Consider the following 72,089-nt stretch of genomic DNA (forward strand, 5'->3'; position numbering starts at 1 on the left):
TTCTGTGTAGTTTATATTTGAACATATTCTTTTTTCCACTATTACCCACTTAGCGCTACGAATGTCCAGTTGCATTTTCTACAGACAGAGTGTTTCAAAACTGCTCAAATAAAGGTATGGTTTAACTCTGTTTGCTGAATGCTCAGATCAGAAAGTAGTTTCACAGAATGCTTCTGTGTAGTTTATATTTGAATATATTCCTTTTTCCACTACTACGCTCTTAGCGCTCCAAATGTCCAGTTGCATTTTCTACAGAAAGAGTGTTCAGATCTGCTCAATCAAAAGTATGGTTTAACTCTGTTAGCTGAATGCACAGATCAGAAAGAAGTTTCACCGAATGATTCTGTGTAGTTTATATTTGAAGACATTCCTTTTTCCACTAGTACCCTCTTAGCGCTCCGAATCTCCACTTGCATTTTCTACAAAAAGAGTGTTTCATAACTGCTCAATCAAAAATATGTTTTATCTCTGTTAACTGAATTTACAGATCAGAAATAAGTTTCACAGAATGCATCTGTGTAGTTTTTATTTGAAGATATTCTTTTTCCCAATGTAGGCCTCTTAGCGCTTAGCATGTCCAATTGCAGTTTCTACAGAAAGAGTGTTTCAGAACGGCTCAATCAAAAGTAAGGTTCAACTCTGTTAGTTGAATGCACAGAACAGAAAGAATTTTCACAGAATGCTACTGTGTAGTTTATATTTGAATATATTACTTTTTCCACTATTACCCTCTTAGCGCTCCGAATGTCCACTTGCATTTTCTACAGAAAGAGTGTTCAGAACTGCGCAATCAAAAGTATGGTTTAACTCTGTTAGCTTAATGAACATATCAGAAATAAGTTTCACACAATGCTTCTGTGTAGTTTTTATTTGAAGATATTATTTTTCCCAATAGAGGCCTCTTAGCGCTCAGAATGTCCAATTGCAGTTTCTACAGAAAGAGTGTTTCAGAACGGCTCAATCAAAAGTAAGGTTCAACTCTGTTAGTTGAATGCACAGAACAGAAAGAAGTTTCATACAATGCTTCTGTGTAGTTTATATTTGAACATATTCTTTTTTCCACTATTACCCACTTAGCGCTACGAATGTCCAGTTGCACTTTCTACAGACAGAGTGTTTCAAAACTGCTCAATCAAAAGTATGGTTTAACTCTGTTAGCTGAATGCTCAGATCAGAAAGAAGTTTCACAGAATGCTTCTGTGTAGTTTATATTTGAATATATTCCTTTTTCCACTACAACTCTCTTAGCGCTCCAAATGTCCAGTTGCATTTTCTACAGAAAGAGTGTTCAGATCTGCTCAATCAAAAGTATGGTTTAAATCTGTTAGCTGAATGCACAGATCAGAAAGAAGTTTCACAGAATGATTCTGTGTAGTTTATATTTGGAGACATTCCTTTTTCCACTATTACCCTCTTAGCGCTCCGAATCTCCACTTGCATTTTCTACAGAAAGAGTGTTTCAGAACGGCTCAATCAAAACTAAGGTTCAACTCTTTTAGTTGAACAAACAGAACAGAAAGAAGTTTCACACAATTCTTCTGTGTAGTTTTTATTTGTAGACATTCTTTTTCCCAATATAGGCCTCTTAGCGCTCAGAATGTCCAATTGCAGTTTCCACAGAAAGAGTGTTTCAGAACGGCTCAATCAAAAGTAAGGTTCAACTCTGTTAGTTGAATGCACAGAACAGAAAGAAGTTTCATACAATGCTTCTGTGTAGTTTATATTTGAACATATTCTTTTTTCCACTATTACCCACTTAGCGCTACGAATGTCCAGTTGCATTTTCTACAGACAGAGTGTTTCAAAACTGCTCAATTAAAGGTATGGTTTAACTCTGTTAGCTGAATGCTCAGATCAGAAAGAAGTTTCACAGAATGCTTCTGTGTAGTTTATATTTGAATATATTCCTTTTTCCACTATTACGCTCTTAGCGCTCCAAATGTCCAGTTGCATTTTCTACAGAAAGAGTGTTCAGATCTGCTCAATGAAAAGTATGGTTTAACTCTGTTAGCTGAATGCACAGATCAGAAAGAAGTTTCACCGAATGATTCTGTGTAGTTTATATTTGAAGACATTGCTTTTTCCACTAGTACCCCCTTAGCGCTCCGAATCTCCACTTGCATTTTCTACAAAAAGAGTGTTTCATAACTGCTCAATCAAAAATATATTTTATCTCTGTTAACTGAATTTACAGATCAGAAATATGTTTCACAGAATGCATCTGTGTAGTTTTTATTTGAAGATATTCTTTTTCCCAATGTAGGCCTCTTAGCGCTTAGCATGTCCAATTGCAGTTTCTACAGAAAGAGTGTTTCAGAACGGCTCAATCAAAAGTAAGGTTCAACTCTGTTAGTTGAATGCACAGAACAGAAAGAATTTTCACAGAATGCTACTGTGTAGTTTATATTTGAATATATTCCTTTTTCCACTATTACCCTCTTAGCGCTCCAAATGTCCACTTGCATTTTCTACAGAAAGAGTGTTCAGAACTGCGCAATCAAAAGTATGGTTTAACTCTGTTAGCTTAATGAACATATCAGAAATAAGTTTCACACAATGCTTCTGTGTAGTTTTTATTTGAAGATATTATTTTTCCCAATAGAGGCCTCTTAGCGCTCAGAATGTCCAATTGCAGTTTCTACAGAAAGAGTGTTTCAGAACGGCTCAATCAAAAGTAAGGTTCAACTCTGTTAGTTGAATGCACAGAACAGAAAGAAGTTTCATACAATGCTTCTGTGTAGTTTATATTTGAACATATTCTTTTTTCCACTATTACCCACTTAGCGCTACGAATGTCCAGTTGCATTTTCTACAGACAGAGTGTTTCAAAACTGCTCAATCAAAAGTATGGTTTAACTCTGTTAGCTGAATGCTCAGATCAGAAAGAAGTTTCACAGAATGCTTCTGTGTAGTTTATATTTGAATATATTCCTTTTTCCACTACTACTCTCTTAGCGCTCCAAATGTCCAGTTGCATTTTCTACAGAAAGAGTGTTCAGATCTGCTCAATCAAAAGTATGGTTTAACTCTGTTAGCTGAATGCACAGATCAGAAAGAAGTTTCACAGAATGATTCTGTGTAGTTTATATTTGGAGACATTCCTTTTTCCACTATTACCCTCTTAGCGCTCCGAATCTCCACTTGCATTTCCTACAGAAAGAGTGTTTCAGAACGGCTCAATCAAAACTAAGGTTCAACTCTTTTAGTTGAACAAACAGAACAGAAAGAAGTTTCACACAATTCTTCTGTGTAGTTTTTATTTGTAGACATTCTTTTTCCCTATATAGGCCTCTTAGCGCTCAGAATGTCCAATTGCAGTTTCTACAGAAAGAGTGTTTCAGAACGGCTCAATCAAAAGTAAGGTTCAACTCTGTTAGTTGAATGCACAGAACAGAAAGAAGTTTCATACAATGCTTCTGTGTAGTTTATATTTGAACATATTCTTTTTTCCACTATTACCCACTTAGCGCTACGAATGTCCAGTTGCATTTTCTACAGACAGAGTGTTTCAAAACTGCTCAATTAAAGGTATGGTTTAACTCTGTTTGCTGAATGCTAAGATCAGAAAGAAGTTTCACAGAATGCTTCTGTGTAGTTTATATTTGAATATATTCCTTTTTCCACTACTACGCTCTTAGCGCTCCAAATGTCCAGTTGCATTTTCTACAGAAAGAGTGTTCAGATCTGCTCAATCAAAAGTATGGTTTAACTCTGTTAGCTGAATGCACAGATCAGAAAGAAGTTTCACCGAATGATTCTGTGTAGTTTATATTTGAAGACATTCCTTTTTCCACTATTACCCTCTTAGCGCTCCGAATCTCCACTTGCATTTTCTACAAAAAGAGTGTTTCATAACTGCTCAATCAAAAATATCTTTTATCTCTGTTAACTGAATTTACAGATCAGAAATAAGTTTCACAGAATACATCTGTGTAGTTTTTATTTGAAGATATTCTTTTTCCCAATGTAGGCCTCTTAGCGCTTAGCATGTCCAATTGCAGTTTCTACAGAAAGAGTGTTTCAGAACGGCTCAATCAAAAGTAAGGTTCAACTCTGTTAGTTGAATGCACAGAACAGAAAGAATTTTCACAGAATGCTACTGTGTAGTTTATATTTGAATATATTACTTTTTCCACTATTACCCTCTTAGCGCTCCGAATGTCCACTTGCATTTTCTACAGAAAGAGTGTTCAGAACTGCGCAATCAAAAGTATGGTTTAACTCTGTTAGCTTAATGAACATATCAGAAATAAGTTTCACACAATGCTTCTGTGTAGTTTTTATTTGAAGATATTATTTTTCCCAATAGAGGCCTCTTAGCGCTCAGAATGTCCAATTGCAGTTTCTACAGAAAGAGTGTTTCAGAACGGCTCAATCAAAAGTAAGGTTCAACTCTGTTAGTTGAATGCACAGAACAGAAAGAAGTTTCATACAATGCTTCTGTGTAGTTTATATTTGAACATATTCTTTTTTCCACTATTACCCACTTAGCGCTACGAATGTCCAGTTGCATTTTCTACAGACAGAGTGTTTCAAAACTGCTCAATCAAAAGTATGGTTTAACTCTGTTAGCTGAATGCTCAGATCAGAAAGAAGTTTCACAGAATGCTTCTGTGTAGCTTATATTTGAATATATTCCTTTTTCCACTACTACTCTCTTAGCGCTCCAAATGTCCAGTTGCATTTTCTACAGAAAGAGTGTTCAGATCTGCTCAATCAAAAGTATGGTTTAACTCTGTTAGCTGAATGCACAGATCAGAAAGAAGTTTCACAGAATGATTCTGTGTAGTTTATATTTGGAGACATTCCTTTTTCCACTATTACCCTCTTAGCGCTCCGAATATCCACTTGCATTTTCTACAGAAAGAGTGTTTCAGAACGGCTCAATCAAAACTAAGGTTCAACTCTTTTAGTTGAACAAACAGAACAGAAAGAAGTTTCACACAATTCTTCTGTGTAGTTTTTCTTTGTAGACATTCTTTTTCCCAATATAGGCCTCTTAGCGCTCAGAATGTCCAATTGCAGTTTCTACAGAAAGAGTGTTTCAGAACGGATCAATCAAAAGTAAGGTTCAACTCTGTTAGTTGAATGCACAGAACAGAAAGAAGTTTCATACAATGCTTCTGTGTAGTTTATATTTGAACATATTCTTTTTTCCACTATTACCCACTTAGCGCTACGAATGTCCAGTTGCATTTTCTACAGACAGAGTGTTTCAAAACTGCTCAATCAAAAGTATGGTTTAACTCTGTTAGCTGAATGCTCAGATCAGAAAGAAGTTTCACAGAATGCTTCTGTGTAGTTTATATTTGAATATATTCCTTTTTCCACTACTACGCTCTTAACGCTCCAAATGTCCAGTTGCATTTTCTACAGAAAGAGTGTTCAGATCTGCTCAATCAAAAGTATGGTTTAACTCTATTAGCTGAATGCACAGATCAGAAAGAGGTTTCACCGAATGATTCTGTGTAGTTTATATTTGAAGACATTCCTTTTTCCACTAGTACCCTCTTAGCGCTCCGAATCTCCACTTGCATTTTCTACAAAAAGAGTGTTTCATAACTGCTCAATCAAAAATATGTTTTATCTCTGTTAACTGAATTTACAGATCAGAAATAAGTTTCACAGAATGCCTCTGTGTAGTTTATATTTGAAGATATTCTTTTTCCCAATGTAGGCCTCTTAGCGCTTAGCATGTCAAATTGCAGTTTCTACAGAAAGAGTGTTTCAGAACGGCTCAATCAAAAGTAAGGTTCAACTCTGTTAGTTGAATGCACAGAACAGAAAGAAGTTTCACAGAATGCTACTGTGCAGTTTATATTTGAATATATTCCTTTTTCCACTATTACCCTCTTAGAGCTCCGAATGTCCACTTGCATTTTCTACAGAAAGAGTGTTCAGAACTGCGCAATCAAAAGTATGGTTTAACTCTGTTAGCTTAATGAACATATCAGAAATAAGTTTCACACAATGCTTCTGTGTAGTTTTTATTTGAAGATATTATTTTTCCCAATAGAGGCCTCTTAGCGCTCAGAAAGTCCAATTGCAGTTTCTACAGAAAGAGTGTTTCAGAAAGGCTCAATCAAAAGTAAGGTTAAACTCTGTTAGTTGAATGCACAGAACAGAAAGAAGTTTCATACAATGCTTCTGTGTAGTTTATATTTGAACATATTCTTTTTTCCACTATTACCCACTTAGCGCTACGAATGTCCAGTTGCATTTTCTACAGACAGAGTGTTTCAAAACTGCTCAATCAAAAGTATGGTTTAACTCTGTTAGCTGAATTCTCAGATCAGAAAGAAGTTTCACAGAATGATTCTGTGTAGTTTATATTTGAATATATTCCTTTTTCCACTACTACTCTCTTAGCGCTCCAAATGTCCAGTTGCATTTTCTACAGAAAGAGTGGTCAGATCTGCTCAATCAAAGGTATGGTTTAACTCTGTTAGCTGAATGCACAGATCAGAAAGAAGTTTCACAGAATAATTCTGTGTAGTTTATATTTGGAGACATTCCTTTTTCCACTATTACCCTCTTAGCGCTCCGAATCTCCACTTGCATTTTCTACAGAAAGAGTGTTTGAGAACGGCTCAATCAAAACTAAGGTTCAACTCTTTTAGTTGAACAAACAGAACAGAAAGATGTTTCACACAATTCTTCTGTGTAGTTTTTATTTGTAGACATTCTTTTTCCCAATATAGGCCTCTTAGCGCTCAGAATGTCCAATTGCAGTTTCTACAGAAAGAGTGTTTCAGAACGGCTCAATCAAAAGTAAGGTTCAACTCTGTTAGTTGAATGCACAGAACAGAAAGAAGTTTCATACAATGCTTCTGTGTAGTTTATATTTGAACATATTCTTTTTTCCACTATTACCCACTTAGCGCTACGAATGTCCAGTTGCATTTTCTACAGACAGAGTGTTTCAAAACTGCTCAATCAAAAGTATGGTTTAACTCTGTTAGCTGAATGCTCACATCAGAAAGAAGTTTCACAGAATTCTTCTGTGTAGTTTATATTTGAATATATTCCTTTTTCCACTACTACGCTCTTAGCGCTCCAAATGTCCAGTTGCATTTTCTACAGAAAGAGTGTTCAGATCTGCTCAATCAAAAGTATGGTTTAACTCTGTTAGCTGAATGCACAGATCAGAAAGAAGTTTCACCGAATGATTCTGTGTAGTTTATATTTGAAGACATTCCTTTTTCCACTAGTACCCTCTTAGCGCTCCGAATCTCCACTTGCATTTTCTACAAAAAGAGTGTTTCATAACTGCTCAATCAAAAATATGTTTTATCTCTGTTAACTGAATTTACAGATCAGAAATAAGTTTCACAGAATGCATCTGTGTAGTTTTTATTTGAAGATATTCTTTTTCCCAATGTAGGCCTCTTAGCGCTTAGCATGTCCAATTGCAGTTTCTACAGAAAGAGTGTTTCAGAACGGCTCAATCAAAAGTAAGGTTCAACTCTGTTAGTTGAATGCACAGAACAGAAAGAATTTTCACAGAATGCTACTGTGTAGTTTATATTTAAACATATTCCTTTTTCCACAATTACCCTCTTAGCGCTCCGAATGTCCACTTGCATTTTCTACAGAAAGAGTGTTCAGAACTGCGCAATCAAAAGTACGGTTTAACTCTGTTAGCTTAATGAACATATCAGAAATAAGTTTCACACAATGCTTCTGTGTAGTTTTTATTTGAAGATATTATTTTTCCCAATAGAGGCTTCTTAGCGCTCAGAATGTCCAATTGCAGTTTCTACAGAAAGAGTGTTTCAGAAAGGCTCAATAAAAAGTAAGGTTCAACTCTGTTAGTTGAATGCACAGAACAGAAAGATGTTTCATACAATGCTACTGTGTAGTTTATATTTGAACATATTCTTTTTTCCACTATTACCCACTTAGCGCTACGAATGTCCAGTTGCATTTTCTACAGACAGAGTGTTTCAAAACTGCTCAATCAAAAGTATGGTTTAACTCTGTTAGCTGAATGGTCAGATCAGAAAGAAGTTTCACAGAATGATTCTGTGTAGTTTATATTTGGAGACATTCCTTTTTCCACTATTACCCTCTTAGCGCTCCGAATCTCCCCTTGCATTTTCTACAGAAAGAGTGTTTCAGAACGGCTCAATCAAAACTAAGGTTCAACTCTTTTAGTTGAACAAACAGAACAGAAAGAAGTTTCACACAATTCTTCTGTGTAGTTTTTATTTGAAGATATTATTTTTCCCAATAGAGGCCTCTTAGCGCTCAGAATGTCCAATTGCAGTTTCTACAGAAAGAGTGTTTCAGAAAGGCTCAATCAAAAGTAAGGTTCAACTCTGTTAGTTGAATGCACAGAACAGAAAGAAGTTTCATACAATGCTTCTGTGTAGTTTATATTTGAACATATTCTTTTTTCCACTATTACCCACTTAGCGCTACGAATGTCCAGTTGCATTTTCTACAGACAGAGTGTTTCAAAACTGCTCAATCAAAAGTATGGTTTAACTCTGTTAGCTGAATGCTCAGATCAGAAAGAAGTTTCACAGAATGCTTCTGTGTAGTTTATATTAGAATATATTCCTTTTTCCACTACTACGCTCTTAGCGCTCCAAATGTCCAGTTGCATTTTCTACAGAAAGAGTGTTCAGATCTGCTCAATCAAAAGTATGGTTTAACTCTGTTAGCTGAATGCACAGATCAGAAAGAGGTTTCACCGAATGATTCTGTGTAGTTTATATTTGAAGACATTCCTTTTTCCACTAGTACCCTCTTAGCGCTCCGAATCTCCACTTGCATTTTCTACAAAAAGAGTGTTTCATAACTGCTCAATCAAAAATATGTTTTATCTCTGTTAACTGAATTTACAGATCAGAAATAAGTTTCACAGAATGCATCTGTGTAGTTTTTATTTGAAGATATTCTTTTTCCCAATGTAGGCCTCTTAGCGCTTAGCATGTCCAATTGCAGTTTCTACAGAAAGAGTGTTTCAGAACGGCTCAATCAAAAGTAAGGTTCAACTCTGTTAGTTGAATGCACAGAACAGAAAGAAGTTTCACAGAATGCTACTGTGTAGTTTATATTTGAATATATTCCTTTTTCCACTATTACCCTCTTAGCGCTCCGAATGTCCACTTGCATTTTCTACAAAAAGAGTGTTCAGAACTGCGCAATCAAAAGTAAGGTTTAACTCTGTTAGCTTAATGAACATATCAGAAATAAGTTTCACACAATGCTTCTGTGTAGTTTTTATTTGAAGATATTATTTTTCCCAATAGAGGCCTCTTAGCGCTCAGAATGTCCAATTGCAGTTTCTACAGAAAGAGTGTTTCAGAATGGCTCAATCAAAAGTAAGGTTCAACTCTATTAGTTGAATGCACAGAACAGAAAGAAGTTTCATACAATGCTTCTGTGTAGTTTATATTTGAACATATTCTTTTTTCCACTATTACCCACTTAGCGCTACGAATGTCCAGTTGCATTTTCTACAGACAGAGTGTTTCAAAACTGCTCAATCAAAAGTATGGTTTAACTGTGTTAGCTGAATGCTCAGATCAGAAAGAAGTTTCACAGAATGCTTCTGTGTAGTTTATATTTGAATATATTCCTTTTTCCACTACTACTCTCTTAGCGCTCCAAATGTCCAGTTGCATTTTCTACAGAAAGAGTGTTCAGATCTGCTCAATCAAAAGTATGGTTTAACTCTGTTAGCTGAATGCACAGATCAGAAAGAAGTTTCACAGAATGATTCTGTGTAGTTTATATTTGGAGACATTCCTTTTTCCACTATTACCCTCTTAGCGCTCCGAATCTCCACTTGCATTTTCTACAGAAAGAGTGTTTCAGAACGGCTCAATCAAAACTAAGGTTCAACTCTTTTAGTTGAACAAACAGAACAGAAAGTAGTTTCACACAATTCTTCTGTGTAGTTTTTATATTTAGACATTCCTTTTCCCAATATAGGCCTCTTAGCGCTCAGAATGTCCAATTGCAGTTTCTACAGAAAGAGTGTTTCAGAAAGGCTCAATCAAAAGTAAGGTTCAACTCTGTTAGTTGAATGCACAGAACAGAAAGAAGTTTCATACAATGCTTCTGTGTAGTTTATATTTGAACATATTCTTTTTTCCACTATTACCCACATAGCGCTACGAATCTCCACTTGCATTTTCTACAGACAGAGTGTTTCAAAACTGCTCAATCAAAAGTATGGTTTAACTCTGTTAGCTGAATGCTCAGATCAGAAAGAAGTTTCACAGAATGCTTCTGTGTAGTTTATATTTGAATATATTCCTTTTTCCACTACTACGCTCTTAGCGCTCCAAATGTCCAGTTGCATTTTCTACAGAAAGAGTGTTCAGATCTGCTCAATCAAAAGTATGGTTTAACTCTGTTAGCTGAATGCACAGATCAGAAAGAAGTTTCACCGAATGATTCTGTGTAGTTTATATTTGAAGACATTCCTTTTTCCACTAGTACCCTCTTAGCGCTCCGAATCTCCACTTGCATTTTCTACAAAAAGAGTGTTTCATAACTGCTCAATCAAAAATATGTTTTATCTCTGTTAACTGAATTTACAGATCAGAAATAAGTTTCACAGAATGCATCTGTGTAGTTTTTATTTGAAGATATTCTTTTTCCCAATGTAGGCCTCTTAGCGCTTAGCATGTCCAATTGCAGTTTCTACAGAAAGAGTGTTTCAGAAAGGCTCAATCAAAAGTAAGGTTCAACTCTGTTAGTTGAATGCACAGAACAGAAAGAAGTTTCATACAATGCTTCTGTGTAGTTTATATTTGTACATATTCTTTTTTCCACTATTACCCACTTAGCGCTACGAATGTCCAGTTGCATTTTCTACAGACAGAGTGTTTCAAAACTGCTCAATCAAAAGTATGGTTTAACTCTGTTAGCTGAATGCTCAGATCAGAAAGAAGTTTCACAGAATGCTTCTGTGTAGTTTATATTTGAATATATTCCTTTTTCCACTACTACTCTCTTAGCGCTGAAAATGTCCAGTTGCATTTTCTACAGAAAGAGTGTTCAGATCTGCTCAATCAAAAGTATGGTTTAACTCTGTTAGCTGAATGCACAGATCAGAAAGAAGTTTCACAGAATGATTCTGTGTAGTTTATATTTGGAGACATTCCTTTTTCCACTATTACCCTCTTAGCGCTCCGAATCTCCACTTGCATTTTCTACAGAAAGAGTGTTTCAGAACGGCTCAATCAAATCTAAGGTTCAACTCTTTTAGTTGAACAAACAGAACAGAAAGAAGTTTCACACAATTCTTCTGTGTAGTTTTTATTTGTAGACATTCTTTTTCCCAATATAGGCCTCTTAGCGCTCAGAATGTCCAATTGCAGTTTCTACAGAAAGAGTGTTTCAGAACGGCTCAATCAAAAGTAAGGTTCAACTCTGTTAGTTGAATGCACAGAACAGAAAGAAGTTTCATACAATGCTTCTGTGTAGTTTATATTTGAACATATTCTTTTTTCCACTGTTACCCACTTAGCGCTACGAATGTCCAGTTGCATTTTCTACAGACAGAGTGTTTCAAAACTGCTCAATCAAAAGTATGGTTTAACTCTGTTAGCTGAATGCTCAGATCAGAAAGAAGTTTCACAGAATGCTTCTGTGTAGTTTATATTTGAATATATTCCTTTTTCCACTACTACGCTCTTAGCGCTCCAAATGTCCAGTTGCATTTTCTACAGAAAGAGTGTTCAGATCTGCTCAATCAAAAGTATGGTTTAACTCTGTTAGCTGAATGCACAGATCAGAAAGAAGTTTCACCGAATGATTCTGTGTAGTTTATATTTGAAGACATTCCTTTTTCCACTAGTACCCTCTTAGCGCTCCGAATCTCCACTTGCATTTTCTAGAAAAAGAGTGTTTCATAACTGCTCAATCAAAAATATGTTTTATCTCTGTTAACTGAATTTACAGATCAGAAATAAGTTTCACAGAATGCATCTGTGTAGTTTTTATTTGAAGATATTCTTTTTCCCAATGTAGGCCTCTTAGCGCTTAGCATGTCCAATTGCAGTTTCTACAGAAAGAGTGTTTCAGAACGGCTCAATCAAAAGTAAGGTTCAACTCTGTTAGTTGAATGCACAGAACAGAAAGCAGTTTCACAGAATGCTACTGTGTAGTTTATATTTGAATATATTCCTTTTTCCACTATTACCCTCTTAGCGCTCCGAATGTCCACTTGCATTTTCTACAGAAAGAGTGTTCAGAACTGCGCAATCAAAAGTATGGTTTAACTCTGTTAGCTTAATGAACATATCAGAAATAAGTTTCACACAATGCTTCTGTGTAGTTTTTATTTGAAGATATTATTTTTCCCAATAGAGGCCTCTTAGCGCTCAGAATGTCCAATTGCAGTTTCTACAGAAAGAGTGTTTCAGAAAGGCTCAATCAAAAGTAAGGTTCAACTCTGTTAGTTGAATGCACAGAACAGAAAGATGTTTCATACAATGCTTCTGTGTAGTTTATATTTGAACATATTCTTTTTTCCACTATTACCCACTTAGCGCTACGAATGTCCAGTTGCATTTTCTACAGACAGAGTGTTTCAAAACTGCTCAATCAAAAGTATGGTTTAACTCTGTTAGGTGAATGCTCAGATCAGAAAGAAGTTTCACAGAATGCTTCTGTGTAGTTTATATTTGAATATATTCCTTTTTCCACTACTACTCTCTTAGCGCTCCAAATGTCCAGTTGCATTTTCTACAGAAAGAGTGTTCAGATCTGCTCAATCAAAAGTATGGTTTAACTCTGTTAGCTGAATGCACAGATCAGAAAGAAGTTTCACAGAATGATTCTGTGTAGTTTATATTTGGAGACATTCCTTTTTCCACTATTACCCTCTTAGCGCGCCGAATCTCCACTTGCATTTTCTACAGAAAGAGTGTTTCAGAACGGCTCAATCAAAACTAAGGTTCAACTCTTTTAGTTGAACAAACAGAACAGAAAGAAGTTTCACACAATTCTTCTTTGTAGTTTTTATTTGTAGACATTCCTTTTCCCAATATAGGCCTCTTAGCGCTCAGAATGTCCAATTGCAGTTTCTACAGAAAGAGTGTTTCAGAACGGCTCAATCAAAAGTAAGGTTCAACTCTGTTAGTTGAATGCACAGAACAGAAAGAAGTTTCATACAATGCTTCTGTGTAGTTTATATTTGAACATATTCTTTTTTCCACTATTACCCACTTAGCGCTACGAATCTCCACTTGCATTTTCTACAGACAGAGTGTTTCAAAACTGCTCAATCAAAAGTATGGTTTAACTCTGTTAGCTGAATGCTCAGATCAGAAAGAAGTTTCACAGAATGCTTCTGTGTAGTTTATATTTGAATATATTCCTTTTTCCACTACTACGCTCTTAGCGCTCCAAATGTCCAGTTGCATTTTCTACAGAAAGAGTGTTCAGATCTGCTCAATCAAAAGTATGGTTTAACTCTGTTAGCTGAATGCACAGATCAGAAAGAAGTTTCACCGAATGATTCTGTGTAGTTTATATTTGAAGACATTCCTTTTTCCACTGGTACCCTCTTAGAGCTCCGAATCTCCACTTGCATTTTCTACAAAAAGAGTGTTTCATAACTGCTCAATCAAAAATATGTTTTATCTCTGTTAACTGAATTTACAGATCAGAAATAAGTTTCACAGAATGCATCTGTGTAGTTTTTATTTGAAGATATTCTTTTTCCCAATGTAGGCCTCTTAGCGCTTAGCATGTCCAATTGCAGTTTCTACAGAAAGAGTGTTTCAGAACGGCTCAATCAAAAGTAAGGTTCAACTCTGTTAGTTGAATGCACAGAACAGAAAGAAGTTTCACAGAATGCTACTGTGTAGTTTATATTTGAATATATTCCTTTTTCCACTATTACCCTCTTAGCGCTCCGAATGTCCACTTGCATTTTCTACAGAAAGAGTGTCCAGAACTGCGCAATCAAAAGTATGGTTTAACTCTGTTAGCTTAATGAACATATCAGAAATAAGTTTCACACAATGCTTCTGTGTAGTTTTTATTTGAAGATATTATTTTTCCCAATAGAGGCCTCTTAGCGCTCAGAATGTCCAATTGCAGTTTCTACAGAAAGAGTGTTTCAGAATGGCTCAATCAAAAGTAAGGTTCAACTCTGTTAGTTGAATGCACAGAACAGAAAGAAGTTTCATACAATGCTTGTGTGTAGTTTATATTTGAACATATTCTTTTTTCCACTATTACCCACTTAGCGCTACGAATGTCCAGTTGCATTTTCTACAGACAGAGTGTTTCAAAACTGCTCAATCAAAAGTATGGTTTAACTCTGTTAGCTGAATGCTCAGATCAGAAAGAAGTTTCACAGAATGCTTCTGTGTAGTTTATATTTGAATATATTCCTTTTTCCACTACTACTCTCTTAGCGCTCCAAATGTCCAGTTGCATTTTCTACAGAAAGAGTGTTCAGATCTGCTCAATCAAAAGTATGGTTTAACTCTGTTAGCTGAATGCACAGATCAGAAAGAAGTTTCACAGAATGATTCTGTGTAGTTTATATTTGGAGACATTCCTTTTTCCACTATTACCCTCTTAGCGCTCCGAATCTCCACTTGCATTTTCTACAGAAAGAGTGTTTCAGAACGGCTCAATCAAAACTAAGGTTCAACTCTTTTAGTTGAACAAACAGAACAGAAAGAAGTTTCACACAATTCTTCTGTGTAGTTTTTATTTGTAGACATTCCTTTTCCCAATATAGGCCTCTTAGCGCTCAGAATGTCCAATTGCAGTTTCTACAGAAAGAGTGTTTCAGAACGGCTCAATCAAAAGTAAGGTTCAACTCTGTTAGTTGAATGCACAGAACAGAAAGAAGTTTCATACAATGCTTCTGTGTAGTTTATATTTGTACATATTCTTTTTTCCACTATTACCCACTTAGCGCTACGAATCTCCACTTGCATTTTCTACAGACAGAGTGTTTCAAAACTGCTCAATCAAAAGTATGGTTTAACTCTGTTAGCTGAATGCTCAGATCAGAAAGAAGTTTCACAGAATGCTTCTGTGTAGTTTATATTTGAATATATTCCTTTTTCCACTACTACCCTCTTAGCGCTCCAAATGTCCAGTTGCATTTTCTACAGAAAGAGTGTTCAGATCTGCTCAATCAAAAGTATGGTTTAACTCTGTTAGCTGAATGCACAGATCAGAAAGAAGTTTCACCGAATGATTCTGTGTAGTTTATATTTGAAGACATTCCTTTTTCCACTAGTACCCTCTTAGCGCTCCGAATCTCCACTTGCATTTTCTAGAAAAAGAGTGTTTCGTAACTGCTCAATCAAAAATATGTTTTATCTCTGTTAACTGAATTTACAGATCAGAAATAAGTTTCACAGAATGCATCTGTGTAGTTTTTATTTGAAGATATTCTTTTTCCCAATGTAGGCCTCTTAGCGCTTAGCATGTCCAATTTCAGTTTCTACAGAAAGAGTGTTTCGGAATGGCTCTATCAAAAGTAAGGTTCAACTCTGTTAGTTGAATGCACAGAACAGAAAGAAGTTTCACAGAATGCTACTGTGTAGTTTATATTTGAATATATTCCTTTTTCCACTATTACCCTCTTAGCGCTCCGAATGTCCACTTGCATTTTCTACAGAAAGAGTGTTCAGAACTGCGCAATCAAAAGTATGGTTTATCTCTGTTAGCTTAATGAAAATATCAGAAATAAGTTTCACACAATGCTTCTGTGTAGTTTTTATTTGAAGATATTATTTTTCCCAATAGAGGCCTCTTAGCGCTCAGAATGTCCAATTGCAGTTTCTACAGAAAGAGTGTTTCAGAATGGCTCAATCAAAAGTAAGGTTCAACTCTGTTAGTTGAATGCACAGAACAGAAAGTAGTTTCATACAATGCTTCTGTGTAGTTTATATTTGAACATATTCTTTTTTCCACTATTACCCACTTAGCGCTAAGAATGTCCAGTTGCATTTTCTACAGACAAAGTGTTTCAAAACTGCTCAATCAAAAGTATGGTTTAACTCTGTTAGCTGAATGCTCAGATCAGAAAGAAGTTTCACAGAATGCTTCTGTGTAGTTTATATTTGAATATATTCCTTTTTCCTCTACTACTCTCTTAGCGCTCCAAATGTCCAGTTGCATTTTCTACAGAAAGAGTGTTCAGATCTGCTCAATCAAAAGTATGGTTTAACTCTGTTAGCTGAATGCACAGATCAGAAAGAAGTTTCACCGAATGATTCTGTGTAGTTTATATTTGGAGACATTCCTTTTTCCACTATTACCCTCTTAGCGCTCCGAATCTCCACTTGCATTTTCTACAGAAAGAGTGTTTCAGAACGGCTCAATCAAAACTAAGGTTCAACTCTTTTAGTTGAACAAACAGAACAGAAAGAAGTTTCACACAATTCTTCTGTGTAGTTTTTATTTGTAGACATTCCTTTTCCCAATATAGGCCTCTTAGCGCTCAGAATGTCCAATTGCAGTTTCTACAGAAAGAGTGTTTCAGAACGGCTCAATCAAAAGTAAGGTTCAACTCCGTTAGTTGTATGCACAGAAAAGAAAGAAGTTTCATACAATGCTTCTGTGTAGTTTATATTTGCACATATTCTTTTTTCCACTATTACCCACTTAGCGCTACGAATCTCCACTTGCATTTTCTACAGACAGAGTGTTTCAAAACTGCTCAATCAAAAGTATGGTTTAACTCTGTTAGCTGAATGCTCAGATCAGAAAGTAGTTTCACAGAATGCTTCTGTGTAGTTAATATTTGAATATATTACTTTTTCCACTACTACGCTCTTAGCGCTCCAAATGTCCAGTTGCATTTTCTACAGAAAGAGTGTTCAGATCTGCTCAATCAAAAGTATGGTTTAACTCTGTTAGCTGAATGCACAGATCAGAAAGAAGTTTCACCGAATGATTCTGTGTAGTTTATATTTGAAGACATTCCTTTTTCCACTAGTACCCTCTTAGCGCTCCGAATCTCCACTTGCATTTTCTAGAAAAAGAGTGTTTCGTAACTGCTCAATCAAAAATATGTTTTATCTCTGTTAACTGAATTTACAGATCAGAAATAAGTTTCACAGAATGCATCTGTGTAGTTTTTATTTGAAGATATTCTTTTTCCCAATGTAGGCCTCTTAGCGCTTAGCATGTCCAATTTCAGTTTCTACAGAAAGAGTGTTTCGGAACGGCTCAATCAAAAGTAAGGTTCAACTCTGTTAGTTGAATGCACAGAACAGAAAGAAGTTTCACAGAATGCTACTGTGTAGTTTATATTTGAATATATTCCTTTTTCCACTATTACCCTCTTAGCGCTCCGAATGTCCACTTGCATTTTCTACAGAAAGAGTGTTCATAACTGCGCAATCAAAAGTATGGTTTAACTCTGTTAGCTTAATGAACATATCAGAAATAAGTTTCACACAATGCTTCTGTGTAGTTTTTATTTGAAGATATTATTTTTCCCAATAGAGGCCTCTTAGCGCTCAGAATGTCCAATTGCAGTTTCTACAGAAAGAGTGTTTCAGAATGGCTCAATCAAAAGTAAGGTTCAACTCTGTTAGTTGAATGCACAGAACAGAAAGAAGTTTCATACAATGCTTCTGTGTAGTTTATATTTGAACATATTCTTTTTTCCACTATTACCCACTTAGCGCTAAGAATGTCCAGTTGCATTTTCTACAGACAAAGTGTTTCAAAACTGCTCAATCAAAAGTATGGTTTAACTCTGTTAGCTGAATGCTCAGATCAGAAAGAAGTTTCACAGAATGCTTCTGTGTAGTTTATATTTGAATATATTCCTTTTTCCACTACTACGCTCTTAGCGCTCCAAATGTCCAGTTGCATTTTCTACAGAAAGAGTGTTCAGATCTGCTCAATCAAAAGTATGGTTTAACTCTGTTAGCTGAATGCACAGATCAGAAAGAAGTTTCACCGAATGATTCTGTGTAGTTTATATTTGAAGACATTCCTTTTTCCACTAGTACCCTCTTAGCGCTCCGAATCTCCACTTGCATTTTCTACAAAAAGAGTGTTTCATAACTGCTCAATCAAAAATATGTTTTATCTCTGTTAACTGAATTTACAGATCAGAAATAAGTTTCACAGAATGCATCTGTGTAGTTTTTATTTGAAGATATTCTTTTTCCCAATGTAGGCCTCTTAGCGCTTAGCATGTCCAATTGCAGTTTCTACAGAAAGAGTGTTTCAGAAAGGCTCAATCAAAAGTAAGGTTCAACTCTGTTAGTTGAATGCACAGAACAGAAAGAAGTTTCATACAATGCTTCTGTGTAGTTTATATTTGTACATATTCTTTTTTCCACTATTACCCACTTAGCGCTACGAATGTCCAGTTGCATTTTCTACAGACAGAGTGTTTCAAAACTGCTCAATCAAAAGTATGGTTTAACTCTGTTAGCTGAATGCTCAGATCAGAAAGAAGTTTCACAGAATGCTTCTGTGTAGTTTATATTTGAATATATTCCTTTTTCCACTACTACTCTCTTAGCGCTGAAAATGTCCAGTTGCATTTTCTACAGAAAGAGTGTTCAGATCTGCTCAATCAAAAGTATGGTTTAACTCTGTTAGCTGAATGCACAGATCAGAAAGAAGTTTCACAGAATGATTCTGTGTAGTTTATATTTGGAGACATTCCTTTTTCCACTATTACCCTCTTAGCGCTCCGAATCTCCACTTGCATTTTCTACAGAAAGAGTGTTTCAGAACGGCTCAATCAAATCTAAGGTTCAACTCTTTTAGTTGAACAAACAGAACAGAAAGAAGTTTCACACAATTCTTCTGTGTAGTTTTTATTTGTAGACATTCTTTTTCCCAATATAGGCCTCTTAGCGCTCAGAATGTCCAATTGCAGTTTCTACAGAAAGAGTGTTTCAGAACGGCTCAATCAAAAGTAAGGTTCAACTCTGTTAGTTGAATGCACAGAACAGAAAGAAGTTTCATACAATGCTTCTGTGTAGTTTATATTTGAACATATTCTTTTTTCCACTGTTACCCACTTAGCGCTACGAATGTCCAGTTGCATTTTCTACAGACAGAGTGTTTCAAAACTGCTCAATCAAAAGTATGGTTTAACTCTGTTAGCTGAATGCTCAGATCAGAAAGAAGTTTCACAGAATGCTTCTGTGTAGTTTATATTTGAATATATTCCTTTTTCCACTACTACGCTCTTAGCGCTCCAAATGTCCAGTTGCATTTTCTACAGAAAGAGTGTTCAGATCTGCTCAATCAAAAGTATGGTTTAACTCTGTTAGCTGAATGCACAGATCAGAAAGAAGTTTCACCGAATGATTCTGTGTAGTTTATATTTGAAGACATTCCTTTTTCCACTAGTACCCTCTTAGCGCTCCGAATCTCCACTTGCATTTTCTAGAAAAAGAGTGTTTCATAACTGCTCAATCAAAAATATGTTTTATCTCTGTTAACTGAATTTACAGATCAGAAATAAGTTTCACAGAATGCATCTGTGTAGTTTTTATTTGAAGATATTCTTTTTCCCAATGTAGGCCTCTTAGCGCTTAGCATGTCCAATTGCAGTTTCTACAGAAAGAGTGTTTCAGAACGGCTCAATCAAAAGTAAGGTTCAACTCTGTTAGTTGAATGCACAGAACAGAAAGCAGTTTCACAGAATGCTACTGTGTAGTTTATATTTGAATATATTCCTTTTTCCACTATTACCCTCTTAGCGCTCCGAATGTCCACTTGCATTTTCTACAGAAAGAGTGTTCAGAACTGCGCAATCAAAAGTATGGTTTAACTCTGTTAGCTTAATGAACATATCAGAAATAAGTTTCACACAATGCTTCTGTGTAGTTTTTATTTGAAGATATTATTTTTCCCAATAGAGGCCTCTTAGCGCTCAGAATGTCCAATTGCAGTTTCTACAGAAAGAGTGTTTCAGAAAGGCTCAATCAAAAGTAAGGTTCAACTCTGTTAGTTGAATGCACAGAACAGAAAGATGTTTCATACAATGCTTCTGTGTAGTTTATATTTGAACATATTCTTTTTTCCACTATTACCCACTTAGCGCTACGAATGTCCAGTTGCATTTTCTACAGACAGAGTGTTTCAAAACTGCTCAATCAAAAGTATGGTTTAACTCTGTTAGGTGAATGCTCAGATCAGAAAGAAGTTTCACAGAATGCTTCTGTGTAGTTTATATTTGAATATATTCCTTTTTCCACTACTACTCTCTTAGCGCTCCAAATGTCCAGTTGCATTTTCTACAGAAAGAGTGTTCAGATCTGCTCAATCAAAAGTATGGTTTAACTCTGTTAGCTGAATGCACAGATCAGAAAGAAGTTTCACAGAATGATTCTGTGTAGTTTATATTTGGAGACATTCCTTTTTCCACTATTACCCTCTTAGCGCGCCGAATCTCCACTTGCATTTTCTACAGAAAGAGTGTTTCAGAACGGCTCAATCAAAACTAAGGTTCAACTCTTTTAGTTGAACAAACAGAACAGAAAGAAGTTTCACACAATTCTTCTGTGTAGTTTTTATTTGTAGACATTCCTTTTCCCAATATAGGCCTCTTAGCGCTCAGAATGTCCAATTGCAGTTTCTACAGAAAGAGTGTTTCAGAACGGCTCAATCAAAAGTAAGGTTCAACTCTGTTAGTTGAATGCACAGAACAGAAAGAAGTTTCATACAATGCTTCTGTGTAGTTTATATTTGAACATATTCTTTTTTCCACTATTACCCACTTAGCGCTACGAATCTCCACTTGCATTTTCTACAGACAGAGTGTTTCAAAACTGCTCAATCAAAAGTATGGTTTAACTCTGTTAGCTGAATGCTCAGATCAGAAAGAAGTTTCACAGAATGCTTCTGTGTAGTTTATATTTGAATATATTCCTTTTTCCACTACTACGCTCTTAGCGCTCCAAATGTCCAGTTGCATTTTCTACAGAAAGAGTGTTCAGATCTGCTCAATCAAAAGTATGGTTTAACTCTGTTAGCTGAATGCACAGATCAGAAAGAAGTTTCACCGAATGATTCTGTGTAGTTTATATTTGAAGACATTCCTTTTTCCACTGGTACCCTCTTAGAGCTCCGAATCTCCACTTGCATTTTCTACAAAAAGAGTGTTTCATAACTGCTCAATCAAAAATATGTTTTATCTCTGTTAACTGAATTTACAGATCAGAAATAAGTTTCACAGAATGCATCTGTGTAGTTTTTATTTGAAGATATTCTTTTTCCCAATGTAGGCCTCTTAGCGCTTAGCATGTCCAATTGCAGTTTCTACAGAAAGAGTGTTTCAGAACGGCTCAATCAAAAGTAAGGTTCAACTCTGTTAGTTGAATGCACAGAACAGAAAGAAGTTTCACAGAATGCTACTGTGTAGTTTATATTTGAATATATTCCTTTTTCCACTATTACCCTCTTAGCGCTCCGAATGTCCACTTGCATTTTCTACAGAAAGAGTGTCCAGAACTGCGCAATCAAAAGTATGGTTTAACTCTGTTAGCTTAATGAACATATCAGAAATAAGTTTCACACAATGCTTCTGTGTAGTTTTTATTTGAAGATATTATTTTTCCCAATAGAGGCCTCTTAGCGCTCAGAATGTCCAATTGCAGTTTCTACAGAAAGAGTGTTTCAGAATGGCTCAATCAAAAGTAAGGTTCAACTCTGTTAGTTGAATGCACAGAACAGAAAGAAGTTTCATACAATGCTTGTGTGTAGTTTATATTTGAACATATTCTTTTTTCCACTATTACCCACTTAGCGCTACGAATGTCCAGTTGCATTTTCTACAGACAGAGTGTTTCAAAACTGCTCAATCAAAAGTATGGTTTAACTCTGTTAGCTGAATGCTCAGATCAGAAAGAAGTTTCACAGAATGCTTCTGTGTAGTTTATATTTGAATATATTCCTTTTTCCACTACTACTCTCTTAGCGCTCCAAATGTCCAGTTGCATTTTCTACAGAAAGAGTGTTCAGATCTGCTCAATCAAAAGTATGGTTTAACTCTGTTAGCTGAATGCACAGATCAGAAAGAAGTTTCACAGAATGATTCTGTGTAGTTTATATTTGGAGACATTCCTTTTTCCACTATTACCCTCTTAGCGCTCCGAATCTCCACTTGCATTTTCTACAGAAAGAGTGTTTCAGAACGGCTCAATCAAAACTAAGGTTCAACTCTTTTAGTTGAACAAACAGAACAGAAAGAAGTTTCACACAATTCTTCTGTGTAGTTTTTATTTGTAGACATTCCTTTTCCCAATATAGGCCTCTTAGCGCTCAGAATGTCCAATTGCAGTTTCTACAGAAAGAGTGTTTCAGAACGGCTCAATCAAAAGTAAGGTTCAACTCTGTTAGTTGAATGCACAGAACAGAAAGAAGTTTCATACAATGCTTCTGTGTAGTTTATATTTGTACATATTCTTTTTTCCACTATTACCCACTTAGCGCTACGAATCTCCACTTGCATTTTCTACAGACAGAGTGTTTCAAAACTGCTCAATCAAAAGTATGGTTTAACTCTGTTAGCTGAATGCTCAGATCAGAAAGAAGTTTCACAGAATGCTTCTGTGTAGTTTATATTTGAATATATTCCTTTTTCCACTACTACCCTCTTAGCGCTCCAAATGTCCAGTTGCATTTTCTACAGAAAGAGTGTTCAGATCTGCTCAATCAAAAGTATGGTTTAACTCTGTTAGCTGAATGCACAGATCAGAAAGAAGTTTCACCGAATGATTCTGTGTAGTTTATATTTGAAGACATTCCTTTTTCCACTAGTACCCTCTTAGCGCTCCGAATCTCCACTTGCATTTTCTAGAAAAAGAGTGTTTCGTAACTGCTCAATCAAAAATATGTTTTATCTCTGTTAACTGAATTTACAGATCAGAAATAAGTTTCACAGAATGCATCTGTGTAGTTTTTATTTGAAGATATTCTTTTTCCCAATGTAGGCCTCTTAGCGCTTAGCATGTCCAATTTCAGTTTCTACAGAAAGAGTGTTTCGGAATGGCTCTATCAAAAGTAAGGTTCAACTCTGTTAGTTGAATGCACAGAACAGAAAGAAGTTTCACAGAATGCTACTGTGTAGTTTATATTTGAATATATTCCTTTTTCCACTATTACCCTCTTAGCGCTCCGAATGTCCACTTGCATTTTCTACAGAAAGAGTGTTCAGAACTGCGCAATCAAAAGTATGGTTTATCTCTGTTAGCTTAATGAAAATATCAGAAATAAGTTTCACACAATGCTTCTGTGTAGTTTTTATTTGAAGATATTATTTTTCCCAATAGAGGCCTCTTAGCGCTCAGAATGTCCAATTGCAGTTTCTACAGAAAGAGTGTTTCAGAATGGCTCAATCAAAAGTAAGGTTCAACTCTGTTAGTTGAATGCACAGAACAGAAAGTAGTTTCATACAATGCTTCTGTGTAGTTTATATTTGAACATATTCTTTTTTCCACTATTACCCACTTAGCGCTAAGAATGTCCAGTTGCATTTTCTACAGACAAAGTGTTTCAAAACTGCTCAATCAAAAGTATGGTTTAACTCTGTTAGCTGAATGCTCAGATCAGAAAGAAGTTTCACAGAATGCTTCTGTGTAGTTTATATTTGAATATATTCCTTTTTCCTCTACTACTCTCTTAGCGCTCCAAATGTCCAGTTGCATTTTCTACAGAAAGAGTGTTCAGATCTGCTCAATCAAAAGTATGGTTTAACTCTGTTAGCTGAATGCACAGATCAGAAAGAAGTTTCACCGAATGATTCTGTGTAGTTTATATTTGGAGACATTCCTTTTTCCACTATTACCCTCTTAGCGCTCCGAATCTCCACTTGCATTTTCTACAGAAAGAGTGTTTCAGAACGGCTCAATCAAAACTAAGGTTCAACTCTTTTAGTTGAACAAACAGAACAGAAAGAAGTTTCACACAATTCTTCTGTGTAGTTTTTATTTGTAGACATTCCTTTTCCCAATATAGGCCTCTTAGCGCTCAGAATGTCCAATTGCAGTTTCTACAGAAAGAGTGTTTCAGAACGGCTCAATCAAAAGTAAGGTTCAACTCCGTTAGTTGTATGCACAGAAAAGAAAGAAGTTTCATACAATGCTTCTGTGTAGTTTATATTTGCACATATTCTTTTTTCCACTATTACCCACTTAGCGCTACGAATCTCCACTTGCATTTTCTACAGACAGAGTGTTTCAAAACTGCTCAATCAAAAGTATGGTTTAACTCTGTTAGCTGAATGCTCAGATCAGAAAGTAGTTTCACAGAATGCTTCTGTGTAGTTAATATTTGAATATATTACTTTTTCCACTACTACGCTCTTAGCGCTCCAAATGTCCAGTTGCATTTTCTACAGAAAGAGTGTTCAGATCTGCTCAATCAAAAGTATGGTTTAACTCTGTTAGCTGAATGCACAGATCAGAAAGAAGTTTCACCGAATGATTCTGTGTAGTTTATATTTGAAGACATTCCTTTTTCCACTAGTACCCTCTTAGCGCTCCGAATCTCCACTTGCATTTTCTAGAAAAAGAGTGTTTCGTAACTGCTCAATCAAAAATATGTTTTATCTCTGTTAACTGAATTTACAGATCAGAAATAAGTTTCACAGAATGCATCTGTGTAGTTTTTATTTGAAGATATTCTTTTTCCCAATGTAGGCCTCTTAGCGCTTAGCATGTCCAATTTCAGTTTCTACAGAAAGAGTGTTTCGGAACGGCTCAATCAAAAGTAAGGTTCAACTCTGTTAGTTGAATGCACAGAACAGAAAGAAGTTTCACAGAATGCTACTGTGTAGTTTATATTTGAATATATTCCTTTTTCCACTATTACCCTCTTAGCGCTCCGAATGTCCACTTGCATTTTCTACAGAAAGAGTGTTCATAACTGCGCAATCAAAAGTATGGTTTAACTCTGTTAGCTTAATGAACATATCAGAAATAAGTTTCACACAATGCTTCTGTGTAGTTTTTATTTGAAGATATTATTTTTCCCAATAGAGGCCTCTTAGCGCTCAGAATGTCCAATTGCAGTTTCTACAGAAAGAGTGTTTCAGAATGGCTCAATCAAAAGTAAGGTTCAACTCTGTTAGTTGAATGCACAGAACAGAAAGAAGTTTCATACAATGCTTCTGTGTAGTTTATATTTGAACATATTCTTTTTTCCACTATTACCCACTTAGCGCTAAGAATGTCCAGTTGCATTTTCTACAGACAAAGTGTTTCAAAACTGCTCAATCAAAAGTATGGTTTAACTCTGTTAGCTGAATGCTCAGATCAGAAAGAAGTTTCACAGAATGCTTCTGTGTAGTTTATATTTGAATATATTCCTTTTTCCTCTACTACTCTCTTAGCGCTCCAAATGTCCAGTTGCATTTTCTACAGAAAGAGTGTTCAGATCTGCTCAATCAAAAGTATGGTTTAACTCTGTTAGCTGAATGCACAGATCAGAAAGAAGTTTCACCGAATGATTCTGTGTAGTTTATATTTGGAGACATTCCTTTTTCCACTATTACCCTCTTAGCGCTCCGAATCTCCACTTGCATTTTCTACAGAAAGAGTGTTTCAGAACGGCTCAATCAAAACTAAGGTTCAACTCTTTTAGTTGAACAAACAGAACAGAAAGAAGTTTCACACAATTCTTCTGTGTAGTTTTTATTTGTAGACATTCCTTTTCCCAATATAGGCCTCTTAGCGCTCAGAATGTCCAATTGCAGTTTCTACAGAAAGAGTGTTTCAGAACGGCTCAATCAAAAGTAAGGTTCAACTCCGTTAGTTGAATGCACAGAACAGAAAGAAGTTTCATACAATGCTTCTGTGTAGTTTATATTTGCACATATTCTTTTTTCCACTATTACCCACTTAGCGCTACGAATCTCCACTTGCATTTTCTACAGACAGAGTGTTTCAAAACTGCTCAATCAAAAGTATGGTTTAACTCTGTTAGCTGAATGCTCAGATCAGAAAGTAGTTTCACAGAATGCTTCTGTGTAGTTAATATTTGAATATATTACTTTTTCCACTACTACGCTCTTAGCGCTCCAAATGTCCAGTTGCATTTTCTACAGAAAGAGTGTTCAGATCTGCTCAATCAAAAGTATGGTTTAACTCTGTTAGCTGAATGCACAGATCAGAAAGAAGTTTCACCGAATGATTCTGTGTAGTTTATATTTGAAGACATTCCTTTTTCCACTAGTACCCTCTTAGCGCTCCGAATCTCCACTTGCATTTTCTAGAAAAAGAGTGTTTCATAACTGCTCAATCAAAAATATGTTTTATCTCTGTTAACTGAATTTACAGATCAGAAATAAGTTTCACAGAATGCATCTGTGTAGTTTTTATTTGAAGATATTCTTTTTCCCAATGTAGGCCTATTAGCGCTTAGCATGTCCAATTGCAGTTTCTACAGAAAGAGTGTTTCAGAACGGCTCAATCAAAAGTAAGGTTCAACTCTGTTAGTTGAATGCACAGAACAGAAAGAAGTTTCACAGAATGCTACTGTGTAGTTTATATTTGAATATATTCCTTTTTCCACTATTACCCTCTTAGCGCTCCGAATGTCCACTTGCATTTTCTACAGAAAGAGTGTTCAGAACTGCGCAATCAAAAGTATGGTTTAACTCTGTTAGCTTAATGAACATATCAGAAATAAGTTTCACACAATGCTTCTGTGTAGTTTTTATTTGAAGATATTATTTTTCCCAATAGAGGCCTCTTAGCGCTCAGAATGTCCAATTGCAGTTTGTACAGAAAGAGTGTTTCAGAATGGCTCAATCAAAAGTAAGGTTCAACTCTGTTAGTTGAATGCACAGAACAGAAAGAAGTTTCATACAATGCTTCTGTGTAGTTTATATTTGAACATATTCTTTTTTCCACTATTACCCACTTAGCGCTACGAATGTCCAGTTGCATTTTCTACAGACAGAGTGTTTCAAAACTGCTCAATCAAAAGTATGGTTTAACTCTGTTAGCTGAATGCTCAGATCAGAAAGAAGTTTCACAGAATGCTTCTGTGTACTTTATATTTGAATATATTACTTTTTCCACTACTACTCTTTAGCGCTCCAAATGTCCAGTTGCATTTTCTACAGAAAGAGTGTTCAGATCTGCTCAATCAAAAGTATGGTTTAACTCTGTTAGCTGAATGCAAAGATCAGAAAGAAGTTTCACCGAATGATTCTGTGTAGTTTATATTTGGAGACATTCCTTTTTCCACTATTACCCTCTTAGCGCTCCGAATCTCAACTTGAATTTTCTACAAAAAGAGTGTTTCATAACTGCTCAATCAAAAATATGTTTTATCTCTGTTAACTGAATTTACAGATCAGAAATAAGTTTCACAGAATGCATCTGTGTAGTTTTTATTTGAAGATATTCTTTTTCCCAATGTAGGCCTCTTAGCGCTTAGCATGTCCAATTGCAGTTTCTACAGAAAGAGTGTTTCAGAACGGCTCAATCAAAAGTAAGGTTCAACTCTGTTAGTTGAATGCACAGAACAGAAAGAAGTTTCACAGAATGCTACTGTGTAGTTTATATTTGAATATATTCCTTTTTCCACTATTACCCTCTTAGCGCTCCGAATGTCCACTTGCATTTTCTACAGAAAGAGTGTTCAGAACTGCGCAATCAAAAGTATGGTTTAACTCTGTTAGCTTAATGAACATATCAGAAATAAGTTTCACACAATGCTTCTGTGTAGTTTTTATTTGAAGATATTATTTTTCCCAATAGAGGCCTCTTAGCGCTCAGAATGTCCAATTGCAGTTTCTACAGAAAGAGTGTTTCAGAATGGCTCAATCAAAAGTAAGGTTCAACTCTGTTAGTTGAATGCACAGAACAGAAAGAAGTTTCATACAATGCTTCTGTGTAGTTTATATTTGAACATATTCTTTTTTCCACTATTACCCACTTAGCGCTAAGAATGTCCAGTTGCATTTTCTACAGACAAAGTGTTTCAAAACTGCTCAATCAAAAGTATGGTTTAACTCTGTTAGCTGAATGCTCAGATCAGAAAGAAGTTTCACAGAATGCTTCTGTGTAGTTTATATTTGAATATATTCCTTTTTCCTCTACTACTCTCTTAGCGCTCCAAATGTCCAGTTGCATTTTCTACAGAAAGAGTGTTCAGATCTGCTCAATCAAAAGTATGGTTTAACTCTGTTAGCTGAATGCACAGATCAGAAAGAAGTTTCACCGAATGATTCTGTGTAGTTTATATTTGGAGACATTCCTTTTTCCACTATTACCCTCTTAGCGCTCCGAATCTCCACTTGCATTTTCTACAGAAAGAGTGTTTCAGAACGGCTCAATCAAAACTAAGGTTCAAATCTTTTAGTTGAACAAACAGAACAGAAAGAAGTTTCACACAATTCTTCTGTGTAGTTTTTATTTGTAGACATTCCTTTTCCCAATATAGGCCTCTTAGCGCTCAGAATGTCCAATTGCAGTTTCTACAGAAAGAGTGTTTCAGAACGGCTCAATCAAAAGTAAGGTTCAACTCCGTTAGTTGAATGCACAGAACAGAAAGAAGTTTCATACAATGCTTCTGTGTAGTTTATATTTGCACATATTCTTTTTTCCACTATTACCCACTTAGCGCTACGAATCTCCACTTGCATTTTCTACAGACAGAGTGTTTCAAAACTGCTCAATCAAAAGTATGGTTTAACTCTGTTAGCTGAATGCTCAGATCAGAAAGTAGTTTCACAGAATGCTTCTGTGTAGTTAATATTTGAATATATTACTTTTTCCACTACTACGCTCTTAGCGCTCCAAATGTCCAGTTGCATTTTCTACAGAAAGAGTGTTCAGATCTGCTCAATCAAAAGTATGGTTTAACTCTGTTAGCTGAATGCACAGATCAGAAAGAAGTTTCACCGAATGATTCTGTGTAGTTTATATTTGAAGACATTCCTTTTTCCACTAGTACCCTCTTAGCGCTCCGAATCTCCACTTGCATTTTCTAGAAAAAGAGTGTTTCATAACTGCTCAATCAAAAATATGTTTTATCTCTGTTAACTGAATTTACAGATCAGAAATAAGTTTCACAGAATGCATCTGTGTAGTTTTTATTTGAAGATATTCTTTTTCCCAATGTAGGCCTCTTAGCGCTTAGCATGTCCAATTGCAGTTTCTACAGAAAGAGTGTTTCAGAACGGCTCAATCAAAAGTAAGGTTCAACTCTGTTAGTTGAATGCACAGAACAGAAAGAAGTTTCACAGAATGCTACTGTGTAGTTTATATTTGAATATATTCCTTTTTCCACTATTACCCCCTTAGCGCTCCGAATGTCCACTTGCATTTTCTACAGAAAGAGTGTTCAGAACTGCGCAATCAAAAGTATGGTTTAACTCTGTTAGCTTAATGAACATATCAGAAATAAGTTTCACACAATGCTTCTGTGTAGTTTTTATTTGAAGATATTATTTTTCCCAATAGAGGCCTCTTAGCGCTCAGAATGTCCAATTGCAGTTTGTACAGAAAGAGTGTTTCAGAATGGCTCAATCAAAGTAAGGTTCAACTCTGTTAGTTGAATGCACAGAACAGAAAGAAGTTTCATACAATGCTTCTGTGTAGTTTATATTTGAACATATTCTTTTTTCCACTATTACCCACTTAGCGCTACGAATGTCCAGTTGCATTTTCTACAGACAGAGTGTTTCAAAACTGCTCAATCAAAAGTATGGTTTAACTCTGTTAGCTGAATGCTCAGATCAGAAAGAAGTTTCACAGAATGCTTCTGTGTAGTTTATATTTGAATATATTACTTTTTCCACTACTACTCTCTTAGCGCTCCAAATGTCCAGTTGCATTTTCTACAGAAAGAGTGTTCAGATCTGCTCAATCAAAAGTATGGTTTAACTCTGTTAGCTGAATGCACAGATCAGAAAGAAGTTTCACCGAATGATTCTGTGTAGTTTATATTTGGAGACATTCCTTTTTCCACTATTACCCTCTTAGCGCTCCGAATCTCCACTTGCATTTTCTACAGAAAGAGTGTTTCAGAACGGCTCAATCAAAACTAAGGTTCAACTCTTTTAGTTGAACAAACAGAACAGAAAGAAGTTTCACACAATTCTTCTGTGTAGTTTTTATTTGTAGACATTCCTTTTCCCAATATAGGCCTCTTAGCACTCAGAATGTCCAATTGCAGTTTCTACAGAAAGAGTGTTTCAGGACGGCTCAATCAAAAGTAAGGTTCAACTCCGTTAGTTGAATGCACAGAACAGAAAGAAGTTTCATACAATGCTTCTGTGTAGTTTATATTTGCACATATTCTTTTTTCCACTATTACCCACTTAGCGCTACGAATCTCCACTTGCATTTTCTACAGACAGAGTGTTTCAAAACTGCTCAATCAAAAGTATGGTTTAACTCTGTTAGCTGAATGCTCAGATCAGAAAGAAGTTTCACAGAATGCTTCTGTGTAGTTTATATTTGTATATATTACTTTTTCCACTACTACGCTCTTAGCGCTCCAAAGGTCCAGTTGCATTTTCTACAGAAAGATTGTTCAGATCTGCTCAATCAAAAGTATGGTTTAACTCTGTTAGCTGAATGCACAGATCAGAAAGAAGTTTCACCGAATGATTCTGTGTAGTTTATATTTGAAGACATTCCTTTTTCCACTAGTACCCTCTTAGCGCTCCGAATCTCCACTTGCATTTTCTACAAAAAGAGTGTTTCATAACTGCTCAATCAAAAATATGTTTTATCTCTGTTAACTGAATTTACAGATCAGAAATAAGTTTCAAAGAATGCATCTGTGTAGTTTTTATTTGAAGATATTCTTTTTCCCAATGTAGGCCTCTTAGCGCTTAGCATGTCCAATTGCAGTTTCTACAGAAAGAGTGTTTCAGAACGGCTCAATCAAAAGTAAGGTTCAACTCTGTTAGTTGAATGCACAGAACAGAAAGAAGTTTCACAGAATGCTACTGTGTAGTTTAAATTTGAATATATTCCTTTTTCCACTATTACCCTCTTAGCGCTCCGAATGTCCACTTGCATTTTCTACAGAAAGAGTGTTCAGAACTGCGCAATCAAAAGTATGGTTTAACTCTGTTAGCTTAATGAACATATCAGAAATAAGTTTCACACAATGCTTCTGTGTAGTTTTTATTTGAAGATATTATTTTTCCCAATAGAGGCCTCTTAGCGCTCAGAATGTCCAATTGCAGTTTCTACAGAAAGAGTGTTTCAGAAAGGCTCAATCAAAAGTAAGGTTCAACTCTGTTAGTTGAATGCACAGAACAGAAAGTAGTTTCACACAATGCTTCTGTGTAGTTTATATTTGAACATATTCTTTTTTCCACTATTACCCACTTAGCGCTACGAATGTCCAGTTGCATTTTCTACAGACAGAGTGTTTCAAAACTGCTCAATCAAAAGTATGGTTTAACTCTGTTAGCTGAATGCTCAGATCAGAAAGAAGTTTCACAGAATGCTTCTGTGTAGTTTATATTTGAATATATTCCTTTTTCCACTACTACTCTCTTAGCGCTCAAAATGTCCAGTTGCATTTTCTACAGAAAGAGTGTTCAGATCTGCTCAATCAAAAGTATGGTTTAACTCTGTTAGCTGAATGCACAGATCAGAAAGAAGTTTCACAGAATGATTCTGTGTAGTTTATATTTGGAGACATTCCTTTTTCCACTATTACCCTCTTAGCGCTCCGAATCTCCACTTGCATTTTCTACAGAAAGAGTGTTTCAGAATGGCTCAATCAAATCTAAGGTTCAACTCTTTTAGTTGAACAAACAGAACAGAAAGAAGTTTCACACAATTCTTCTGTGTAGTTTTTATTTGTAGACATTCTTTTTCCCAATATAGGCCTCTTAGCGCTCAGAATGTCCAATTGCAGTTTCTACAGAAAGAGTGTTTCAGAACGGCTCAATCAAAAGTAAGGTTCAACTCCGTTAGTTGAATGCACAGAACAGAAAGAAGTTTCATACAATGCTTCTGTGTAGTTTATATTTGAACATATTCTTTTTTCCACTGTTACCCACTTAGCGCTACGAATGTCCAGTTGCATTTTCTACAGACAGAGTGTTTCAAAACTGCTCAATCAAAAGTATGGTTTAACTCTGTTAGCTGAATGCTCAGATCAGAAAGAAGTTTCACAGAATGCTTCTGTGTAGTTTATATTTGAATATATTCCTTTTTCCACTACTACGCTCTTAGCGCTCCAAATGTCCAGTTGGATTTTCTACAGAAAGAGTGTTCAGATCTGCTCAATCAAAAGTATGGTTTAAATCTGTTAGCTGAATGCACAGATCAGAAAGAAGTTTCACCGAATGATTCTGTGTAGTTTATATTTGAAGACATTCCTTTTTCCACTATTACCCTCTTAGCGCTCCGAATCTCCACTTTCATTTTCTACAAAAAGAGTGTTTCATAACTGCTCAATCAAAAATATGTTTTATCTCTGTTAACTGATTTTACAGATCAGAAATAAGTTTCACAGAATGCATCTGTGTAGTTTTTCTTTGAAGATATTCTTTTTCCCAATGTAGGCCTCTTAGCGCTTAGCATGTCCAATTGCAGTTTCTACAGAAAGAGTGTTTCAGAACGGCTCAATCAAAAGTAAGGTTCAACTCTGTTAGTTGAATGCACAGAACAGAAAGAAGTTTCACAGAATGCTACTGTGTAGTTTATATTTGAATATATTCCTTTTTCCACTATTACCCTCTTAGCGCTCCGAATGTCCACTTGCATTTTCTACAGAAAGAGTGTTCAGAACTGCGCAATCAAAAGTATGGTTTAACTCTGTTAGCTTAATGAACATATCAGAAATAAGTTTCACACAATGCTTCTGTGTAGTTTTTATTTGAAGATATTATTTTTCCCAATAGAGTCCTCTTAGCGCTCAGAATGTCCAATTGCAGTTTCTACAGAAAGAGTGTTTCAGAAAGGCTCAATCAAAAGTAAGGTTCAACTCTGTTAGTTGAATGCACAGAACAGAAAGAAGTTTCATACAATGCTTCTGTGTAGTTTATATTTGAACATATTCTTTTTTCCACTATTACCCACTTAGCGCTACGTATGTCCAGTTGCATTTTCTACAGACAGAGTGTTTCAAAACTGCTCAATCAAAAGTATGGTTTAACTCTGTTAGCTGAATGCTCAGATCAGAAAGAAGTTTCACAGAATGCTTCTGTGTAGTTTATATTTGAATATATTCCTTTTTCCACTACTACTCTCTTAGCGCTCAAAATGTCCAGTTGCATTTTCTACAGAAAGAGTGTTCAGATCTGCTCAATCAAAAGTATGGTTTAACTCTGTTAGCTGAATGCACAGATCAGAAAGAAGTTTCACAGAATGATTCTGTGTAGTTTATATTTGGAGACATTCCTTTTTCCACTATTACCCTCTTAGCGCTCCGAATCTCCACTTGCATTTTCTACAGAAAGAGTGTTTCAGAACGGCTCAATCAAATCTAAGGTTCAACTCTTTTAGTTGAACAAACAGAACAGAAAGAAGTTTCACACAATTCTTCTGTGTAGTTTTTATTTGTAGACATTCTTTTTCCCAATATAGGCCTCTTAGCGCTCAGAATGTCCAATTGCAGTTTCTACAGAAAGAGTGTTTCAGAACGGCTCAATCAAAAGTAAGGTTCAACTCTGTTAGTTGAATGCACAGAACAGAAAGAAGTTTCATACAATGCTTCCGTGTAGTTTATATTTGAACATATTCTTTTTTCCACTGTTACCCACTTAGCGCTACGAATGTCCAGTTGCATTTTCTACAGACAGAGTGTTTCAAAACTGCTCAATCAAAAGTATGGTTTAACTCTGTTAGCTGAATGCTCAGATCAGAAAGAAGTTTCACAGAATGCTTCTGTGTAGTTTATATTTGAATATATTCCTTTTTCCACTACTACGCTCTTAGCGCTCCAAATGTCCAGTTGCATTTTCTACAGAAAGAGTGTTCAGATCTGCTCAATCAAAAGTATGGTTTAAATCTGTTAGCTGAATGCACAGATCAGAAAGAAGTTTCACCGAAAGATTCTGTGTAGTTTATATTTGAAGACATTCCTTTTTCCACTAGTACCCTCTTAGCGCTCCGAATCTCCACTTGCATTTTCTACAAAAAGAGTGTTTCATAACTGCTCAATCAAAAATATGTTTTATCTCTGTTAACTGAATTTACAGATCAGAAATAAGTTTCACAGAATGCATCTGTGTAGTTTTTATTTGAAGATATTCTTTTTCCCAATGTAGGCCTCTTAGCGCTTAGCATGTCCAATTGCAGTTTCTACAGAAAGAGTGTTTCAGAACGGCTCAATCAAAAGTAAGGTTCAACTCTGTTAGTTGAATGCACAGAACAGAAAGAAGTTTCACAGAATGCTACTGTGTAGTTTATATTTGAATATATTCCTTTTTCCACTATTACCCTCTTAGCGCTCCGAATGTCCACTTGCATTTTCTACAGAAAGAGTGTTCAGAACTGCGCAATCAAAAGTATGGTTTAACTCTGTTAGCTTAATGAACATATCAGAAATAAGTTTCACACAATGCTTCTGTGTAGTTTTTATTTGAAGATATTATTTTTCCCAATAGAGGCCTCTTAGCGCTCAGAATGTCCAATTGCAGTTTCTACAGAAAGAGTGTTTCAGAAAGGCTCAATCAAAAGTAAGGTTCAACTCTGTTAGTTGAATGCACAGAACAGAAAGAAGTTTCATACAATGCTTCTGTGTAGTTTATATTTGAACATATTCTTTTTTCCACTATTACCCACTTAGCGCTACGAATGTCCATTTGCATTTTCTACAGACAGAGTGTTTCAAAACTGCTCAATCAAAAGTATGGTTTAACTCTGTTAGCTGAATGCTCAGATCAGAAAGAAGTTTCACAGAATGCTTCTGTGTAGTTTATATTTGAATATATTCCTTTTTCCACTACTACTCTCTTAGCGCTCCAAATGTCCAGTTGCATTTTCTACAGAAAGAGTGTTCAGATCTGCTCAATCAAAAGTATGGTTTAACTCTGTTAGCTGAATGCACAGATCAGAAAGAAGTTTCACCGAATGATTCTGTGTAGTTTATATTTGAAGACATTCCTTTTTCCACTATTACCCTCTTAGCGCTCCGAATCTCCACTTGCATTTTCTACAAAAAGCGTGTTTCATAACTGCTCAATCAAAAATATGTTTTATCTCTGTTAAGTGAATTTACAGATCAGAAATAAGTTTCACAGAATGCATCTGTGTAGTTTTTATTTGAAGATATTCTTTTTCCCAATGTAGGCCTCTTAGCGCTTAGCATGTCCAATTGCAGTTTCTACAGAAAGAGTGTTTCAGAACGACTCAATCAAAAGTAAGGTTCAACTCTGTTAGGTGAATGCACAGAACAGAAAGAATTTTCACAGAATGCTACTGTGTAGTTTATATTTGAATATATTCCTTTTTCCACTATTACCCTCTTAGCGCTCCGAAGCTCCATTGCGTTTTCTACAGAAAGAGTGTTTCAGAACGGCTCAATCAAAACTAAGGTTCAACTCTTTTAGTTGAACAAACAGAACAGAAAGAAGTTTCACACAATTCTTCTGTGTAGTTTTTATTTGTAGACATTCTTTTTCCCAATATAGGCCTCTTAGCGCTCAGAATGTCCAATTGCAGTTTCTACAGAAAGAGTGTTTCAGAACGGCTCAATCAAATGTAAGGTTCAACTCTGTTAGTTGAATGCACAGAACAGAAAGAAGTTTCATACAATGCTACTGTGTAGTTTATATTTGAACATATTCTTTTTTCCACTATTACCCACTTAACGCTACGAATCTCCAGTTGCATTTTCTACAGACAGAGTGTTTCAAAACAGCTCAATCAAAAGTATGGTTTAACTCTGTTAGCTGAATGCTCAGATCAGAAAGAAGTTTCACAGAATGCTTCTGTGTAGTTTATATTTGAATATATTCCTTTTTCCACTACTACGCTCTTAGCGCTCCAAATGTCCAGTTGCATTTTCTACAGAAAGAGTGTTCAGATCTGCTCAATCAAAAGTATGGTTTAACTCTGTTAGCTGAATGCACAGATCAGAAAGAAGTTTCACCGAATGATTCTGTGTAGTTTATATTTGAAGACATTCCTTTTTCCACTATTACCCTCTTAGCGCTCCGAATCTCCACTTGCATTTTCTACAAAAAGCGTGTTTCATAACTGCTCAATCAAAAATATGTTTTATCTCTGTTAACTGAATTTACAGATCAGAAATAAGTTTCACAGAATGCATCTGTGTAGTTTTTATTTGAAGATATTCTTTTTCCCAATGTAGGCCTCTTAGCGCTTAGCATGTCCAATTGCAGTTTCTACAGAAAGAGTGTTTCAGAACGGCTCAATCAAAAGTAAGGTTCAAATCTGTTAGTTGAATGCACAGAACAGAAAGAATTTTCACAGAATGCTACTGTGTAGTTTATATTTGAATATATTCCTTTTTCCACTATTACCCTCTTAGCGCTCCGAATGTACACTTGCATTTTCTACAGAAAGAGTGTTCAGAACTGCGCAATCAAAAGTATGGTTTAACTCTGTTAGCTTAATGAACATATCAGAAATAAGTTTCACACAATGCTTCTGTGTAGTTTTTATTTGAAGATATTATTTTTCCCAATAGAGGCCTCTTAGCGCTCAGAATGTCCAATTGCAGTTTCTACAGAAAGCGTGTTTCAGAAAGGCTCAATCAAAAGTAAGGTTCAACTCTGTTAGGTGAATGCACAGAACAGAAAGAAGTTTCATACAATGCTTCTGTGTAGTTTATATTTGAACATATTCTTTTTTCCACTATTACCCACTTAGCGCTACGAATGTCCAGTTGCATTTTCTACAGACAGAGTGTTTCAAAACTGCTCAATCAAAAGTATGGTTTAACTCTGTTAGCTGAATGCTCAGATCAGAAAGAAGTTTCACAGAATGCTTCTGTGTAGTTTATATTTGAATATATTCCTTTTTCCACTACTACGCTCTTAGCGCTCCAAATGTCCAGTTGCATTTTCTACAGAAAGAGTGTTCAGATCTGCTCAATCAAAAGTATGGTTTAACTCTGTTAGCTGAATGCACAGATCAGAAAGAAGTTTCACCGAATGGTTCTGTGTAGTTTATATTTGAAGACATTCCTTTTTCCACTATTACCCTCTTAGCGCTCCGAATCTCCACTTGCATTTTCTACAAAAAGCGTGTTTCATAACTGCTCAATCAAAAATATGTTTTATCTCTGTTAACTGAATTTACAGATCAGAAATAAGTTTCACAGAATGCATCTGTGTAGTTTTTATTTGAAGATATTCTTTTTCCCAATGTAGGCCTCTTAGCGCTTAGCATGTCCAATTGCAGTTTCTACAGAAAGAGTGTTTCAGAACGGCTCAATCAAAAGTAAGGTTCAACACTGTTAGCTGAATGCACAGAACAGAAAGAATTTTCACAGAATGCTACTGTGTAGTTTATATTTGAATATATTCCTTTTTCCACTATTACCCTCTTTGCGCTCCGAATCTCCATTGCATTTTCTACAGAAAGAGTGTTTCAGAACGGCTCAATCAAAACTAAGGTTCAACTCTTTTAGTTGAACAAACAGAACAGAAAGAAGTTTCACACAATTCTTCTGTGTAGTTTTTATTTGTAGACATTCTTTTTCCCAATATAGGCCTCTTAGCGCTCAGAATGTCCAATTGCAGTTCCTACAGAAAGAGTGTTTCAGAATGGCTCAATCAAAAGTAAGGTTCAACTCTGTTAGTTGAATGCACAGAACAGAAAGAAGTTTCATACAATGCTTCTGTGTAGTTTATATTTGAACATATTCTTTTTTCCACTATTACCCACTTAGCGCTACGAATGTCCAGTTGCATTTTCTACAGACAGAGTGTTTCAAAACTGCTCAATCAAAAGTATGGTTTAACTCTGTTAGCTGAATGCTCAGATCAGAAAGAAGTTTCACAGAATGCTTCTGTGTAGTTTATATTTGAATATATTCCTTTTTCCACTACTACGCTCTTAGCGCTCCAAATGTCCAGTTGCATTTTCTACAGAAAGAGTGTTCAGATCTGCTCAATCAAAAGTATGGTTTAACTCTGTTAGCTGAATGCACAGATCAGAAAGAAGTTTCACCGAATGATTCTGTGTAGTTTATATTTGAAGACATTCCTTTTTCCATTATTACCCTCTTAGCGCTCCGAATCTCCACTTGCATTTTCTACAAAAAGAGTGTTTCATAACTGCTCAATCAAAAATATGTTTTATCTCTGTTAACTGAATTTACAGATCAGAAATAAGTTTCACAGAATGCATCTGTGTAGTTTTTATTTGAAGATATTCTTTTTCCCAATGTAGGCTTCTTAGCGCTTAGCATGTCCAATTGCAGTTTCTACAGAAAGAGTGTTTCAGAACGGCTCAATCTAAAGTAAGGTTCAACTCTGTTAGTTGAATGCACAGAACAGAAAGAATTTTCACAGAATGCTACTGTGTAGTTTATATTTGAATATATTCCTTTTTCCACTATTACCCTCTTAGCGCTCCGAATGTCCACTTGCATTTTCTACAGAAAGAGTGTTCAGAACTGCGCAATCAAAAGTATGGTTAAACTCTGTTAGCTTAATGAACATATCAGAAATAAGTTTCACACAATGCTTCTGTGTAGTTTTTATTTGAAGATATTATTTTTCCCATTATAGGCCTCTTAGCGCTCAGAATGTCCAATTGCAGTTTCTACAGAAAGAGTGTTTCAGAAAGGCTCAATCAAAAGTAAGGTTCAACTCTGTTAGTTGAATGCACAGAACAGAAAGAAGTTTCATACAATGCTTCTGTGTAGTTTATATTTGAACATATTCTTTTTTCCACTATTACCCACTTAGCGCTACGAATGTCCAGTTGCATTTTCTACAGACAGAGTGTTTCAAAACTGCTCAATCAAAAGTATGGTTTAACTCTGTTAGCTGAATGCTCAGATCAGAAAGAAGTTTCACAGAATGCTTCTGTGTAGTTTATATTTGAATATATTCCTTTTTCCACTACTACGCTCTTACGCTCCAAATGTCCAGTTGCATTTTCTACAGAAAGAGTGTTCAGATCTGCTCAATCAAAAGTATGGTTTAACTCTGTTAGCTGAATGCACAGATCAGAAAGAAGTTTCACCGAATGATTCTGTGTAGTTTATATTTGAAGACATTCCTTTTTCCACTATTACCCTCTTAGCGCTCCGAATCTCCACTTGCATTTTCTACAAAAAGAGTGTTTCATAACTGCTCAATCAAAAATATGTTTTATCTCTGTTAACTGAATTTACAGATCAGAAATAAGTTTCACAGAATGCATCTGTGTAGTTTTTATTTGAAGATATTCTTTTTCCCAATGTAGGCCTCTTAGCGCTTAGCATGTCCAATTGCAGTTTCTACAGAAAGAGTGTTTCAGAACGGCTCAATCAAAAGTAAGGTTCAACTCTGTTAGCTGAATGCACAGAACAGAAAGAATTTTCACAGAATGCTACTGTGTAGTTTATATTTGAATATATTCCTTTTTCCACTATTACCCTCTTAGCGCTCCGAATCTCCATTGCATTTTCTACAGAAAGAGTGTTTCAGAACGGCTCAATCAAAACTAAGTTTCAACTCTTTTAGTTGAACAAACAGAACAGAAAGAAGTTTCACACAATTCTTCTGTGTAGTTTTTATTTGTAGACATTCTTTTTCCCAATATAGGCCTCTTAGCGCTCAGAATGTCCAATTGCAGTTTCTACAGAAAGAGTGTTTCAGAACGGCTCAATCAAAAGTAAGGTTCAACTCTGTTAGTTGAATGCACAGAACAGAAAGAAGTTTCATACAATGCTTCTGTGTAGTTTATATTTGAACATATTCTTTTTTCCACTATTACCCACTTAGCGCTACGAATGTCCAGTTGCATTTTCTACAGGCAGAGTGTTTCAAAACTGCTCAATCAAAAGTATGGTTTAACTCTGTTAGCTGAATGCTCAGATCAGAAAGAAGTTTCACAGAATGCTTCTGTGTAGTTTATATTTGAATATATTCCTTTTTCCACTACTACGCTCTTAGCGCTCCAAATGTCCAGTTGCATTTTCTACAGAAAGAGTGTTCAGATCTGCTCAATCAAAAGTATGGTTTAACTCTGTTAGCTGAATGCACAGAGCAGAAAGAAGTTTCACCGAATGATTCTGTGTAGTTTATATTTGAAGACATTCCTTTTTCCACTATTACCCTCTTAGCGCTCCGAATCTCCACTTGCATTTTCTACAAAAAGAGTGTTTCATAACTGCTCAATCAAAAATATGTTTTATCTCTGTTAACTGAATTTACAGATCAGAAATAAGTTTCACAGAATGCATCTGTGTAGTTTTTATTTGAAGATATTCTTTTTCCCAATGTAGGCCTCTTAGCGCTTAGCATGTCCAATTGCAGTTTCTACAGAAAGAGTGTTTCAGAACGGCTCAATCAAAAGGAAGGTTCAACTCTGTTAGTTGAATGCACAGAACAGAAAGAATTTTCACAGAATGCTACTGTGTAGTTTATATTTGAATATATTCCTTTTTCCACTATTACCCTCTTAGCGCTCCGAATGCCCACTTGCATTTTCTACAGAAAGAGTGTTCAGAACTGCGCAATCAAAAGTATGGTTTAACTCTGTTAGCTTAATGAACATATCAGAAATAAGTTTCACACAATGCTTCTGTGTAGTTTTTATTTGAAGATATTATTTTTCCCAATATAGGCCTCTTAGCGCTCAGAATGTCCAATTGCAGTTTCTACAGAAAGAGTGTTTCAGAAAGGCTCAATCAAAAGTAAGGTTCAACTCTGTTAGTTGAATGCACAGAACAGAAAGAAGTTTCATACACTGCTTCTGTGTAGTTTATATTTGAACATATTCTTTTTTCCACTATTACCCACTTAGCGCTACGAATGTCCAGTTGCATTTTCTACAGACAGAGTGTTTCAAAACTGCTCAATCAAAAGTATGTTTTAACTCTGTTAGCTGAATGCTCAGATCAGAAAGAAGTTTCACAGAATCCTTCTGTGTAGTTTATATTTGAATATATTCCTTTTTCCACTACTACTCTCTTAGCGCTCCAAATGTCCAGTTGCATTTTCTACAGAAAGAGAGTTCAGATCTGCTCAATCAAAAGTATGGTTTAACTCTGTTAGCTGAATGCACAGATCAGAAAGAAGTTTCACCGAATGATTCTGTGTAGTTTATATTTGAAGACATTCCTTTTTCCACTATTACCCTCTTAGCGCTCCGAATCTCCACTTGCATTTTCTACAAAAAGAGTGTTTCATAACTGCTCAATCAAAAATATGTTTTATCTCTGTTAACTGAATTTACAGATCAGAAATAAGTTTCACAGAATGCATCTGTGTAGTTTTTATTTGAAGATATTCTTTTTCCCAATGTAGGCCTCTTAGCGCTTAGCATGTCCAATTGCAGTTTCTACAGAAAGAGTGTTTCAGAACGGCTCAATCAAAAGTAAGGTTCAACTCTGTTAGTTGAATGCACAGAACAGAAAGAATTTTCACAGAATGCTACTGTGTAGTTTATATTTGAATATATTCCTTTTTCCACTATTACCCTCTTAGCGCTACGGATGTCCACTTGCATTTTCTACAGAAAGTGTGTTCAGAACTGCGCAATCAAAAGTATGGTTTAACTCTGTTAGCTTAATGAACATATCAGAAATAAGTTTCACACAATGCTTCTGGGTAGTTTTTATTTGAAGATATTATTTTTCCCAATATAGGCCTCTTAGCGCTCAGAATGTCCAATTGCAGTTTCTACAGAAAGAGTGTTTCAGAAAGGCTCAATCAAAAGTAAGGTTCAACTCTGTTAGTTGAATGCACAGAACAGAAAGAAGTTTCATACACTGCTTCTGTGTAGTTTATATTTGAACATATTCTTTTTTCCACAATTACCCACTTAGCGCTACGAATGTCCAGTTGCATTTTCTACAGACAGTGTGTTTCAAAACTGCTAAATCAAAAGTATGGTTTAACTCTGTTAGCTGAATGCTCAGATCAGAAAGAAGTTTCACAGAATCCTTCTGTGTAGTTTATATTTGAATATATTCCTTTGTCCACTACTACTCTCTTAGCGCTCCAAATGTCCAGTTGCATTTTCTACAGAAAGAGAGTTCAGATCTGCTCAATAAAAAGTATGGTTTAACTCTGTTAGCTGAATGCACAGATCAGAAAGAAGTTTCACAGAATGATTCTGTGTAGTTTATATTTGGAGACATTCCTTTTTCCACTATTACCCTCTTAGCGCTCCGAATCTCCACTTGCATTTTCTACAGAAAGAGTGTTTCAGGACGGCTCAATCAAAACTATGGTTCAACTCTTTTAGTTGAACAAACAGAACAGAAAGAAGTTTCACACAATTCTTCTGTGTAGATTTTATTTGTAGACATTCTTTTTCCCAATATAGGCCTCTTAGCGCTCAGAATGTCCAATTGCAGTTTCTACAGAAAGAGTGTTTCAGAACGGCTCAATCAAAAGTAAGGTTCAACTCTGTTATTTGAATGCACAGAACAGAAAGAAGTTTCATACAATGCTTCTGTGTAGTTTATATTTGAACATATTCTTTTTTCCACTATTACCCACTTAGCGCTACGAATGTCCAGTTGCATTTTCTACAGACAGAGTGTTTCAAAACTGCTCAATCAAAAGTATGGTTTAACTCTGTTAGCTGAATGCTCAGATCAGAAAAAAGTTTCACAGAATGCTTCTGTGTAGTTTATATTTGAATATATTCCTTTTTCCACTACTACGCTCTTAGCGCTCCAAATGTCCAGTTGCATTTTCTACAGAAAGAGTGTTAAGATCTGCTCAATCAAAAGTATGTTTTAACTCTGTTAGCTGAATGCACAGATCAGAAAGAAGTTTCACCGAATGATTCTGTGTAGTTTATATTTGAAGACATTCCTTTTTCCACTATTACCCCCTTAGCGCTCCGAATCTCCACTTGCATTTTCTACAAAAAGAGTGTTTCATAACTGCTCAATCAAAAATATGTTTTATCTCTGTTAACTGAATTTACAGATCAGAAATAAGTTTCACAGAATGCGTCTGTGTAGTTTTTATTTGAAGATATTCTTTTTCCCAATGTAGGCCTCTTAGCGCTTAGCATGTCCAATTGCAGTTTCTACAGAAAGAGTTTTTCAGAACGGCTCAATCAAAAGTAAGGTTCAACTCTGTTAGTTGAATGCACAGAACAGAAAGAATTTTCACAGAATGCTACTGTGTAGTTTATATTTGAATATATTCCTTTTTCCACTATTACCCTCTTAGCGCTCCGAATGTCCACTTGCATTTTCTACAGAAAGAGTGTTCAGAACTGCGCAATCAAAAGTATGGTTTAACTCTGTTAGCTTAATGAACATATAAGAAATAAGTTTCACACAATGCTTCTGTGTAGCTTTATTTGAAGATATTATTTTTCCCATTACAGGCCTCTTAGCGCTCAGAATGTCCAATTGCAGTTTCTAAAGAAAGAGTGTTTCAGAAAGGCTCAATCAAAAGTAAGGTTCAACTCTGTTAGTTGAATGCACAGAACAGAAAAAAGTTTCATACAATGCTTCTGTGTAGTTTATATTTGAACATATTCTTTTTTCCACTATTACCCACTTAGCGCTACGAATGTCCAGTTGCATTTTCTACAGACAGAGTGTTTCAAAACGGCTCAATCAAAAGTATGGTTTAACTCTGTTAGCTGAATGCTCAGATCAGAAAGAAGTTTCACAGAATGCTTCTGTGTAGTTTATATTTGAATATATTCCTTTTTCCACTACTACGCTCTTAGCGCTCCAAATGTCCAGTTGCATTTTCTACAGAAAGAGTGTTCAGATCTGCTCAATCAAAAGTATCGTTTAACTCTGTTAGCTGAATGCACAGATCAGAAAGAAGTTTCACCGAATGATTCTGTGTAGTTTATATTTGAAGACATACCTTTTTCCACTATTACCCACTTAGCGCTCCGAATCTCCACTTGCATTTTCTACAAAAAGAGTGTTTCATAACTGCTCAATCAAAAATATGTTTTATCTCTGTTAACTGAATTTACAGATCAGAAATAATTTTCACAGAATGCATCTGTGTAGTTTTTATTTGAAGATATTCTTTTTCCCAATGTAGGCCTCTTAGCGCTTAGCATGTCCAATTGCAGTTTCTACAGAAAGAGTGTTTCCGAAAGGCTCAATCAAAAGTAAGGTTCAACTCTGTTAGTTGAATGCACAGAACAGAAAGAAGTTTCACACAATGCTTCTGTGTAGTTTATATTTGAACATATTCTTTTTTCCACTATTACCCACTTAGCGCTACGAATGTCCAGTTGCATTTTCTACAGACAGAGTGTTTCAAAACTGCTCAATCAAAAGTATGGTTTAACTCTGTTAGCTGAATGCTCAGATCAGAAAGAAGTTTCACAGAATCCTTCTGTGTAGTTTATATTTGAATATATTCCTTTGTCCACTACTACTCTCTTAGCGCTCCAAATGTCCAGTTGCATTTTCTACAGAAAGAGAGTTCAGATCTGCTCAATAAAAAGTATGGTTTAACTCTGTTAGCTGAATGCACAGATCAGAAAGAAGTTTCACAGAATGATTCTGTGTAGTTTATATTTGGAGACATTCCTTTTTCCACTATTACCCTCTTAGCGCTCCGAATCTCCACTTGCATTTTCTACAGAAAGAGTGTTTCAGGACGGCTCAATCAAAACTATGGTTCAACTCTTTTAGTTGAACAAACAGAACAGAAAGAAGTTTCACACAATTCTTCTGTGTAGTTTTTATTTGTAGACATTCTTTTTCCCAATATAGGCCTCTTAGCGCTCAGAATGTCCAATTGCAGTTTCTACAGAAAGAGTGTTTCAGAACGGCTCAATCAAAAGTAAGGTTCAACTCTGTTAGTTGAATGCACAGAACAGAAAGAAGTTTCATACAATGCTTCTGTGTAGTTTATATTTGAACATATTCTTTTTTCCACTATTACCCACTTAGCGCTACGAATGTCCAGTTGCATTTTCTACAGACAGAGTGTTTCAAAACTGCTCAATCAAAAGTATGGTTTAACTCTGTTAGCTGAATGCTCAGAAAGAAGTTTCACCGAATGATTCTGTGTAGTTTATATTTGAAGACATTCCTTTTTCCACTATTACCCTCTTAGCGCTCCGAATCTCCACTTGCATTTTCTACTAAAACTGTGTTTCATAACTGCTCAATCAAAAATATGTTTTATCTCTGTTAACTGAATTTACAGATCAGAAATAAGTTTCACAGAATGCATCTGTGTAGTTTTTATTTGAAGATATTCTTTTTCCCAATGTAGGCCTCTTAGCGCTTAGCATGTCCAATAGCAGTTTCTACAGAAAGAGTGTTTCAGAACGGCTCAATCAAAAGTAAGGTTCAACTCTGTTAGTTGAATGCACAGAACAGAAAGAATTTTCACAGAATGCTACTGTGTAGTTTATATTTGAATATATTCCTTTTTCCACTATTACCCTCTTAGCGCTCCGAATGTCCACTTGCATTTTCTACAGAAAGAGTGTTCAGAACTGCGCAATCAAAAGTATGGTTTAACTCTGTTAGCTTAATGAACATATCAGAAATAAGTTTCACACAATGCTTCTGTGTAGTTTTTATTTGAAGATATTATTTTTCCCAATATAGGCCTCTTAGCGCTCAGAAAGTCCAATTGCAGTTTCTACGGAAAGAGTGTTTCAGAAAGGCTCAATCAAAAGTAAGGTTCAACTCTGTTAGTTGAATGCACAGAACAGAAAGAAGTTTCATACAATGCTTCTGTGTAGTTTATATTTGAACATATTCTTTTTTCCACTATTACCCACTTAGCGCTACGAATGTCCAGTTGCATTTTCTACAGACAGAGTGTTTCAAAACTGCTCAATCAAAAGTATGGTTTAACTCTGTTAGCTGAATGCTCAGATCAGAAAGAAGTTTCACAGAATGCTTCTGTGTAGTTTATATTTGAATATATTCCTTTTTCCACTACTACTCTCTTAGCGCTCCAAATGTCCAGTTGCATTTTCTACAGAAAGAGTGTTCAGATCTGCTCAATCAAAAGTATGTTTTAACTCTGTTAGCTGAATGCACAGATCAGAAAGAAGTTTCACAGAATGATTCTGTGTAGTTTATATTTGGAGACATTCCTTTTTCCACTATTACCCTCTTAGCGCTCCGAATCTCCACTTGCATTTTCTACAGAAAGAGTGTTTCAGAACGGCTCATTCAAAACTAAGGTTCAACTCTTTTAGTTGAACAAACAGAACAGAAAGAAGTTTCACACAATTCTTCTGTGTAGTTTTTATTTGTAGACATTCTTTTTCCCAATATAGGCCTCTTAGCGCTCAGAATGTCCAATTGCAGTTTCTACAGAAAGAGTGTTTCAGAAAGGCTCAATCAAAAGTAAGGTTCAACTCTGTTAGTTGAATGCACAGAACAGAAAGAATTTTCACAGAATGCTACTGTGTAGTTTATATTTGAATATATTCCTTTTTCCACTATTACCCTCTTAGCGCTCCGAATGTCCACTTGCATTTTCTACAGAAAGAGTGTTCAGAACTGCGCAATCAAAAGTATGGTTTAACTCTGTTAGCTTAATGAACATATCAGAAATAAGTTTCACACAATGCTTCTGTGTAGTTTTTATTTGAAGATATTATTTTTCCCAATATAGGCCTCTTAGCGCTCAGAATGTCCAATTGCAGTTTCTACAGAAAGAGTGTTTCAGAACGGCTCAATCAAAAGTAAGGTTCAACTCTGTTAGTTGAATGCACAGAACAGAAAGAAGTTTCATACAATGCTTCTGTGTAGTTTATATTTGAACATATAATTTTTTCCACTATTACCAACTTAGCGCTACGAATGTCCAGTTGCATTTTCTACAGACAGAGTGTTTCAAAACTGCTCAATCAAAAGTATGGTTTAACTCTGTTAGCTGTATGCTCAGATCAGGAAGAAGTTTCACAGAATGCTTCTGTGTAGTTTATATTTGAATATATTCCTTTTTCCACTACTACGCTCTTAGCGCTCCAAATGTTCAGTTGCATTTTCAACAGAAAGAGTGTTCAGATCTGCTCAATCAAAAGTATGGTTTAACTCTGTTAGCTGAATGCACAGATCAGAAAGAAGTTTCACCGAATGATTCTGTGTAGTTTATATTTGAAGACATTCCTTTTTCCACTATTACCCACTTTGCGCTCCGAATCTCCACTTGCATTTTCTACAAAAAGAGTGTTTCATAACTGCTCAATCAAAAATATGTTTTATCTCTGTTAACTGAATTTACAGATCAGAAATAAGTTTCACAGAATGCATCTGTGTAGTTTTTATTTGAAGATATTCTTTTTCCCAATGTAGGCCTCTTAGCGCTTAACATGTCCAATTGCAGTTTCTACAGAAAGAGTGTTTCAGAACGGCTCAATCAAAAGTAAGGTTCAACTTTGTTAGTTGAATGCACAGAACAGAAAGAATTTTCAGAGAATGCTACTGTGTAGTTTATATTTGAACATATTCCTTTTTCCACTATTACCCTCTTAGCGCTCCGAATGTCCACTTGCATTTTCTACAGAAAGAGTGTTCAGAACTGCACAATCAAAAGTATGGTTTAACACTGTTAGTTTAATGATCATATCAGAATTAAGTTTCACACAATGCTTCTGTGTAGTTTTTATTTGAAGATATTATTTTTCCCAATATAGGCCTCTTAGCGCTCAGAATGTCCAATTGCAGTTTCTACAGAAAGAGTGTTTCAGAAAGGCTCAATCAAAAGTAAGGTTCAACTCTGTTAGTTGAATGCACAGAACAGAAAGAAGTTTCATACAATGCTTCTGTGTAGTTTATATTTGAACATATTCTTTTTTCCACTATTACCCACTTAGCGCTACGAATGTCCAGTTGCATTTTCTACAGACAGAGTGTTTCAAAACTGCTCAATCAAAAGTATGGTTTAACTCTGTTAGCTGAATGCTCAGATCAGAAAGAAGTTTCACAGAATGCTTCTGTGTAGTTTATATTTGAATATATTCCTTTTTCCACTACTACGCTCTTAGCGCTCCAAATGTCCAGTTGCATTTTCTACAGAAAGAGTGTTCAGATCTGCTCAATCAAAAGTATGGTTTAACTCTGTTAGCTGAATGCACAGATCAGAAAGAAGTTTCACCGAATGATTCTGTGTAGTTTATATTTGAAGACATTCCTTTTTCCACTATTACCCTCTTAGCGCTCCGAATCTCCACTTGCATTTTCTACAAAAAGAGTGTTTCATAACTGCTCAATCAAAAATATGTTTTATCTCTGTTAACTGAATTTACAGATCAGAAATAAGTTTCACAGAATGCATCTGTGTAGTTTTTATTTGAAGATATTCTTTTTCCCAATGTAGGCCTCTTAGCGCTTAGCATGTCCAATTGCAGTTTCTACAGAAAGTGTGTTTCAGAACGGCTCAATCAAAAGTAAGGTTCAACTCTGTTAGTTGAATGCACAGAACAGAAAGAATTTTCACAGAATGCTACTGTGTAGTTTATATTTGAATATATTCCTTTTTCCACTATTACCCTCTTAGCGCTCCGAATGTCCATTTGCATTTTCTACAGAAAGAGTGTTCAGAACTGCGCAATCAAAAGTATGGTTTAACTCTGTTAGCTTAATGAACATATCAGAAATAAGTTTCACACAATGCTTCTGTGTAGTTTTTATTTGAAGATATTATTTTTCCCAATATAGGCCTCTTAGCGCTCAGAAAGTCCAATTGCAGTTTCTACGGAAAGAGTGTTTCAGAAACGCTCAATCAAATGTAAGGTTCAACTCTGTTAGTTGAATGCACAGAACAGAAAGAAGTTTCATACAATGCTTCTGTGTAGTTTATATTTGAACATATTCTTTTTTCCACTATTACCCACTTAGCGCTACGAATGTCCAGTTGCATTTTCTACAGACAGAGTGTTTCAAAACTGCTCAATCAAAAGTATGGTTTAACTCTGTTAGCTGAATGCTCAGATCAGAAAGAAGTTTCACAGAATGCTTCTGTGTAGTTTATATTTGAATATATTCCTTTTTCCACTACTACTCTCTTAGCGCTCCAAATGTCCAGTTGCATTTTCTACAGAAAGAGTGTTCAGATCTGCTCAATCAAAAGTATGGTTTAATTCTGTTAGCTGAATGCACAGATCAGAAAGAAGTTTCACACAATGATTCTGTGTAGTTTATATTTGGAGACATTCCTTTATCCACTATTACCCTCTTAGCGCTCCGAATCTCCACTTGCATTTTCTAAAGAAAGAGTGTTTCAGAACGGCTCAATCAAAACTAAGGTTCAACTCTTTTAGTTGAACAAACAGAACAGAAAGAAGTTTCACACAATTCTTCTGTGTAGTTTTTATTTGTAGACATTCTTTTTCCCAATATAGGCCTCTTAGCGCTCAGAATGTCCAATTGCAGTTACTACAGAAAGAGTGTTTCAGAACGGCTCAATCAAAAGTAAGGTTCAACTCTGTTAGTTGAATGCACAGAACAGAAAGAATTTTCACAGAATGCTACTGTGTAGTTTATATTTGAATATATTCCTTTTTCCACTATTACCCTCTTAGCGCTCCGAATGTCCACTTGCATTTTCTACAGAAAGAGTGTTCAGAACTGCGCAATCAAAAGTATGGTTTAACTCTGTTAGCTTAATGAACATATCAGAAATAAGTTTCACACAATGCTTCTGTGTAGTTTTTATTTGAAGATATTATTTTTCAAAATAGAGGCCTCTTACCGCTCAGAATGTCCAATTGCAGTTTCTACAGAAAGAGTGTTTCAGAAAGGCTCAATCAAAAGTAAGGTTCAACTCTGTTAGTTGAATGCACAGAACAGAAAGTAGTTTCATACAATGCTTCTGTGTAGTTTATATTTGAACATATTCTTTTTTCCACTATTACCCACTTAGCGCTACGAATGTCCAGTTGCATTTTCTACAGACAGAGTGTTTCAAAACTGCTCAATCAAAAGTATGGTTTAACTCTGTTAGCTGTATGCTCAGATCAGAAAGAAGTTTCACAGAATGCTTCTGTGTAGTTTATATTTGAATATATTCCTTTTTCCACTACTACGCTCTTAGCGCTCCAAATGTCCAGTTGCATTTTCAACAGAAAGAGTGTTCAGATCTGCTCAATCAAAAGTATGGTTTAACTCTGTTAGCTGAATGCACAGATCAGAAAGAAGTTTCACCGAATGATTCTGTGTAGTTTATATTTGAAGACATTCCTTTTTCCACTATTACCCTCTTAGCGCTCCGAATCTCCACTTGCATTTTCTACAAAAAGAGTGTTTCATAACTGCTCAATCAAAAATATGTTTTATCTGTGTTAACTGAATTTACAGATCAGAAATAAGTTTCACAGAATGCATCTGTGTAGTTTTTATTTGAAGATATTCTTTTTCCCAGTGTAGGCCTCTTAGCGCTTAACATGTCCAATTGCAGTTTCTACAGAAAGAGTGTTTCAGAACGGCTCAATCAAAAGTAAGGTTCAACTCTGTTAGTTGAATGCACAGAACAGAAAGAATTTTCACAGAATGCTACTGTGTAGTTTATATTTGAATATATTCCTTTTTCCACTATTACCCTCTTAGCGCTCCGAATGTCCACTTGCATTTTCTACAGAAAGAGTGTTCAGAACTGCACAATCAAAAGTATGGTTTAACTCTGTTAGCTTAATGAACATATCAGAAATAAGTTTCACACAATGCTTCTGTGTAGTTTTTATTTGAAGATATTATTTTTCCCAATATAGGCCTCTTAGCGCTCAGAATGTCCAATTGCAGTTTCTACAGAAAGAGTGTTTCAGAAAGGCTCAATCAAAAGTAAGGTTCAACTCTGTTAGTTGAATGCACAGAACAGAAAGAAGTTTCATACAATGCTTCTGTGTAGTTTATATTTGAACATATTCTTTTTTCCACTATTACCCACATAGCGCTACGAATGTCCAGTTGCATTTTCTACAGACAGAGTGTTTCAAAACTGCTCAATCAAAAGTATGGTTTAACTCTGTTAGCTGAATGCTCAGATCAGAAAGAAGTTTCACAGAATGCTTCTGTGTAGTTTATATTTGAATATATTCCTTTTTCCACTACTACTCTCTTAGCGCTCCAAATGTCCAGTTGCATTTTCTACAGAAAGAGAGTTCAGATCTGCTCAATCAAAAGTATGGTTTAACTCTGTTAGCTGAATGCACAGATCAGAAAGATGTTTCACAGAATGATTCTGTGTAGTTTATATTTGGAGACATTCCTTTTTCCACTATTACCCTCTTAGCGCTCCGAATCTCCACTTGCATTTTCTACAGAAAGAGTGTTTCAGAACGGCTCAATCAAAACTAAGGTTCAATTCTTTTAGTTGAACAAACAGAACAGAAAGAAGTTTCACACAATTCTTCTGTGTAGTTCTTATTTGTAGACATTCTTTTTCCCAATATAGGCCTCTTAGCGCTCAGAATGTCCAATTGCAGTTTCTACAGAAAGAGTGTTTCAGAACGGCTCAATCAAAAGTAAGGTTCAACTCTGTTAGTTGAATGCACACAACAGAAAGTAGTTTCATACAATGCTTCTGTGTAGTTTATATTTGAACATATTCTTTTTTCCACTATTACCCACTTAGCGCTACGAATGTCCAGTTGCATTTTCTACAGACAGAGTGTTTCAAAACTGCTCAATCAAAAGTATGGTTTAACTCTGTTAGCTGAATGCTCAGATCAGAAAGAAGTTTCACAGAATGCTTCTGTGTAGTTTATATTTGAATATATTCCTTTTTCCACTACTACGCTCTTAGCGCTCCAAATGTCCATTTGCATTTTCTACAGAAAGAGTGTTCAGATCTGCTCAATCAAAAGTATGGTTTAACTCTGTTAGCTGAATGCACAGATCAGAAAGAAGTTTCACAGAATGATTCTGTGTAGTTTATATTTGGAGACATTCCTTTTTCCACTATTACCCTCTTAGCGCTCCGAATCTCCACTTGCATTTTCTACAGAAAGAGTGTTTCAGAACGGCTCAATCAAAACTAAGGTTCAACTCTTTTAGTTGAACAAACAGAACAGAAAGAAGTTTCACACAATTCTTCTGTGTAGTTTTTATTTGTAGACATTCTTTTTCCCAATATAGGCCTCTTAGCGCTCAGAATGTCCAATTGCAGTTTCTACAGAAAGAGTGTTTCAGAACGGCTCAATCAAAAGTAAGGTTCAACTCTGTTAGTTGAATGCACAGAACAGAAAGAATTTTCACAGAATGCTACTGTGTAGTTTATATTTGAATATATTCCTTTTTCCACTATTACCCTCTTAGCGCTCCGAATGTCCACTTGCATTTTCTACAGAAAGAGTGTTCAGAACTCCGCAATCAAAAGTATGGTTTAACTCTGTTAGCTTAATGAACATATCAGAAATAAGTTTCACACAATGCTTCTGTGTAGTTTTTATTTGAAGATATTATTTTCCCCAATAGAGGCCTCTTAGCGCTCAGAATGTCCAATTGCAGTTTCTACATAAAGAGTGTTTCAGAACGGCTCAATCAAAAGTAAGGTTCAATTCTGTTAGTTGAATGCACAGAACAGAAAGAAGTTTCATACAATGCTTCTGTGTAGTTTATATTTGAACATATTCTTTTTTCCACTATTACCCATTTAGCGCTACGAATGTCCAGTTGCATTTTCTACAGACAGAGTGTTTCAAAACTGCTCAATCAAAAGTATGGTTTAACTCTGTTAGCTGTATGCTCAGATCAGAAAGAAGGTTCACAGAATGCTTCTGTGTAGTTTATATTTGAATATATTCGTTTTTCCACTACTACGCTGTTAGCGCTCCAAATGTCCAGTTGCATTTTCAACAGAAAGAGTGTTCAGATCTGCTCAATCAAAAGTATGGTTTAACTCTGTTAGCTGAATGCACAGATCAGAAAGATGTTTCACCGAATGATTCTGTGTAGTTTATATTTGAAGACTTTCCTTTTTCCACTATTACCCTCTTAGCGCTCCGAATCTCCACTTGCATTTTCTACAAAAAGAGTGTTTCATAACTGCTCAATCAAAAATATGTTTTATCTCTGATAACTGAATTTACAGATCAGAAATAAGTTTCACAGAATGCATCTGTGTAGTTTTTATTTGAAGATATTCTTTTTCCCAATGTAGGCCTCTTAGCGCTTAGCATGTCCAATTGCAGTTTCTACAGAAAGAGTGTTTCAGAACGGCTCAATCAAAAGTAAGGTTCAACTCTGTTAGTTGAATGCACAGAACAGAAAGAATTTTCACAGAATGCTACTGTGTAGTTTATATTTGAATATATTCCTATTTCCACTATTACCCTCTTAGCGCTCCGAATGTCCACTTGCATTTTCTACAGAAAGAGTGTTCAGAACTGCACAATCAAAAGTATGGTTTAACTCTGTTAGCTTAATGAACATATCAGAAATAAGTTTCACACAATGCTTCTGTGTAGTTTTTATTTGAAGATATTATTTTTCCCAATAGAGGCCTCTTAGCACTCAGAGTGTCCAATTGCAGTTTCTACAGAAAGAGTGTTTCAGAAAGGCTCAATCAAAAGTAAGGTTCAACTCTGTTAGTTGAATGCACAGAACAGAAAGAAGTTTCATACAATGCTTCTGTGTAGTTTATATTTGAACATATTCTTTTTTCCACTATTACCCACTTAGCGCTACGAATGTCCAGTTGCATTTTCTACAGACAGAGTGTTTCAAAACTGCTCAATCAAAAGTATGGTTTAACTCTGTTAGCTGAATGCTCAGATCAGAAAGTAGTTTCACAGAATGCTTCTGTGTAGTTTATATTTGAATATATTCCTTTTTCCACTACTACTCTCTTAGCGCTCCAAATGTCCAGTTGCATTTTCTACAGAAAGAGTGTTCAGATCTGCTCAATCAAATGTATGGTTTAAGTCTGTAAGCTGAATGCACAGATCAGAAAGAAGTTTCACAGAATGATTCTGTGTAGTTTATATTTGGAGACATTCCTTTTTCCACTATTACCCTCTTAGCGCTCCGAATCTCCACTTGCATTTTCTACAGAAAGTGTGTTTCAGAACGGCTCAATCAAAACTAAGGTTCAACTCTTTTAGTTGAACAAACAGAACAGAAAGAAGTTTCACACAATTCTTCTGTGTAGTTTTTATTTGTAGACATTCTTTTTCCCAATATAGGCCTCTTAGCGCTCAGAATGTCCAATTGCAGTTTCTACAGAAAGAGTGTTTTAGAACGGCTAAATCAAAAGTAAGGTTCAACTCTGTTAGTTGCATGCACAGAACAGAAAGAAGTTTCATACAATGCTTCTGTGTAGTTTATATTTGAACATATTCTTTTTTCCACTATTACCCACTGAGCGCTACGAATGTCCAGTTGCATTTTCTACAGACAGAGTGTTTCAAAACTGCTCAATCAAAAGTATGGTTTAACTCTGTTAGGTGAATGCTCAGATCAGAAAGAAGTTTCACAGAATGCTTCTGTGTAGTTTATATTTGAATATATTCCTTTTTCCACTACTACGCTCTTAGCGCTCCAAATGTCCAGTTGCATTTTCTACAGAAAGAGTGTTCAGATCTGCTCAATCAAAAGTATGGTTTAACTCTGTTAGCTGAATGCACAGATCAGAAAGAAGTTTCACCGAATGATTCTATGTAGTTTATATTTGAAGACATTCCTTTTTACACTATTACCCACTTATCGCTCCGAATCTCCACTTGCATTTTCTACAAAAAGAGTGTTTCATAACTGCTCAATCAAAAATATGTTTTATCTCTGTTAACTGAATTTACAGATCAGAAATAAGTTTCACAGAATGCATCTGTGTAGTTTTTATTTGACGATATTCTTTTTCCCAATGTAGGCCTCTTAGCGCTTAGCATGTCCAATTGCAGTTTCTACAGAAAGAGTGTTTCAGAACGGCTCAATCAAAAGTAAGGTTCAACTCTGTTAGTTGAATGCACAGAACAGAAAGAATTTTCACAGAATGCAACTGTGTAGTTTATATTTGAATATATTCCTTTTTCCACTATTACCCTCTTAGCGCTCCGAATGTCCACTTGCATTTTCTACAGAAAGAGTGTTCAGAACTGCGCAATCAAAAGTATGGTTTAACTCTGTTAGCTTAATGAACATATCAGAAATAAGTTTCACACAATGCTTCTGTGTAGTTTTTATTTGAAGATTTTATTTTTCCCAATAGAGGCCTCTTAGCGCTCAGAATGTCCAATTGCAGTTTCTACAGAAAGAGTGTTTCAGAAAGGCTCAATCAAAAGTAAGGTTCAACTCTGTTAGTTGAATGCACAGAACAGAAAGAAGTTTCATACAATGCTTCTGTGTAGTTTATATTTGAAAATATTCTTTTTTCCACTATTACCCACTTAGCGCTACGAATGTCCAGTTGCATTTTCTACAGACAGAGTGTTTCAAAACTGCTCAATCAAAAGTATGGTTTAACTCTGTTAGCTGAATGCTCAGATCAGAAAGAAGTTTCACAGAATGCTTCTGTGTAGTTTATATTTGAATATATTACTTTTTCCACTACTACTCTCTTAGCGCTCCAAATGTCCAGTTGCATTTTCTACAGAAAGAGTGTTCAGATCTGCTCAATCAAAAGTATGGTTTAACTCTGTTAGCTGAATGCAAAGGTCAGAAAGAAGTTTCACAGAATGATTCTGTGTAGTTTATATTTGGAGACATTCCTTTTTCCACTATTACCTTCTTAGCGCTCCGAATCTCCACTTGCATTTTCTACAGAAAGAGTGTTTCAGAACGGCTCAATCAAAACTAAGGTTCAACTCTTTTAGTTGAACAAACAGAACAGAAAGATGTTTCACACAATTCTTCTGTGTAGTTTTTATTTGTAGACATTCTTTTTCCCAATATAGGCCTCTTAGCGCTCAGAATGTCCAATTGCAGTTTCTACAGAAAGAGTGTTTCAGAACGGCTCAATCAAAAGTAAGGTTCAACTCTGTTAGTTGAATGCACAGAACAGAAAGAAGTTTCATACAATGCTTCTGTGTAGTTTATATTTGAACATATTCTTTTTTCCACTATTACCCACTTAGCGCTACGAATGTCCAGTTGCATTTTCTACAGACAGAGTGTTTCAAAACTGCTAAATCAAAAGTATGGTTTACCTCTGTTAGCTGAATGCTCAGATCAGAAAGAAGTTTCACAGAATGCTTCTGTGTAGTTTATATTTGAATATATTCCTTTTTCCACTACTACGCTCTTAGCGCTCCAAATGTCCAGTTGCATTTTCTACAGAAAGAGTGTTCAGATCTGCTCAATCAAAAGTATGGTTTAACTCTGTTAGCTGAATGCACAGATCAGAAAGAAGTTTCACCGAATGATTCTGTGTAGTTTATATTTGAAGACATTCCTTTTTCCACTATTACCCTCTTAGCGCTCCGAATCTCCACTTGCATTTTCTACAAATAGAGTGTTTCATAACTGCTCAATCAAAAATATGTTTTATCTCTGTTAACTGAATTTACAGATCAGAAATAAGTTTCACAGAATGCATCTGTGTAGTTTTTATTTGAAGATATTCTTTTTTCCAATGTAGGCCTCTTAGCGCTTAGCATGTCCAATTGCAGTTTCTACAGAAAGAGTGTTTCAGAACGGCTCAATCAAAAGTAAGGTTCAACTCTGTTAGTTGAATGCACAGAACAGAAAGAATTTTCACAGAATGCTACTGTGTAGTTTATATTTGAATATATTCCTTTTTCCACTATTACCCTCTTAGCGCTCCGAATGTCCATTTGCATTTTCTACAGAAAGAGTGTTCAGAACTGCGCAATCAAAAGTATGGTTTAACTCTGTTAGCTTAATGAACATATCAGAAATAAGTTTCACACAATGCTTCTGTGTAGTTTTTATTTGAAGATATTATTTTTCCCAATATAGGCCTCTTAGCGCTCAGAAAGTCCAATTGCAGTTTCTACGGAAAGAGTGTTTCAGAAACGCTCAATCAAATGTAAGGTTCAACTCTGTTAGTTGAATGCACAGAACAGAAAGAAGTTTCATACAATGCTTCTGTGTAGTTTATATTTGAACATATTCTTTTTTCCACTATTACCCACTTAGCGCTACGAATGTCCAGTTGCATTTTCTACAGACAGAGTGTTTCAAAACTGCTCAATCAAAAGTATGGTTTAACTCTGTTAGCTGAATGCTCAGATCAGAAAGAAGTTTCACAGAATGCTTCTGTGTAGTTTATATTTGAATATATTCCTTTTTACACTACTACTCTCTTAGCGCTCCAAATGTCCAGTTGCATTTTCTACAGAAAGAGTGTTCAGATCTGCTCAATCAAAAGTATGGTTTAACTCTGTTAGCTGAATGCACAGATCAGAAAGAAGTTTCACACAATGATTCTGTGTAGTTTATATTTGGAGACATTCCTTTATCCACTATTACCCTCTTAGCGCTCCGAATCTCCACTTGCATTTTCTAAAGAAAGAGTGTTTCAGAACGGCTCAATCAAAACTAAGGTTCAACTCTTTTAGTTGAACAAACAGAACAGAAAGAAGTTTCACACAATTCTTCTGTGTAGTTTTTATTTGTAGACATTCTTTTTCCCAATATAGGCCTCTTAGCGCTCAGAATGTCCAATTGCAGTTTCTACAGAAAGAGTGTTTCAGAACGGCTCAATCAAAAGTAAGGTTCAACTCTGTTAGTTGAATGCACAGAACAGAAAGAATTTTCACAGAATGCTACTGTGTAGTTTATATTTGAATATATTCCTTTTTCCACTATTACCCTCTTAGCGCTCCGAATGTCCACTTGCATTTTCTACAGAAAGAGTGTTCAGAACTCCGCAATCAAAAGTATGGTTTAACTCTGTTAGCTTAATGAACATATCAGAAATAAGTTTCACACAATGCTTCTGTGTAGTTTTTATTTGAAGATATTATTTTTCCCAATTGAGGCCTCTTAGCGCTCAGAATGTCCAATTGCAGTTTCTACATAAAGAGTGTTTCAGAACGGCTCAATCAAAGTAAGGTTCAACTCTGTTAGTTGAATGCACAGAACAGAAAGAAGTTTCATACAATGCTTCTGTGTAGTTTATATTTGAACATATTCTTTTTTGCACTATTACCCACTTAGCGCTACGAATGTCCAGTTGCATTTTCTACAGACAGAGTGTTTCAAAACTGCTCAATCAAAAGTATGGTTTAACTCTGTTAGGTGAATGCTCAGATCAGAAAGAAGTTTCACAGAATGCTTCTGTGTAGTTTATATTTGAATATATTCCTTTTTCCACTACTACGCTCTTAGCGCTCCAAATGTCCAGTTGCATTTTCTACAGAAAGAGTGTTCAGATCTGCTCAATCAAAAGTATGGTTTAACTCTGTTAGCTGAATGCACAGATCAGAAAGAAGTTTCACCGAATGATTCTGTGTAGTTTATATTTGAAGACTTTCCTTTTTCCACTATTACCCTCTTAGCGCTCCGAATCTCCACTTGCATTTTCTACAAAAAGAGTGTTTCATAACTGCTCAATCAAAAATATGTTTTATCTCTGATAACTGAATTTACAGATCAGAAATAAGTTTCACAGAATGCATCTGTGTAGTTTTTATTTGAAGATATTCTTTTTCCCAATGTAGGCCTCTTAGCGCTTAGCATGTCCAATTGCAGTTTCTACAGAAAGAGTGTTTCAGAACGGCTCAATCAAAAGTAAGGTTCAACTCTGTTAGTTGAATGCACAGAACAGAAAGAATTTTCACAGAATGCTACTGTGTAGTTTATATTTGAATATATTCCTATTTCCACTATTACCCTCTTAGCGCTCCGAATGTCCACTTGCATTTTCTACAGAAAGAGTGTTCAGAACTGCACAATCAAAAGTATGGTTTAACTCTGTTAGCTTAATGAACATATCAGAAATAAGTTTCACACAATGCTTCTGTGTAGTTTTTATTTGAAGATATTATTTTTCCCAATAGAGGCCTCTTAGCACTCAGAGTGTCCAATTGCAGTTTCTACAGAAAGAGTGTTTCAGAAAGGCTCAATCAAAAGTAAGGTTCAACTCTGTTAGTTGAATGCACAGAACAGAAAGAAGTTTCATACAATGCTTCTGTGTAGTTTATATTTGAACATATTCTTTTTTCCACTATTACCCACTTAGCGCTACGAATGTCCAGTTGCATTTTCTACAGACAGAGTGTTTCAAAACTGCTCAATCAAAAGTATGGTTTAACTCTGTTAGCTGAATGCTCAGATCAGAAAGTAGTTTCACAGAATGCTTCTGTGTAGTTTATATTTGAATATATTCCTTTTTCCACTACTACTCTCTTAGCGCTCCAAATGTCCAGTTGCATTTTCTACAGAAAGAGTGTTCAGATCTGCTCAATCAAATGTATGGTTTAAGTCTGTAAGCTGAATGCACAGATCAGAAAGAAGTTTCACAGAATGATTCTGTGTAGTTTATATTTGGAGACATTCCTTTTTCCACTATTACCCTCTTAGCGCTCCGAATCTCCACTTGCATTTTCTACAGAAAGTGTGTTTCAGAACGGCTCAATCAAAACTAAGGTTCAACTCTTTTAGTTGAACAAACAGAACAGAAAGAAGTTTCACACAATTCTTCTGTGTAGTTTTTATTTGTAGACATTCTTTTTCCCAATATAGGCCTCTTAGCGCTCAGAATGTCCAATTGCAGTTTCTACAGAAAGAGTGTTTTAGAACGGCTAAATCAAAAGTAAGGTTCAACTCTGTTAGTTGCATGCACAGAACAGAAAGAAGTTTCATACAATGCTTCTGTGTAGTTTATATTTGAACATATTCTTTTTTCCACTATTACCCACTGAGCGCTACGAATGTCCAGTTGCATTTTCTACAGACAGAGTGTTTCAAAACTGCTCAATCAAAAGTATGGTTTAACTCTGTTAGGTGAATGCTCAGATCAGAAAGAAGTTTCACAGAATGCTTCTGTGTAGTTTATATTTGAATATATTCCTTTTTCCACTACTACGCTCTTAGCGCTCCAAATGTCCAGTTGCATTTTCTACAGAAAGAGTGTTCAGATCTGCTCAATCAAAAGTATGGTTTAACTCTGTTAGCTGAATGCACAGATCAGAAAGAAGTTTCACCGAATGATTCTATGTAGTTTATATTTGAAGACATTCCTTTTTACACTATTACCCACTTAGCGCTCCGAATCTCCACTTGCATTTTCTACAAAAAGAGTGTTTCATAACTGCTCAATCAAAAATATGTTTTATCTCTGTTAACTGAATTTACAGATCAGAAATAAGTTTCACAGAATGCATCTGTGTAGTTTTTATTTGACGATATTCTTTTTCCCAATGTAGGCCTCTTAGCGCTTAGCATGTCCAATTGCAGTTTCTACAGAAAGAGTGTTTCAGAACGGCTCAATCAAAAGTAAGGTTCAACTCTGTTAGTTGAATGCACAGAACAGAAAGAATTTTCACAGAATGCAACTGTGTAGTTTATATTTGAATATATTCCTTTTTCCACTATAACCCTCTTAGCGCTCCGAATGTCCACTTGCATTTTCTACAGAAAGAGTTTTCAGAACTGCGCAATCAAAAGTATGGTTTAACTCTGTTAGCTTAATGAACATATCAGAAATAAGTTTCACACAATGCTTCTGTGTAGTTTTTATTTGAAGATTTTATTTTTCCCAATAGAGGCCTCTTAGCGCTCAGAATGTCCAATTGCAGTTTCTACAGAAAGAGTGTTTCAGAAAGGCTCAATCAAAAGTAAGGTTCAACTCTGTTAGTTGAATGCACAGAACAGAAAGAAGTTTCATACAATGCTTCTGTGTAGTTTATATTTGAAAATATTCTTTTTTCCACTATTACCCACTTAGCGCTACGAATGTCCAGTTGCATTTTCTACAGACAGAGTGTTTCAAAACTGCTCAATCAAAAGTATGGTTTAACTCTGTTAGCTGAATGCTCAGATCAGAAAGAAGTTTCACAGAATGCTTCTGTGTAGTTTATATTTGAATATATTCCTTTTTCCACTACTACTCTCTTAGCGCTCCAAATGTCCAGTTGCATTTTCTACAGAAAGAGTGTTCAGATCTGCTCAATCAAAAGTATGGTTTAACTCTGTTAGCTGAATGCAAAGGTCAGAAAGAAGTTTCACAGAATGATTCTGTGTAGTTTATATTTGGAGACATTCCTTTTTCCACTATTACCTTCTTAGCGCTCCGAATCTCCACTTGCATTTTCTACAGAAAGAGTGTTTCAGAACGGCTCAATCAAAACTAAGGTTCAACTCTTTTAGTTGAACAAACAGAACAGAAAGATGTTTCACACAATTCTTCTGTGTAGTTTTTATTTGTAGACATTCTTTTTCCCAATATAGGCCTCTTAGCGCTCAGAATGTCCAATTGCAGTTTCTACAGAAAGAGTGTTTCAGAAAGGCTCAATCAAAAGTAAGGTTCAACTCTGTTAGTTGAATGCACAGAACAGAAAGAAGTTTCATACAATGCTTCTGTGTAGTTTATATTTGAACATATTCTTTTTTCCACTATTACCCACTTAGCGCTACGAATGTCCAGTTGCATTTTCTACAGACAGAGTGTTTCAAAACTGCTAAATCAAAAGTATGGTTTAACTCTGTTAGCTGAATGCTCAGATCAGAAAGAAGTTTCACAGAATGCTTCTGTGTAGTTTATATTTGAATATATTCCTTTTTCCACTACTACGCTCTTAGCGCTCCAAATGTCCAGTTGCATTTTCTACAGAAAGAGTGTTCAGATCTGCTCAATCAAAAGTATGGTTTAACTCTGTTAGCTGAATGCACAGATCAGAAAGAAGTTTCACCGAATGATTCTGTGTAGTTTATATTTGAAGACATTCCTTTTTCCACTATTACCCTCTTAGCGCTCCGAATCTCCACTTGCATTTTCTACAAATAGAGTGTTTCATAACTGCTCAATCAAAAATATGTTTTATCTCTGTTAACTGAATTTACAGATGAGAAATAAGTTTCACAGAATGCATCTGTGTAGTTTTTATTTGAAGATATTCTTTTTTCCAATGTAGGCCTCTTAGCGCTTAGCATGTCCAATTGCAGTTTCTACAGAAAGAGTGTTTCAGAACGGCTCAATCAAAAGTAAGGTTCAACTCTGTTAGTTGAATGCACAGAACAGAAAGAATTTTCACAGAATGCTACTGTGTAGTTTATATTTGAATATATTCCTTTTTCCACTATTACCCTCTTAGCGCTCCGAATGTCCATTTGCATTTTCTACAGAAAGAGTGTTCAGAACTGCGCAATCAAAAGTATGGTTTAACTCTGTTAGCTTAATGAACATATCAGAAATAAGTTTCACAAAATGCTTCTGTGTAGTTTTTATTTGAAGATATTATTTTTCCCAATATAGGCCTCTTAGCGCTCAGAAAGTCCAATTGCAGTTTCTACGGAAAGAGTGTTTCAGAAACGCTCAATCAAATGTAAGGTTCAACTCTGTTAGTTGAATGCACAGAACAGAAAGAAGTTTCATACAATGCTTCTGTGTAGTTTATATTTGAACATATTCTTTTTTCCACTATTACCCACTTAGCGCTACGAATGTCCAGTTGCATTTTCTACAGACAGAGTGTTTCAAAACTGCTCAATCAAAAGTATGGTTTAACTCTGTTAGCTGAATGCTCAGATCAGAAAGAAGTTTCACAGAATGCTTCTGTGTAGTTTATATTTGAATATATTCCTTTTTACACTACTACTCTCTTAGCGCTCCAAATGTCCAGTTGCATTTTCTACAGAAAGAGTGTTCAGATCTGCTCAATCAAAAGTATGGTTTAACTCTGTTAGCTGAATGCACAGATCAGAAAGAAGTTTCACACAATGATTCTGTGTAGTTTATATTTGGAGACATTCCTTTATCCACTATTACCCTCTTAGCGCTCCGAATCTCCACTTGCATTTTCTAAAGAAAGAGTGTTTCAGAACGGCTCAATCAAAACTAAGGTTCAACTCTTTTAGTTGAACAAACAGAACAGAAAGAAGTTTCACACAATTCTTCTGTGTAGTTTTTATTTGTAGACATTCTTTTTCCCAATATAGGCCTCTTAGCGCTCAGAATGTCCAATTGCAGTTTCTACAGAAAGAGTGTTTCAGAACGGCTCAATCAAAAGTAAGGTTCAACTCTGTTAGTTGAATGCACAGAACAGAAAGAATTTTCACAGAATGCTACTGTGTAGTTTATATTTGAATATATTCCTTTTTCCACTATTACCCTCTTAGCGCTCCGAATGTCCACTTGCATTTTCTACAGAAAGAGTGTTCAGAACTGCGCAATCAAAAGTATGGTTTAACTCTGTTAGCTTAATGAACATATCAGAAATAAGTTTCACACAATGCTTCTGTGTAGTTTTTATTTGAAGATATTATTTTTCCCAATTGAGGCCTCTTAGCGCTCAGAATGTCCAATTGCAGTTTCTACATAAAGAGTGTTTCAGAACGGCTCAATCAAAGTAAGGTTCAACTCTGTTAGTTGAATGCACAGAACAGAAAGAAGTTTCATACAATGCTTCTGTGTAGTTTATATTTGAACATATTCTTTTTTCCACTATTACCCACTTAGCGCTACGAATGTCCAGTTGCATTTTCTACAGACAGAGTGTTTCAAAACTGCTCAATCAAAAGTATGGTTTAACTCTGTTAGCTGTATGCTCAGATCAGAAAGAAGTTTCACAGAATGCTTCTGTGTAGTTTATATTTGAATATATTCCTTTTTCCACTACTACGCTCTTAGCGCTCCAAATGTCCAGTTGCATTTTCAACAGAAAGAGTGTTCAGATCTGCTCAATCAAAAGTATGGTTTAACTCTGTTAGCTGAATGCACAGATCAGAAAGAAGTTTCACCGAATGATTCTGTGTAGTTTATATTTGAAGACATTCCTTTTTCCACTATTACCCTCTTAGCGCTCCGAATCTCCACTTGCATTTTCTACAAAAAGAGTGTTTCATAACTGCTCAATCAAAAATATGTTTTATCTGTGTTAACTGAATTTACAGATCAGAAATAAGTTTCACAGAATGCATCTGTGTAGTTTTTATTTGAAGATATTCTTTTTCCCAATGTAGGCCTCTTAGCGCTTAACATGTCCAATTGCAGTTTCTACAGAAAGAGTGTTTCAGAACGGCTCAATCAAAAGTAAGGTTCAACTCTGTTAGTTGAATGCACAGAACAGAAAGAATTTTCACAGAATGCTACTGTGTAGTTTATATTTGAATATATTCCTTTTTCCACTATTACCCTCTTAGCGCTCCGAATGTCCACTTGCATTTTCTACAGAAAGAGTGTTCAGAACTGCACAATCAAAAGTATGGTTTAACTCTGTTAGCTTAATGAACATATCAGAAATAAGTTTCACACAATGCTTCTGTGTAGTTTTTATTTGAAGATATTATTTTTCCCAATATAGGCCTCTTAGCGCTCAGAATGTCCAATTGCAGTTTCTACAGAAAGAGTGTTTCAGAAAGGCTCAATCAAAAGTAAGGTTCAACTCTGTTAGTTGAATGCACAGAACAGAAAGAAGTTTCATACAATGCTTCTGTGTAGTTTATATTTGAACATATTCTTTTTTCCACTATTACCCACTTAGCGCTACGAATGTCCAGTTGCATTTTCTACAGACAGAGTGTTTCAAAACTGCTCAATCAAAAGTATGGTTTAACTCTGTTAGCTGAATGCTCAGATCAGAAAGAAGTTTCACAGAATGCTTCTGTGTAGTTTATATTTGAATATATTCCTTTTTCCACTACTACTCTCTTAGCGCTCCAAATGTCCAGTTGCATTTTCTACAGAAAGAGAGTTCAGATCTGCTCAATCAAAAGTATGGTTTAACTCTGTTAGCTGAATGCACAGATCAGAAAGATGTTTCACAGAATGATTCTGTGTAGTTTATATTTGGAGACATTCCTTTTTCCACTATTACCCTCTTAGCGCTCCGAATCTCCACTTGCATTTTCTACAGAAAGAGTGTTTCAGAACGGCTCAATCAAAACTAAGGTTCAACTCTTTTAGTTGAACAAACAGAACAGAAAGAAGTTTCACACAATTCTTCTGTGTAGTTTTTATTTGTAGACATTCTTTTTCCCAATATAGGCCTCTTAGCGCTCAGAATGTCCAATTGCAGTTTCTACAGAAAGAGTGTTTCAGAACGGCTCAATCAAAAGTAAGGTTCAACTCTGTTAGTTGAATGCACAGAACAGAAAGTAGTTTCATACAATGCTTCTGTGTAGTTTATATTTGAACATATTCTTTTTTCCACTATTACCCACTTAGCGCTACGAATGTCCAGTTGCATTTTCTACAGACAGAGTGTTTCAAAACTGCTCAATCAAAAGTATGGTTTAACTCTGTTAGCTGAATGCTCAGATCAGAAAGAAGATTCACAGAATGCTTCTGTGTAGTTTATATTTGAATATATTCCTTTTTCCACTACTACTCTCTTAGCGCTCCAAATGTCCAGTTGCATTTTCTACAGAAAGAGAGTTCAGATCTGCTCAATCAAAAGTATGGTTTAACTCTGTTAGCTGAATGCACAGATCAGAAAGAAGTTTCACAGAATGATTCTGTGTAGTTTATATTTGGAGACATTCCTTTTTCCACTATTACCCTCTTAGCGCTCCGAATCTCCACTTGCATTTTCTACAGAAAGAGTGTTTCAGAACGGCTCAATCAAAACTAAGGTTCAACTCTTTTAGTTGAACAAACAGAACGGAAAGAAGTTTCACACAATTCTTCTGTGTAGTTTTTATTTGTAGACATTCTTTTTCCCAATATAGGCCTCTTAGCGCTCAGAATGTCCAATTGCAGTTTCTACAGAAAGAGTGTTTCAGAACGGCTCAATCAAAAGTAAGGTTCAACTCTGTTAGTTGAATGCACAGAACAGAAAGAATTTTCACAGAATGCTACTGTGTAGTTTATATTTGAATATATTCCTTTTTCCACTATTACCCTCTTAGCGCTCCGAATGTCCACTTGCATTTTCTACAGAAAGAGTGTTCAGAACTGCGCAATCAAAAGTATGGTTTAACTCTGTTAGCTTAATGAACATATCAGAAATAAGTTTCACACAATGCTTCTGTGTAGTTTTTATTTGAAGATATTATTTTTCCCAAAGAGGCCTCTTAGCGCTCAGAATGTCCAATTGCAGTTTCTACATAAAGAGTGTTTCAGAACGGCTCAATCAAAAGTAAGGTTCAACTCTGTTACTTGAATGCACAGAACAGAAAGAAGTTTCATACAATGCTTCTGTGTAGTTTATATTTGAACATATTCTTTTTTCCACTATTACCCACTTAGCGCTACGAATGTCCAGTTGCATTTTCTACAGACAGAGTGTTTCAAAACTGCTCAATCAAAAGTATGGTTTAACTCTGTTAGCTGTATGCTCAGATCAGAAAGAAGTTTCACAGAATGCTTCTGTGTAGTTTATATTTGAATATATTCGTTTTTCCACTACTACGCTCTTAGCGCTCCAAAGGTCCAGTTGCATTTTCAACAGAAAGAGTGTTCAGATCTGCTCAATCAAAAGTATGGTTTAACTCTGTTAGCTGAATGCACAGATCAGAAAGAAGTTTCACCGAATGATTCTGTGTAGTTTATATTTGAAGACATTCCTTTTTCCACTATTACCCTCTTAGCGCTCCGAATCTCCACTTGCATTTTCTACAAAAAGAGTGTTTCATAACTGCTCAATCAAAAATATGTTTTATCTCTGTTAACTGAATTTACAGATCAGAAATAAGTTTCACAGAATGCATCTGTGTAGTTTTTATTTGAAGATATTCTTTTTCCCAATGTAGGCCCCTTAGCGCTTAGCATGTCCAATTGCAGTTTCTACAGAAAGAGTGTTTCAGAACGGCTCAATCAAAAGTAAGGTTCAAATCTGTTAGTTGAATGCACAGAACAGAAAGAATTTTCACAGAATGCTACTGTGTAGTTTATATTTGAATATATTCCTTTTTCCACTATTACCCTCTTAGCGCTCCGAATGTACACTTGCATTTTCTACAGAAAGAGTGTTCAGAACTGCACAATCAAAAGTATGGTTTAACTCTGTTAGCTTAATGAACATATCAGAAATAAGTTTCACACAATGCTTCTGTGTAGTTTTTATTTGAAGATATTATTTTTCCCAATATAGGCCTCTTAGCACTCAGAATGTCCAATTGCAGTTTCTACATAAAGAGTGTTTCAGAACGGCTCAATCAAAAGTAAGGTTCAACTCTGTTACTTGAATGCACAGAACAGAAAGAAGTTTCATACAATGCTTCTGTGTAGTTTATATTTGAACATATTCTTTTTTCCACTATTACCCACTTAGCGCTACGAATGTCCAGTTGCATTTTCTACAGACAGAGTGTTTCAAAACTGCTCAATCAAAAGTATGGTTTAACTCTGTTAGCTGTATGCTCAGATCAGAAAGAAGTTTCACAGAATGCTTCTGTGTAGTTTATATTTGAATATATTCGTTTTTCCACTACTACGCTCTTAGCGCTCCAAATGTCCAGTTGCATTTTCAACAGAAAGAGTGTTCAGATCTGCTCAATCAAAAGTATGGTTTAACTCTGTTAGCTGAATGCACAGATCAGAAAGAAGTTTCACCGAATGATTCTGTGTAGTTTATATTTGAAGACATTCCTTTTTCCACTATTACCCTCTTAGCGCTCCGAATCTCCACTTGCATTTTCTACAAAAAGAGTGTTTCATAACTGCTCAATCAAAAATATGTTTTATCTCTGTTAACTGAATTTACAGATCAGAAATAAGTTTCACAGAATGCATCTGTGTAGTTTTTATTTGAAGATATTCTTTTTCCCAATGTAGGCCCCTTAGCGCTTAGCATGTCCAATTGCAGTTTCTACAGAAAGAGTGTTTCAGAACGGCTCAATCAAAAGTAAGGTTCAACTCTGTTAGTTGAATGCACAGAACAGAAAGAATTTTCACAGAATGCTACTGTGTAGTTTATATTTGAATATATTCCTTTTTCCACTATTAGACTCTTAGCGCTCCGAATGTCCACTTGCATTTTCTACAGAAAGAGTGTTCAGAACTGCACAATCAAAAGTATGGTTTAACTCTGTTAGCTTAATGAACATATCAGAAATAAGTTTCACACAATGCTTCTGTGTAGTTTTTATTTGAAGATATTATTTTTCCCAATATAGGCCTCTTAGCACTCAGAATGTCCAATTGCAGTTTCTACAGAAAGAGTGTTTCAGAAAGGCTCAATCAAAAGTAAGGTTCAACTCTGTTAGTTGAATGCACAGAACAGAAAGAAGTTTCATACAATGCTTCTGTGTAGTTTATATTTGAACATATTCTTTTTTCCACTATTACCCACTTAGCGCTACGAATGTCCAGTTGCATTTTCTACAGACAGAGTGTTTCAAAACTGCTCAATCAAAAGTATGGTTTAACTCTGTTAGCTGAATGCTCAGATCAGAAAGTAGTTTCACAGAATGCTTCTGTGTAGTTTATATTTGAATATATTCCTTTTTCCACTACTACTCTCTTAGCCCTCCAAATGTCCAGTTGCATTTTCTACAGAAAGAGTGTTCAGATCTTCTCAATCAAAAGTATGGTTTAAGTCTGTAAGCTGAATGCACAGATCAGAAAGAAGTTTCACAGAATGATTCTGTGTAGTTTATATTTGGAGACATTCCTTTTTCCACTATTACCCTCTTAGCGCTCCGAATCTCCACTTGCATTTTCTACAGAAAGTGTGTTTCAGAACGGCTCAATCAAAACTAAGGTTCAACTCTTTTAGTTGAACAAACAGAACAGAAAGAAGTTTCACACAATTCTTCTGTGTAGTTTTTATTTGTAGACATTCTTTTTCCCAATATAGGCCTCTTAGCGCTCAGAATGTCCAATTGCAGTTTCTACAGAAAGAGTGTTTTAGAACGGCTAAATCAAAAGTAAGGTTCAACTCTGTTAGTTGAATGCACAGAACAGAAAGAAGTTTCATACAATGCTTCTGTGTAGTTTATATTTGAACATATTCTTTTTTCCACTATTACCCACTTAGCGCTACGAATGTCCAGTTGCATTTTCTACAGACAGAGTGTTTCAAAACTGCTCAATCAAAAGTATGGTTTAACTCTGTTAGCTGAATGCTCAGATCAGAAAGAAGTTTCACAGAAAGCTTCTGTGTACTTTATATTTGAATATATTCCTTTTTCCACTACTACGCTCTTAGCGCTCCAAATGTCCAGTTGCATTTTCAACAGAAAGAGTGTTCAGATCTGCTCAATCAAAAGTATGGTTTAACTCTGTTAGCTGAATGCACAGATCAGAAAGAAGTTTCACCGAATGATTCTGTGTAGTTTATATTTGAAGACATTCCTTTTTCCACTATTACCCTCTTAGCGCTCCGAATCTCCACTTGCATTTTCTACAAAAAGAGTGTTTCATAACTGCTCAATCAAAAATATGTTTTATCTCTGTTAACTGAATTTACAGATCAGAAATAAGTTTCACAGAATGCATCTGTGTAGTTTTTATTTGAAGATATTCTTTTTCCCAATGTAGGCCTCTTAGCGCTTAGCATGTCCAATTGCAGTTTCTACAGAAAGAGTGTTTCAGAACGGCTCAATCAAAAGTAAGGTTCAACTCTGTTAGTTGAATGCACAGAACAGAAAGTATTTTCACAGAATGCTACTGTGTAGTTTATATTTGAATATATTCCTTTTTCCACTATTACCCTCTTAGCGCTCCGAATGTCCACTTGCATTTTCTACAGAAAGAGTGTTCAGAACTGCGCAATCAAAAGTATGGTTTAACTCTGTTAGCTTAATGAACATATCAGAAATAAGTTTCACACAATGCTTCTGTGTAGTTTTTATTTGAAGATATTATTTTTCCCAATATAGGCCTCTTAGCGCTCAGAATGTCCAATTGCAGTTTCTACAGAAAGAGTGTTTCAGAAAGGCTCAGTCAAAAGTAAGGTTCAACTCTGTTAGTTGAATGCACAGAACAGAAAGAAGTTTCATACAATGCTTCTGTGTAGTTTATATTTGAACATATTCTTTTTTCCCCTATTACCAACTTAGCGCTACGAATGTCCAGTTGCATTTTCTACATACAGAGTGTTTCAAAACTGCTCAATCAAAAGTATGGTTTAACTCTGTTAGCTGAATGCTCAGATCAGAAAGAAGTTTCACAGAATGCTTCTGTGTAGTTTATATTTCAATATATTCCTTTTTCCACTACTACTCTCTTAGCGCTCCAAATGTCCAGTTGCATTTTCTACAGAAAGAGAGTTCAGATCTGCTCAATAAAAAGTATGGTTTAACTCTGTTAGCTGAATGCACAGATCAGAAAGAAGTTTCACAGAATGATTCTGTGTAGTTTATATTTGGAGACATTCCTTTTTCCACTATTACCTTCTTAGCGCTCCGAATCTCCACTTGCATTTTCTACAGAAAGACTGTTTCAGAACGTCTCAATCAAAACTAAGGTTCAACTCTTTTAGTTGAACAATCAGAACAGAAAGTAGTTTCACACAATTCTTCTGTGTAGTTTTTATTTGTAGACATTCTTTTTCCCAATATAGGCCTCTTAGCGCTCAGAATGCCCAATTGCAGTTTCTACAGAAAGAGTGTTTCAGAAAGGCTCAATCAAAAGTAAGGTTCAACTCTGTTAGTTGAATGCACAGAACAGAAAGAAGTTTCATACAATGCTTCTGTGTAGTTTATATTTGAACATATTCTTTTTTCCACTATTACCCACTTAGCGCTACGAATATCCAGTTGCATTTTCTACAGACAGAGTGTTTCAAAACTGCTCAATCAAAAGTATGGTTTAACTCTGTTAGCTGTATGCTCAGATCAGAAAGAAGTTTCACAGAATGCTTCTGTGTAGTTTATATTTGAATATATTCGTTTTTCCACTACTACGCTCTTAGCGCTCCAAATGTCCAGTTGCATTTTCAACAGAAAGAGTGTTCAGATCTGCTCAATCAAAAGTATGGTTTAACTCTGTTAGCTGAATGCACAGATCAGAAAGAAGTTTCACCGAATGATTCTGTGTAGTTTATATTTGAAGACATTCCTTTTTCCACTATTACCCTCTTAGCGCTCCGAATCTCCACTTGCATTTTCTACAAAAAGAGTGTTTCATAACTGCTCAATCAAAAATATGTTTTATCTCTGTTAACTGAATTTACAGATCAGAAATAAGTTTCACAGAATGCATCTGTGTAGTTTTTATTTGAAGATATTCTTTTTCCCAATGTAGGCCCCTTAGCGCTTAGCATGTCCAATTGCAGTTTCTACAGAAAGAGTGTTTCAGAACGGCTCAATCAAAAGTAAGGTTCAACTCTGTTAGTTGAATGCACAGAACAGAAAGAATTTTCACAGAATGCTACTGTGTAGTTTATATTTGAATATATTCCTTTTTCCACTATTAGACTCTTAGCGCTCCGAATGTCCACTTGCATTTTCTACAGAAAGAGTGTTCAGAACTGCACAATCAAAAGTATGGTTTAACTCTGTTAGCTTAATGAACATATCAGAAATAAGTTTCACACAATGCTTCTGTGTAGTTTTTATTTGAAGATATTATTTTTCCCAATATAGGCCTCTTAGCACTCAGAATGTCCAATTGCAGTTTCTACAGAAAGAGTGTTTCAGAAAGGCTCAATCAAAAGTAAGGTTCAACTCTGTTAGTTGAATGCACAGAACAGAAAGAAGTTTCATACAATGCTTCTGTGTAGTTTATATTTGAACATATTCTTTTTTCCACTATTACCCACTTAGCGCTACGAATGTCCAGTTGCATTTTCTACAGACAGAGTGTTTCAAAACTGCTCAATCAAAAGTATGGTTTAACTCTGTTAGCTGAATGCTCAGATCAGAAAGTAGTTTCACAGAATGCTTCTGTGTAGTTTATATTTGAATATATTCCTTTTTCCACTACTACTCTCTTAGCCCTCCAAATGTCCAGTTGCATTTTCTACAGAAAGAGTGTTCAGATCTTCTCAATCAAAAGTATGGTTTAAGTCTGTAAGCTGAATGCACAGATCAGAAAGAAGTTTCACAGAATGATTCTGTGTAGTTTATATTTGGAGACATTCCTTTTTCCACTATTACCCTCTTAGCGCTCCGAATCTCCA

Source organism: Symphalangus syndactylus, chromosome 14 (genome assembly GCF_028878055.3).
Source record: "Symphalangus syndactylus isolate Jambi chromosome 14, NHGRI_mSymSyn1-v2.1_pri, whole genome shotgun sequence".
NCBI lineage: Eukaryota > Metazoa > Chordata > Mammalia > Primates > Hylobatidae > Symphalangus > Symphalangus syndactylus.